Source organism: Hibiscus syriacus, unplaced genomic scaffold (assembly GCF_006381635.1).
Source record: "Hibiscus syriacus cultivar Baekdansim isolate YM2019G1 unplaced genomic scaffold, ASM638163v2 tig00110328_pilon, whole genome shotgun sequence".
In the NCBI taxonomy this organism is placed as follows: domain Eukaryota; kingdom Viridiplantae; phylum Streptophyta; class Magnoliopsida; order Malvales; family Malvaceae; genus Hibiscus; species Hibiscus syriacus.
Window position 1 is genome coordinate 5,661,677 of NW_024062685.1, and position 56,416 is coordinate 5,718,092.

The window sequence follows — 56,416 nt, forward strand, 5'->3', positions numbered from 1 at the left end:
GGATGAACATGATAGTTGATTATGGCATAGGAGACTAGGTCACACAAGCATGAGTGTATTACAAAGACTAATTCAAGGTGATTTAGTAAGAGGGTTATCAAAGCTAAAATTTGATAAAGATAAAATATGTGATGCATGCTCAAAAGGAAAACAAAATAAAGTTTCTTTTAAATACATTAATGATGTATCAACTAGTAGAGTATTATAGAGTATTACAATTGATCCATATAGATCTTTTTGGGTCAATTAGGCTTAAAATCTCCATATTGCTCAAAACCTTCGATTACAAGTCAGGTTTCGTTTGTTTTTCAACTCCTAATCCTGCTAGCATCATCAAATTAGTGCAACAACAACAAAATCCACTCAATCTCAAAATTTCAAGGTAATTTTTCTAAAACCACTATTTTATTGATTTTTGAACATAAGACTAGTTTTAGTTAAGTCTAGTTCGAAATAAATATCGAGCATTTGATAGATTATAGTCTGGAACTAGAATCTACAACTAATTTCATCAAAAACACAAGATTTCTCAATTTTTTTTTAATTTTTGAAATAAAAAAAATTGTTTTTAATTCTAAATTGTTGTTTTTGATTTAATTATGTTTTTTTGAAAACTATACATATTACGATTTTTCAAACATCGTTTTCAAAATAGTTTTCAAATTTTTCCCATTAGGATAAATTTAGAGAACCTTGAATATTGAGGACTCATATTGAGTTTTGGGATTGATTGTGTTGCATACATATGTTTTAAAATTACAGGTACTCTTATTCCAATCTCGTAAATCATGTCAAAATGCCCTAGGTCATCTTCGAGACCTCCAAACCTACCTCCGAATCCACTTTCTAATCATAATCCAAATGAACCCGATATGACAATTAGAAATTCTTATTTTAACAAACCTGGCCGTCGGGAAAATATCTACACTAGGTTTGTTAATATCTTCGAGTCTTATAAAATTTGGGAAGAACGTATCCCTTCTCTTCAAGCCATGATAGATATGAACTTTAAATATATTCCTGCCCTCCAATTATGGAAATTTGATAAACTATTTCAACTAGAACCAATTGTTTACCAATAACTTGTTCGCATTTTCTACTCCAATGCGGTATGCATCCAAAACGAGTCCCAAACCGCCACTGTAGGTATTCAGTCTTGTCTCCTAGGCTAATACATTTATATTGACTAAGACTACATCGCTAACGCATTTGGTCTAGATAATAGCGGCTTAAATAATGAGCGAGAAATAGTGGGTACTCCTTATAAAGCCAAGTCTAGTGCAAGTACGTTGTTAGATCACCACGAACATTTTCTTCATCTGATCATCTCTTGGTGGTTTAGACCATCCAGAGGTAAATACTCCACTCTTAGAGCTTTAGACCTATGGTGGATACATTGTATCTAGAAATATAGGAAAATAAACCTCCCACAAATTATTTTTTCCAAACTCGTTGAAACCGTAAATAATGTCCCCTTTAAACGTGTAGAAAATTTAGTTTATAGTTGTCTCCTGAGTAATTTGTTTATCAAAGCCAAGCTTAGGGTAGAGCTTGATGTAGCCATACCTCTTACCACCCAAATAAATCTCAAAACTTGCGTAAATTGGGATGGAGTGGTGACAAGGATCAATGGGTTCGTTCAACACAGAAAACTCCGGGTGCAAGCTATTCACGAGCTGCTCCGGCACCGGCTGATGATCCAGAGCTTGATGATCTTCTCCGGGAAGTCGACGATCCTGTTAACCTACCTGAGGACGAGCCATCCGAGCAAAATAGTCAGATGCCTCCATATTTTTGATCGTTTATTGAGGCATTGGATTTGAGGTTTGCATCATTAGAGTCCCACTTGACTGCTATGTTGACTCAACAATTAGAGAATCAACAAGAAATTTGAGCTAACCGCGAAGCAATGAATAATAGATTCAACGCTATGGACGATAGACTCGATGTGCTTACACGAGATGTGGCTAATATATGGGCATCTCTATCTCCTCGTGATCCTCCGATGGATGATTAACCTCAACTTGCTAGTTTTCTTAGGTTGAAACTTGAACTCATAATTGTTAAACATTTTGATGAATTTGGATTTTGAATATTTGATTTGGATTGTTTGTTTTCGATTGTTTGTGTTGTGGTTTTTTTGAATGCTTATGAATGATATTTAGAATTTGAACTTAAATTGAATTTTTATATTAGCTTATGCATCATTTAGATCAATTATGACCAATTACCATTACACATTGTTTATGAATATTGATTTATGGACTAATGGCTAATATTTCTCTTAACTTTGATCTTAGCAGCTATATCTATATAAATCAATTGGCTATTTTCTTTAACAACTTGTTTAAACATTTTAATAGTCTTTTTTGATTTAACAAAAAGGGGGAGAATATAGTAAGGGGGAGTGGGAGTAAATTTTTCAAAAATGATTTTTCAAAAGAAAATCTTAAAATTTCTAAAATGTTTCGTTTTATCAAAAGGGGGAGATTGTTGAAAACATTTTGATGTTTTGATATAACAAATAAAGTATTATTGAATTTTAAGATTTTATATTCAATTTCAAAAATAATATTTGATCCAATTAATCAAATATCACATATATTACTCCAAGTTTTCAAATTTCAAGTTTACTCCTTACTTAAATGAAAATTTGTGTTTCAATCTTAAAATATTTTTGGAACAATTTTTACAAAGTATTTCGAACCAAAATCAAGCCAAAAATGAGTTTTAAATAGGGAGGTACCGATACCCTCTTAAGAGGTACCGATACCCCTCATATTTCGAATGTAAAAAGGGTACGGATACCCCATAGGGTACCGATATCCCCATGTAAAGAGGTACTGATACCCCTTATGTTGATTTTAGCTCCGAGAAAAACAGAATGCCCAAAGGGTACTGATACCCCTTAGAGGTATCGATACCCCTAGTCTTATAACGGTCGAAATATTTGAATTTTACACAGGATGTATCGATACCCCTTGAAGGTGTACCGATACCCCTATGCTTCCAAGAGCTTTTTGAAGTAGAATTCACACCATAAAGGCTCTATTGACTTCACCAATGATCACCAACGTTCAGAATTGATCCTAGTTGTATTTAAACAAGTTCTGAAGCCTTTGATCATCAAGTATTGAGAAAGAATCAAGAGCTAAAGCATCAAACATCAAGTTTGTGAAATTCAAGCCAATTTTCATTCAATATTCATTTTGCTTTCAAGAACACATTTTGTGCTCAATTGTATTTATTCTTGAGTGTTCTTTTCTTGTTCTAGAATTGTGCAAATAATCTACCTTGTGAGGTTTTTTTGTAAAGTTTGCGAATTTGTAATTTTCTCTTTGGGAGAGAGTGTTCTCAAGAATTTGGGGTATAATTCTTGAGGGATTTGTAAGGTTACTCTTTGTCCTCAAAAGAAAAACAAATTAGTGAATTTTTGGAAAATCCTTAGCGTGGATAGCTAAGGTAGTGGACGTAGACTTTGGTTGAGAAAGTCGAACCACTCTAAATCGCTGTGCAAATATTTTCAATTTTCTGTCAAAGCTTCCACCAACGTTTTAATTGTCAATTCACCCCCTCTTGGCCGATTCATTCGATCGATTAACTCAGCAAATATTTTACCTCGGGATTTGTTCGCCAAAAGTAAAAAACATGTCTCTGATTCAGTCTTAGTAAACTAGTATCGCAAATATTCAAACTTTCGAACTACGAAAATATAGTAAACAAGTAAGAAAGAAAGAGAATTGAGAGAGACTTATGAGAAAAATATTAAGGAATAAGTCTCTATTTGTAAGAGTCCAATCACCAATTCCGAAAGCGAGGAATCAATGGACCTAGCGCTCTGCAGAACGCGAGATTCGTTGAAAATATGCGACTTTAATACGAAACAATCCAAATTGTTAGAAGGGTGCTCTGCAAAAAAATGAGGTCCCATAATTTTTTAAATTTAAGTTTTTTTCTATTTTTATTATTCGAATATTATATTTTTTGAGCTTTATTTATTCCATTAAAAATCTAATAATTAGATTTTTTTAAATATCATTTTTTTAATTTCTATTTTTTACATTTATTAATTTTCTTTAAAATTTAGGGCCTCGCTATATGCATAATGCAAGGTCTTTGAAACAGGCATGGCTTTTCATTCTCGTGATAAATTTTTTAGTCATTTTAATTTTTGGGGATCTCGCGTTATACAAAACGTGAAGTCCTTTATCTAAGTATTAAATTGGAATATTTTTGAAACAATTTTTACAAAGTATTTCGAACAAAAAACGAGCCAAAAAATCAAATTTGTCAAGGGATGCACTGATGCACTCATTGATGCATCGATGCACTCACCATTTCGAATGTATTTTATGCATCGATGCACTTCCATGCATTGATGCACTTAGGTTTTTATGAAAACATCAAATGCATTTTATGCATCGATGCACCCTTAGTGCACCGATGCACTAAGTGTTCCAACGGTCGAAATATTTGAATTTTACACTTGATGCATCGATGCACCTTGACTATGCATCGATGCACACACGCTCCCAACTGATTTTATTAACTTTTTTTACACTTAAATGGCTCCATTGATTCCACTAATTATCCCCAATGTTCAGAATCAATTGAAGGAGTATTTAAACAAGCTTAGAAGCCATTGATCAATAACAAGAAACAACAAGCAACAAGAATCAAGAGAGAATCAAAGAGAAAGCATCAAACCTCATGTTTGAGCATTTTCAAGCATATTTCATTCAATATTCATTTTTTATTTCAAGAACACTTATTGTTCTCAATTGTATTATTCTTGAGTGTTCTTTCTTTTTTCTAGAATTGTGCAAACATCTTGCCTTGTGAGGATTTTCTTGTAAGTTTGCAAAATTTGTATTGTTCTCTTTGGGAGAGAGTGTTCTCAAGAATTTGAGGTATAATTCTTGAGGGATTTGTAAGGTTACTCTTTGTCCTCAAAAGAAAGACACATTAGTGAATTTGTGGAAAATCCTTAGTGTGGATAGCTAAGGTAGTGGACGTAAACTTTGATTGAGAAAGTAGAACCACTCTAAATCGATATGCAAATATTTTCAATTTTCAGCAAAAGAATCCACCAAATTTTTAATGGCCAATTCACCCCCCTCTTGGCCATATTCGTCGATCGATTAACTCAACAATAGCTAAGGTAATGGACGTAGACTTTGGTTGAGAAAGTAAAACCACTCTAAATCACTGTGCAAATATTTTCAATTTTCTATCAAAGCTTCCACCAACGTTTTAATTTCCAATTCACCCCCTCTTGGCCGATTCATCTTATCGATTAACTAAACAATTGGTATCAAAGCTACACCCATTTGAAGGTTTTACCACCTCTTGAGTAGATTCGGGAAGAATTCAATCGATATTCAAGTTATCAATGGCCTTCGTATCGAACTTCGACTTCGTTATTGATTCTCAGCTTGTCAACAAGCCTCCTTTCTTCAATGAAGCTAATTATGCTTATTGGAATAATAGGATGAGGTACTTCATTGAAGCAAGTGACATGGGAGCATGAAAAATCATGATGAACGGATACTCTGAACCATCCACAAATTTGAATATGTGGAGTGAAGAAGAGACGAGATTATTTCAGCTCAACTCAAAGGCTATCCATATTCTTTTCTGTGCACTTGGACCAAATGAATAAGGGAGAGTATCATCTTGTACAACCGCCAAGGAGATATGGGACAAACTTCAAGTCACTTATTAAGGAACCAACGAGGTAAAAAAATCTAAAATTAGTCTTCTTACTCGTAGCTATGAAAATTTCAGGATGAAACCGGATGAATATATCAAAGCTATGACGGATAGATTTTTCGTGATTGTCAATGGCCTCAAGGCATATGGAGAAATTATTCCAAATGAGAAGCTTATGAGGAAGGTCAGTTATTCTCTTTCAAAAGCTTGGTAATCGAAGAAGACGACGATCATCGAAGCTAAAGACCTAAAGTCTTTAACTCTCGATGAGCTCATTGGTTCTCTCCTCACGCATGAAATGATGATTCAAGATGAGGTAGACCTTGAGAAGAAGGAGGAGAAAAAGAAGGGGATGGAGAAAAAGAAAAATATTGGAGTTGCTCTCAAATCCACAAAAAATGAGAGTGATTCTGATGATGATAACGATGATGAAGAAATTGCATTATTTGCCAAACGATTCAGAAAATTGATAAAGCCCAACAGAGGAAGAAAATTCAAACGAAATGAAGGATTCAAAATTGAATCAAAGGAGAATGACCCTATCATTTCCTATGAATGCAAAAAGCCCGGACATGTCAAATATGATTTCTCACAATTAAAGAAGAAATGGCAATCAAAGAAGAAGCACAAGGCACACGTGGCTACTTGGAGTGATGATGAATCATCAAATGAAGAGGAACAAGAAGTAGTAAACATGTGCTTGATGGTATTCGGGAAGATTCTCATGTAACCAATAACTCGTTTGATTTAGAAGATTATTCTTTTGATGAGTTATTAGAGGAATATAATGGGTTGGCTTCGGATTATGAGAAATTGTTTTCAAAATACAAGAAAGATATTTCAAAACTGAAAGCCGAAAAAGATCTCATATTCAAGACCAACATTGATATTGAGAGTAAGATTAAAAATTTATAAATCAAATTAGATGAGTTTGAAAAGAAAAATATTGATTTGCATAACTTACTTTTAAGAGTAAATGACGATCATCAAAAGAAAATTAATGATCTTAAAGCTTCTTTCGATAAAGTTGGAACAAAACTTTTTGAAAAAGGAGAAAATTCAAAATCCAACTATATTCGAAAGAATTTTAAATTTTACAATCATAGAGGTCCCCAAAGAACCTATAATGGTAAAATCATTAGAAGTATATGGGTTCCTAAAGGACTCAATACTACTAAAGATAAGGATATCCTAAATAAATGGATACCCAAGGGGACTAGGATTTTAGGGACTAATAAATATGGACTCAAAAGAATTTGGGTACTAAAAATAAAAAATTAATCTATGTTTGTAGGAAGAGCAGCATTGCTTCAAGGCACATAATACAATTTCAAACTCATGGTTCCTTGATAGTGGATGCTCAAGACACATGACCGGAGACAAGAGTCGGTTTATAGAGCTTAACGACAAAAATGGAGGAGTGGTAACCTTTGGTGACAACTCAAAATGTTACATTGAAGGTATAGGTACTATAGGTAATACATATTCCATACAAATAGAAAAAGTATTATATGTGAATGGGTTGAAGCATAATCTATTGAGTATTAGTCAATTATGTGATAAAGGATACAATGTCTTATTTGAAACAAATGGTTGTAAAATTGTTCACATTGCATCTAATCGGATTATGCTCATTGGTCATAGAATAGGAAATATATACATGGTGCATTTAGATTCAATAAATATGACTAATTTATGCCTAGTTGCTAAGGATGAACATGATAGTTGATTATGGCATAGGAGACTAGGTCACACAAGCATGAGTGTATTACAAAGACTAATTCAAGGTGATTTAGTAAGAGGGTTGCCAAAGCTAAAATTTGATAAAGATAAAATCTGTGATGCATGCTCAAAAGGAAAACAAAATAAAGTTTCTTTTAAATACATTAATGATGTATCAACTAGTAGAGTATTATAGAGTATTACAATTGATCCATATTGATCTTTTTGGGCCAATTAGGCTTAAAATCTCCATATTGCTCAAAACCTTCGATTACAAGTCAGGTTTCGTTTGTTTTTCAACTCCTAATCCTGCTAGCATCATCAAATTAGTGCAAACAACAACAAAATCCACTCAATCTCAAAATTTCAAGGTAATTTTTCTAAAACCACTATTTTATTGATTTTTGAACATAAGACTAGTTTTAGTTAGTTCTAGTTCGAAATAAATATCAGGCATTTGATATATTATAGTCTAGAACTAGAATCTACAACTAATTTCATCAAAAACACAAGATTTCTCAATTTTTTTTAATTTTCGAAATAAAAAAATTGTTTTTAATTCTAAATTGTTGTTTTTGATTTAATTATGTTTTTTTGAAAACTATACATATTATGATTTGTCAAACATCATTTTCAAAATAGTTTTCAAATTTTGCCCATTAGGATAAATTTAGAGAACCTTGAATATTGAGGACTCATATTGAGTTTTGGGATTGATTGTGTTGCATACATATGTTTTAAAATTGCAGGTACTCTTATTCCAATTTCGTAAATCATGTCAAAACGCCCTAGGTCATCTTCGAGACCTCCAAACCTACCTTCGAATCCACTTTCTAATCATAATCCAAATGAACCCGATATGACAATTAGAAATTCTTATTTTAACGAACCTGGCCGTCGGAAAAATATCTACACTAGGTTTGTTAATATCTTCGAGTCTTATAAAATTTGGGAAGAACGTATCCCTTCTCTTCAAGCCATGATAGATATGAACTTTAAATATCTTCCTACCCTCCAATTATGGAAATTTGATAAACTATTTCAACTAGAACCAATTGTTTACCAACAACTTGTTCGCATTTTCTACTCCAATGCGGTATGAATCCAAAACGAGTCCCAAACCACCACTGTAGGTATTCAGTCTTATCTCCTAGGCTAATACATTTATATTGACTCAGACTACATCGCTAACGTATTTGGTCTTGATAATAGCGGCTTAAATAATGAGCGAGAAATAGTGGGTACTCCTTATAAAGCCAAGTCTAGTGCAAGTACGCTGTTAGATCACCACGAACGTTTTCTTCATCTGATCATCTCTTGGTGGTTTAGACCATCCGGAGGTAAATACTCCACTCTTAGAGCTTTAGACCTATGGTGGATACATTGTATCTAGAAAAATAGGAAAATAAACCTCCCATAAATTATTTTTGCCAAACTCGTTGAAACCGTAAATAATGTCCCCTTTAAACGTGTAGAAACTTTAGTTTATAGTTGTCTCATGAGTAATATGTTTATCAAAGCCAAGCTTAGGGTAGAGCTTGATGTAGCCATACCTCTTACCACCCAAATAAATCTCAAAACTTGCGTAAATTGGGATGGAGTGGTGACAAGGATCAATGGGTTCGTTCAACTCAGAAAAATCCGGGTGCAAGCTATTCACGAGCTACTCCGGCACCGGCTGATGATCCAGAGCTTGATGATCTTCTCCGGGAAGTCAACGATCCTGTTAACCTACTTGAGGACGAGCCATCCGAGTAAAATAGTCAGATGCCTCCATATTTTTGATCGTTTATTGAGACATTGGATTTGAGGTTTGCATCATTAGAGTCCCACTTGACTGCTATGTGGACTCAACAATTGGAGAATCAACAAGAAATTTGAGCTAACCACGAAGCAATAAATAATCGATTCAATGCTATGGATGATAGACTCGATGTGCTTACACGAGATGTGGATAATATATGGGCATATCTATCTCCTCGTGATCCTCCGATGGATGATTGACCTCAACTTGCTAGTTTTCTTAGGTTGAAACTTGAACTCATAATTGTTAAACATTTTGATGAATTTGGATTTTGAATATTTGATTTGGATTGTTTGTTTTCGATTGTTTGTGTTGTGGTTTTTTGAATGCTTATGAATGATATTTAGAATTTGAACTTATATTGAATTTTTATATTAGCTTATGCATCATTTAGATCAATTATGACCAATTACCATTACACATTGTTTATGAATATTGATTTATGGACTAATGGCTAATATTTCTCTTGACTTTGATCTTAGCAGCTATATCTATATAAATCAATTGGCTATTTTCTTTAACAACTTGTTTAAACGTTTTAATAGTCTTTTTTGATTTAACAAAAAGGGGGAGAATATAGTAAGGGGGAAGTGGAAGTAAATTTTTCAAAAATGATTTTTCAAAAGAAAATCTTAAAATTTCTAAAATGTTTTGTTAAATCAAAAAGGGGGAGATTGTTGAAAACATTTTGATGTTTTGATATAACAAATAAAGTATTATTGAATTTTAAGATTTTATATTCAATTTCAAAAATAATATTCGATCCAATTAATCAAATATCACATATATTACTCCAAGTTTTCAAATTTCAAGTTTACTCCTTACTTAAATGAAAAATTGTGTTTCAATCTTAAAATATTTTTGGAACAATTTTTACAAAGTATTTCAAACCAAAATAAGCCAAAAATGAGTTTTAAATAGGGAGGTACCGATACCCTCTTAAGAGGTACCGATACCCCTCATATTTCGAATGTAAAAAGGGTACGGATACCCTATAGGGTACCGATATCCTCATGTAAAGAGGTGCCGATACCCCTTATGTTGATTTTAGCTCCGAGAAAAACAGAATGCCCAAAGGGTACTGATACCCCTTAGAGGTATCGATACCCCTAGTCTTATAACGGTCGAAATATTTGAATTTTACACAGGATGTATCGATACCCCTTGAAGGTGTACCGATACCCCTATGCTCCCAAGAGCTTTTTGAAGTAGAATTCACACCATAACGGCTCTATTGACTTCACCAATGATCCCCCAACGTTTAGAATTGATCCTAGGTGTATTTAAACAAGTTCTGAAGCCTTTGATCATCAAGTATTGAGAAAGAATCAAGAGAGAAAGCATCAAACATCAAGTTTGTGAAATTCAAGCCAATTTTCATTCAATATTCATTTTGCTTTCAAGAACACATTTTGTGCCCAATTGTATTTATTCTTGAGTGTTCTTTTCTTGTTCTAGAATTGTGCAAATAATCTACCTTGTGAGGTTTTTTTGTAAAGTTTGCGAATTTGTAATTTTCTCTTTGGGAGAGAGTGTTCTCAAGAATTTGGGGTATAATTCTTGAGGGATTTGTAAGGTTACTCTTTGTCCTCAAAAGAAAAACAAATTAGTGAATTTTTGGAAAATCCTTAGTGTGGATAGCTAAGGTAGTGGACGTAGACTTTGGTTGAGAAAGTCGAACCACTCTAAATCGTTGTGCAAATATTTTCAATTTTCTATCAAAGCTTCCACCAACGTTTTAATTGTCAATTCACCCCCTCTTGGCCGATTCATTCGATCGATTAACTCAGCAAATATTTTACCTCAGGATTTGTTCGCCAAAAGTAAAAAACATGTCTCTGATTCAGTCTTAGTAAACTAGTATCGCAAATATTAAAACTTTCGAACTGCGAAAATATAGTAAACAAGTAAGAAAGAAAGAGAATTGAGAGAGACTTGTGAGAAAAATATTAAGGAATAAGTCTCTATTTGTAAGAGTCCTTGCACCACTTCCGAAAGCGAGGAATCAATGGACCTAGCGCTCTGCAGAACGCGAGATCCATTGAAAATATGCGACTTTAATACGAAACAATCCAAATTGTTAGAAGGGTTCTCTGCAAAAAAACGAGGTCCCATGATTTTTTAAATTTAAGTTTTTTTTATTTTTATTATTCGAATATTATATTTTTTGAGCTTTATTTATTCCATTAAAAATCTAATAATTAGATTTTTTTAAATATCATTTTTTTATTTCTAATTTTTACATTTATTAATTTTCTTTAAAATTTAGGGCCTCGCTATATGCATAATGCGAGGTCTTTGAAACAGGCATGGCTTGTCATTCTCGTGATAAATTTTTTAGTCATTTTAATTTTTTGGGGATCTCGCATTATACAAAACGTGAAGTCCTTTATCTAAGTATTAAATTAAATTATTTAAAAACTACTCCCACATAGCTTGTGTCCTGTAAAACGCGAAGCCCTCAAACACATTTTGTAGAAAGCGAAGTATTCTTATATTGGCAATTTAGGGATCGTTTTTCCAAACAAACTAAGATGGTGGTCATTTTCCTAATAAATTAATAAAAGGGTTATTCTTCTAGAGAAAAAAAACCGTGTTTTAAGTTGAGGGAATCGTGTGGAACTTGGAGAAATCTAGGTATAAGATAAGGTATGAAGATACTATTTTTTATCCATTTTATTATTATTATTATTAATATTATTATTATCATTATTAATATTATTATTATTATTAATTTTATTATTACTATTATTAATATTATTATTATTATTTTTATTATTATTATTATTATTTTTATTATTAAATATATTAAATACATAAATTACAAACCAATTACAATTCAACCGGCCCAGTTACAAATCAACTGAAACCGGTCCAAAATTAACTAGAAACCCTAAATGTTTGGGTTTCCAGTTAGGGTTTCCTAACCCTAAACATCATCAGCCGCCTCATCACAGCCGTTGGATCTGGCACGATCCAACGGTCCACATGGCTCCAGAGAGGAACCCTAGGGTTTGATACCCTAGGGCCACGCGGCGCCGCCCCAGCTTCCACGCGGCTGCCGACAGTCTTCTCGCCGCCTCCGCCGCTGCCACGTCCCGAGAGCAGAATCCAGAAGCTAGAACACCGGCCGTCCACGCCAAGGCTACGGGGTGAGTCACCACTGGTAGTCCGGTGACTCACCGAGGCCCCCTCTTCGGACCGGTCCGACGGCTACAACGGTGGTGGCTATAAAAGCCACCACCCCACCTGCGAAAAAGAAAAGAAAAAAAGAGGAAACAGAGAGAAAGAAATACAGAGACAGAACCAGAAAGGAAAAAAAAGGAAAACAGAGAGAGATATACAACTAAACCAACGATCTCAGTCAGCATCAACCACAGCAAGAAAAAAAAAAGAGAAGAGAGGCAAAAGCTTACCCTGTCATCGGAGAGCCCCAACCGTCACCGGATCTCACCAAAACTCCGAAAAACCGAAGGTATATTTGTAGATCTGCTCCGATTGGGAGCCGTTTTAACGGAAAAAACATCGGAACCGTCATTAGGACGGTCCGATCTACATTTAGAGGTAAAAAAATTTTTTCCGGCCACCGAAGACGGTGGCCGGCGGCGGTGGTTGACGGCGGATGAACGCCGGCTAACGGCTGCCGGCCGACTGAGCTTCTCTCAGTTTAGAGAGAAGACAGAGAGTTCTTCTCTCTGTTTGAGAGAAAGAAAGAAAAAAAAAGGGAAAAGAAGAAATGAAATGGCTGGCCCGAAGGGCCAGCCGATTTGGACTTTTATAGTCCTTCCCGAACGACGCCGTTTCGGGAAGGACTATGCGCGTAATTACAAAATAGTTAAATCCCTTCCGCAGTCCTTAGTACTTGTAAACTTTACATTTTAGTCACTAAATTGAATTTTTAATATTTTTTAGTTCAGTCTTCGAATTTTAAATTTATTCATTTTAGTCCTTTTTTATTAAAATAATATATTTAGGATAAATAACAGATTTAATCCCTTAATTTTAATAAATAAAGTTTTCATCCCTAGTTCATATTTTTAATTAATTTTATTTTAAAATTTGATTTTTAAATAAATTCATTTTAGTCACTAAGTTATTAAAATTAGAAAATAAAATATTTAATCCCTATAATTTCAATTAATTAGGAATTAGATTTAATTTTATTCATAATTTAATTATTTTATATGTTTTCATTTTATTGTTTAAAATATATTATTTTAGTGATATTTTTATTTTATTATACTGTTAAATATTTTTATATATACATATAATAAATATTTTTGATATCGAAGAAAAGGACAGTCTTAATACAACTGGATGTCCTATTCTGATATTTTATAATTAAAAATTAAACAATATTATTTAAATTAATATTTATCAATATCAAAGAAAAAGAGCTGTCTTAAGGTACCTAGAAGTTCTTTTCGGATATTTTTAAATAAAAAAATATTTTTTATATAATTTTGAAATAATAGAATCATAAATTAAATATATTTTTGAATTTTTAAATTTTTAATACTAGAGACAATTTATAATTAAAAAGTACCAATTTTGGGCGTTGTAGGGGTGCTAATCCTTCCCTAAACGTAACCGACCACGAACCCCTTTTTATTATTAAAAAGAACAAATTTTTGGTTATAAAACGCAGATCAGTTCATTTTTTTATTGATGTTTTCTTAAAACTCTTTTAAAAAATAATTTTTAGGTATTCGACCTACCTGATCCAAAAGGTCGATGGCGACTCACAAATTATTTTCAAAAATTATTTATTAACATCAATTTCCCCACTAAAATAAATATTTCGTGCCCGGACGAAAAACGGTTACGACAGCTTGGCGACTCTGCTGGGGACCGGTCAAACTTTTAAAAATTAATTATAAATTGTCTCTATTAAAAATTAAAAATTTTATATATTTAATTTTTAATTCTTTCTTTTCAAATTTTTTTTTATATATTTATTATTTTATAATATTTATATATGTTTTATTTGCAAGTATTTTATTTCAGTATTTATTTTTATGTCAAAAGTTTAACATTTCTCCTCACACACAACACTTGCATTGCATAACATAGAGCTCTATAATTGAGTTGTCCCTTTTAAGTGAAAGTGAAAGCAACGTCTTCGTGAGAATTTATTCTCCGTGTCAGACCTAGCAAGTAACTTTCGGGGTTCATATGCTCTCTGTCTTCGTGAGAATTTATTCTCCGTGTCAGGCATAGAGAAATGTATCCCCTCGAATTGAACTCGATTCACTTTAGTCTGTAATGGACTAGGATTGAGGGTTAGCAACCCAAGGGGGCACTAACAAGGACAATTCGGGTACCTTTACTCCTAGTTCTGAAACCCTGCATATAAAAAACCTTAGAAACTATTCCAATCAGAAGTCATGCCGAAATTTTGTCCAAAATAGGTGTACACACAGGAGAAATGAATTATGTCTTTCCTGTTAATTTATTTTACATGTTTATTTAAATTATTTAGAAAAGCATGTTTAAATTAAATAAATGTTATTATCCTTTAAACTAACTTATTTTCTTTTTGTGTGTTCTTTATTTTTCTGTTTGCATAGCATCATACAGGATAAAAGACATTGATCCTTGTGTTAATAGTCTCATTGGAAAACCTTCATCCATGGATAAAAAGGGTTCAAGTCAAGTAATTCTAAACTCAGAAGTAAGACAGTGGGCTGAAGATTTACAAAGACAAGAAGGAGATAGTCTGCCAGATGATTATGTATCTGACTTATCCAGTTATGCTTCAGTTTCACTAAAAAGAAATGATCTGCAAGATTTGCGAGGTATTTGGGAAAGTTGGGATTCAAACAAAAAATTGCAGTTTTATCAGACTTACGGAGATATCCCATATCTGCTCTATGTAGAAGTTGATGATGAATTACTCCGAGCCCTAGTTCAATTCTGGAATCCAGGGTACAATTGCTTCACTTTCAATAAGGAGGACTTGGTCCCTACTATTGAAGAATATACAACTTTGTTACATCTTGAAGGTGCTTTGGAGAGTCGAATATATTCAAAGTCAATTAAAACTCAGCCCTTTCGAGTTAAATTAGCAAAGATTGCTGGGGTACGAGAAGAATGGGTAGCATCCCGTACAAAACAAAAAGGCGAAAGCGAAGGCATTGCTTGGACCAACATCAGAGAGCTTATTCAGAGTCATCCAGACGCTAAAGTACGATTCGATCTATTTGCTCTGGGTATATATGGTATGGTCATCTTCCCAAAAGCATTGGGATATATTGAAGCTGCAGTAGTAGACTTGTTTGAACAACTGCCAAAGAAGATTAACCCTGTTTCTGCCATCCTAGCAGAGACCTTCAGATCGTTAAATGCTTGCAGAAGGCTAGGAGGTGGACGATTCTCAGGGTGTACCCAGTTGTTATATGTTTGGATCCGTAGTCATTTCTGGAGGACGGAAAAGGTTTCATACCGACGCTTCAATACGGATTACTCACCATTAAAAGAATTTCTAGAGCAGGAATGGCCGAAAGAAATTAAGAAGGATATGTGGATTAATGCCTTTAGAAATCTGCAAAGCAATGACGTTGTTTGGCGCGCCCCATGGCAAATCCAAAGGGAATTCTTTTACAGATGTGGTAATTACAACTGGATAATGCTGCTCGGATTATGGGGAGGAATTGGATATGCTCCACTTCTGGTTATAAGACAATATGAAGGTCGTCAATTTGTACCTGTCACTGCTGGACTACAGTCATCTGAGTTTGCATTCCACAGCAAAAATTATAAAAGAAACATCATGGAAGCCGTTACAGCTTGGAAAACAACTTTTTGTATCCGAGCTAAAGCAGCAAAGGAAATGCTAACTCCTGATTATGAAGAATGGAGATTTGTCAGAAAAAATGAAAATATTCCTTTACCAGATCAAAATGAGGATATTTCTATGGATGATCGCATCAAGGTGGTTCCATCAGAGATTGAAATCCTGAAAGCTGAGTTTGAAGCAGAAAGAGATGGCTGGTCGAAAGAATTAGAGCAAATGAGACAAGATAAAGTTATGTTGGGGGTTGACATTGACTTTCATTCATTACAATGTGCAATGTTGAGAAAAGATAAAGAAAAAGGTGAGGATGAATACAGAGCCTTACAGAAAGATTACCAGGAGTTATATAAATCCCGAAAAGCATCAGGACCCAGCCAATCGACGGTACAGATGACCAGAGAATTGAACATTGAGAAAAGACGAGTTGAAGGTCTAAAAGGAAAGAATAGCCGTCTACTCAAAAGCCTGGAAAAAGGAAAGCAAAAAATGGAAGATTTCGAGGTCGACAGAAGAGAGCGAATTATAAAACACAAGGCTGAACACCGTGAGATCATGAATGAAATGCAAAGAGAAAGAGATCGAGCCAAAGATTTAGAAGAGATGAAGAATGACATCTTTGTTAAATTTGAAGGCGAGAAAAATAGCATGTTCAAGGGATTTGAATCTGAAATGAACCAGTTGATTGCTGAACTTGAAGTTAGAGGCCAAAAGATGGAAGAATCTAATGTTGAAAAAGAAAAATGGGAGCTGGAAAGGAAAAATTTCAACACCAGACTTGAGGTAGAGCAGGAGGTGGCTAGCAATTGGATGCAAAGATGCAGAAACAAAGATGTTCACATCCAGAAGCTTAATCAAAGAACGCAAGAAGCTCGAACAAAACTTGAAGAGGATTTGGATCAGTCTAGAAACAAAAACTCAGAGTTTAATGCTTACATTTTGCAACTGGAAGAATCATTGTTTCAAGAAAAGGTTCGTCTAGGACCTAATGATCTCAAAGAAAGTAATGAGGAAAATGCTTCACTGCGAAGACGCATTAGAGATCTTGAAAAAATTCTGCACAATTGTCAAGTCAGAATCACTGAGTTAGAGCAAACTCTTGAAGGAACAACTGAACGATGGCAAAAGTCAACTGAGTTCTATGTCGAAAGAAGTGAAGAAAGAAGCAATATGGTGTTCGAGGCCATGGTACAAATGAGCGAGGTTGCCAGATATGTTGGGGAACTAGCTGTTGAAGCCGAAATAATTGAGCATCAAGTTGATCTAGTTTCTAAGTGCGGAAAGAAGGTGTCATGGTTAATGAAAGAAATTATAGAGCTTAATAGGAAAGCTATGCCTTATTTGTAGTTCTGAACTATTATAAAGAAACTTTTGTATGCCGATGAAAGTTGTTCTATGACAGTTAACTTTTTGGGATCAATGTTTTTTCATACATGCATTTTGCATACATTCATCATTCATTTCATAATTTCCGCTATGAATTATTATTTTATTTATTAAGTTAAAATTCATTAATTAAAATTTGAAAAAAATAATATTAAAAGATTTTTCAATCGCAGTTACTCTGGCCAAAAGAGAAATACTACATCACTACGGTACTAGACAAGCCATTAAGAGAATTATGGAGGATAAAATACAGCGTATTGAGGAACAGCATCATAAAGAACAAGAAGAAATGAGAATGAAGTTGGAAAAAATTGAAGCCAGCATTGCAAATTCACAAGACAGTATGATGAAGAAGATAGAGGACATGTTTAAAAGGCAGGCTATCAGTGGAAAAATGCAGGAAAATCCTGTATCTTTTGATCAAGAACCCATATACCCTCTAGGTTTTCCACCAGAATCAATTTATCACTCTGGTACTACCCCTATACAAATCAATGCTCGTACATCTGCATTACAAGAAGTTAAATCACATGAAGATCAACAAATGGATCCTGCATCTTCAAGCAAAAATCCACTTATATCAGATGTGAAAATAGGGGATCTTAATACTGAGCATTTGATCCCAGATTTAAATGAGCTGAATGAGAAACAAAAAGTAAATGAAGAGCTGACCAGACAGATCAAGAGCTTAGAAGAACGAATGAAATCCGTGGAAATAACGGAATCGTTCTATGGATTTGATGCTAGTGAGTTGAGTTTGGTTCCAGACCTAATCCTCCCTATCAAGTTTAAAGCTCCCGAATTTGATAAATATAACGGTACTACATGCCCTTCATCCCACATTACTATGTTTTGTCGAAGAATGGCAGGATATGTGAAAGACGAGAAATTGTTAATTCACTGCTTTCAGGATAGCTTGACAGGACCGGCTTTAAAATGGTATACTCAATTGACCAAAGCTAACATTAGATCCTGGAAAGATTTGGCTAAAGCATTTTTAGAGCAGTATCGCCATGTGACAGACATGGTCCCTGATAGATGGACTCTACAGAATTTGGAGAAAAAGAATAATGAAACATTCAGACAGTATGCCCAGAGATGGCGTGACACTGCGGCCCAAGTTCAACCACCTTTGTCAGAAAAAGAGGCCACAGTTATGTTTGTCCATACATTGAAGGCCCCTTATTTAAATCATCTAATGGGGAATGCAACCAGAAATTTTGCAGATTTGGTCATTTCTGGAGAATTAATTGAAAATGTCTTGAAAAGTGGCAAGATTGAATCAAATGATGGATCTAGTTCCAAAAGACCTACATACCGGAAAAAGGAGAATGAGGTCAACAATGCCAATTCTTACAGTAAAGATTCATCGAAAAGTGTTACAATAACCCAGCCAAGGGTTAAGAAAGAGGAAACAAACACTAATAGAGCAGATTACAGAGGATCTCGAAAGGAAAATGAAAGGTTGTCTTTTACACCTTTACCTGTACCATATGCTGAGATCTATGATTCACTGTTGAAAGCAGATGTCATACGGCCTTATCCATTGGTTCCCATGCAACCACCATTCCCTCCTTGGTATGATACAAAGGCACACTGTGTTTACCATGAAGGAATTACAGGACATTCTATTGAAAACTGTCTAGCATTCAAAAGGGTGGTTCAAAATTTAATCAACACTGGGAAGTTGGAATTCAATACACCATCCGCATCAAGTCATCCATTGCCAAATCATGGAGATAAAAATGTGAATGCAATTCAAGAAGAGAACAGAAGGAAAGCAAAGACTGACATTTCTGAAATTAAATCTCCGTTCATTTGGATATTCCAACAATTCTCTGTAGCTGGTATAATTCCACAACGATTCAGGCCAAAGCATAATGAAGGCAAGAATTATTGTGAATATCATCAGGAGCAAGGGCATAAAATTCAACTATGTCCTGAGTTTAGAAACTTGGTGCAAAAATTGATGAACAACAGAGAAATAGAATTCTTTGAAGAAGAACCCGGAAAAAAAGAAGATTATGTTTGCTCATCAGAGGATTCTAAACCAAATCAAAGAATAAATGATCCTGTGATCATTAATGTGAAATCATCCACGGTGATTCCGGCACCAATAAGGCCAAAAGTAGTTATTACCACTCCTCTACCATTTCCATACAAAGATACCCGTAGGGTACCTTGGAATTATACTACCAATGTTTCAATGGTAGGAGGACCTGTTTCTTCAGAAAAAACAGAAGAGAAAATACAAAGTCTGAGTACTACATCGACATCTGAGGCCGTAAGCGAGGTCGGTTTCTTTACGAGAAGTGGGAGATGTTACTCTCCCGAAACATCTAATGCTTCAGAACAAGTGAAAGCAAAAGGAAAAGCTGTGGCAATACCTCAGAAGGTATTTGAAGATGAATCCCTTCCAGCATTCAATGAACCTGTGACAGAAAAGCAAGCTCAAGAATTTTTGAAATTCTTGAAACATAGTGAGTATAGTGTGGTTGAACAACTACACAAACAACAGGCGAGAATTTCTATTCTTGATCTTTTGATGAATTCAGAAGCGCATAGGAATGCTTTGATGAAAATTCTCAATCAGACATTTATCCCCGAAGATATATCCCTCAATAAACTTGACAGAATTGTGGGACATATAGCCGCCGACAATTACATAACCTTCACAGATGATGAAATACCAGAAGGCGGAATGGGGTCAGTAAAAGCTTTGAACATCACGACACATTGTCATGGTCATGTGTTGCCAGGAGTATTGATTGACAACGGATCTGCTCTCAACTTAATGCCCTTAGTTACACTTCAAAGAATGCCTCTGGATCAATCACACATGAAGAGTTATCAGAATGTGGTACGAGCCTTTGATGGTACCCAAAAAGAAGTGCTTGGGAAAATGGAAATACCTTTGTTAATTGGCCCAGTCGTGTACAATATTGATTTTGTGGTAATGGACATCCACCCCACATATAATTGTCTATTAGGGAGGCCATGGATTCATTCAGCAGGAGCCGTTCCTTCTTCATTACATCAGAAATTGAAATTTGTTGTTGATGGACAACTAATATGCGTCAATGCTGAAGAAGAAATCATTGCGTCTGTAACAAGCGATGTTCCATATATCGACACCAATGATGAAGCTCTTGAATGCTCTTTTCGAGCTCTTGAATTTGTAAATACAACCTTTGTTGCAGAAGGAAGGAAAATTCCATATCCCAGATTGTCTGATTGCACCAAGATGACGGTACAACAAACTTTAGGCATCGGAGCTAAAGCTGGGAGAGGTCTAGGAAAGAATCTTCAAGGGATTTCAGTTCCTGTCAGTATACAGATGAAGAAGGATCGTTTTGGGCTAGGGTTTAAGCCCAATTTTCAGCAAAGGAATAAAGAGATAAAAAGAAGATGTGAAGACAGAAAGGCAAAATTGAAAGGAGGAGAAATCCTTTGGAAACACATGTCTTTCCCACAGTTGAAAACTATATTCAGATCAGGGGGAACAATTAATGTGGAACAGCAGCTTGTTGAAGCCTTTAAAGAAGAAAAGTTGACGAAAGATCAAGACATAGTTGAAGAAGCTATGAATGGATTATTTATCAACATGATCACGAATAACAACAAGACTGGCAAGTACTTGGATATGATTCGACCATGCCTTCCTGAAGAAAAGCTCACCAATTGGACCACTGAAGATCTTCCTATAGTTTTTAATATTAATACAGAGTAATATTCAGAACTAATCTTTATGTTTAGCTCAAAAATATGAAAACTTTTTGTTATCTTGTAAAAGAAATTATGTTAAATATAAGGAACTTTCTTTAAAATTTTCAGATGGCAATCATTCTTTACATTTTCTTACATCTTTACATTTATTTATTTTCATAAATTTACTATATTCTTTCGGAAATGTTCCGACTTAAATTTGCAGGTGTCACCGTGTTAATAGCATGTTTATTCCTAAATTTAATCCAGTGATAAATTTAGAGCAGCCTATATGTCTGGAAGAAATCAATGGTTGTGAAGATGAACTAGAATGTGATGTTCCTACTGAATTATTAAGATTGGTAGAAAAAGAAGACAAACAAATTCTACCCCACAAAGAAAAGGTTGAGACTGTGAATTTGGGAACAGATGAAGACAGAAAAGAGGTGAAAATTGGTACCACTCTGACAGTCCATATAAAACAAGAATTGATAAATCTCCTTCAAGAGTTCAAAGATATATTTGCCTGGTCCTATCAAGATATGCCTGGTTTGAGCACAGATATAGTGATACACAAGCTTCCAATCAATCCAGAATATAAACCGGTCCAACAAAAGCTCAGAAGAATGAGGCCAGAAATGTTGTTGCAAATCAAAGAAGAAGTGATGAAACAAATCAATGCAGGTTTCCTACAGGCATCTAAATACCCAGAATGGGTAGCCAACATTGTTCCCGTACCAAAGAAGAATGGGAAGGTTCGAATGTGTGTGGATTACAGAGATCTCAACAAAGCTAGTCCGAAAGATAGTTTTCCATTACCCCACATAGATACATTGGTGGACAATACTGCAGGACACGCATGGTTTTCATTTATGGATGGTTTTTCAGGATATAATCAGATAAAAATGAATCCTGAAGACATGGAAAAAACAACATTTATAACCATGTGGGGCACATTCTGTTATAAAGTGATGCCATTTGGATTGAAAAATGCAGGGGCAACATATCAAAGAGCCATGGTAACTTTGTTTCATGACATGATGCACAAAGAGATTGAAGTATATGTAGATGACATGATTGCCAAATCCAGAACAGAAGAAGAACATATTCAAAATCTGAGGAAGCTTTTTCAGAGATTGAAGAAATATCAATTAAAGCTTAACCCCGCAAAATGCACTTTTGGGGTAACTTCCGGAAAACTTTTGGGATTTGTGGTCAGCAAAAAAGGAATCGAGATTGATCCAGATAAAGTCAAAGCAATTCAAGATCTTCCACCACCCAACACAAAAAAAGAAGTTCGAGGCTTTTTGGGGAGATTAAATTATATATCTCGTTTCATTTCTCAATTGACTGACAAATGTGATCCAGTGTTCAAATTACTTCGAAAGAACAACCCTGAAGTCTGGAATGAAGAATGTCAGGAAACTTTGGATATTATTAAGAAATATTTATCCAATGCCCCAATTTTAGTATCACCAATGCCTGATAGACCATTAATTCTCTATTTGACGGTCTTCGAAAATTCGATGGGATGTGTACTAGGGCAGCATGATGAATCAGGAAGGAAAGAAAAAGCTATTTATTATCTGAGCAAGAAATTTACTGATTGTGAAGTTCGGTATCCACCAATACAAAAATTATGTTGTGCCTTGGTGTGGGCTACTCGAAGACTCAGACAATATATGTTATACCATACTACTTGGTTGATATCCAAACTTGATCCTTTAAAGTTCTTAATGGAATCACCAGCTTTGACAGGCAGAATGGCTAGATGGCAGATGTTATTATCTGAGTTTGACATTATCTATGTCAACCAAAAAGCGATAAAAGGAAGTGTCATAGCTGATTTTCTGGCTAGTCGTGTATCAAATGATTATCAGCCTTTGAACTTCAATTTTCCAGATGAAGATTTGTTGTGCATATCCATGAATGAAGAAGTCAGAACAAATGATGAATTTGCAACTTGGAAGCTTTATTTTGATGGAGCATCTAATGCTTTGGGACGAGGAATCGGGGCAGTGTTAATTTCTCCAGAAAATGTTTATTATCCATTTACAAGTAGACTGGAGTTCTTTTGTACCAATAATATGGCGGAATATGAAGCTTGTGTCATGGGATTGAAAGCAGCTATCGAAAAAAAAATCAAATCTCTCAAGATATATGGAGATTCATCGTTAGTGGTGTATCAATTACGAGGAGAATGGGAAACGAAAGATCCCAAATTATTGGAATACCGAAATTTTACCCTCGAATTAGTGAAAGAATTTGAGAAAGTTACATTCAATTATCTCCCTCGGGAAGAAAATCAAATGGCAGACGCTTTGGCTACATTAGCTGCAATGTTTCAAGCAACTAAGAAAGTTGATATGATGCCAATCAAGATGCAAGTATATGAAATTCCTGCACATTGTTATAGTGTGGAAGAAGAGGTAGATGGTAAACCATGGTATCATGATATCCTGCAATATATCAAAAATCAAAGTTATCCACCAAATGCATCAGAAATTGATAAAAGAACCTTGAGAAGAATGGCTGCTGGATATTTTCTTGATGGAGAGATTATGTATAGAAGAAGCAGTGATCAAATGCTGTTGAGATGTTTAAATACCAGTGAAGCTCGAAATGTCATTGAAGAAGTACACAGTGGAATATGTGGAACACATGCAAATGGTCTTTCTATGGCCAGAAAAATAATGAGATATGGATACTATTGGGCTACCATGTACACAGATTGCATTGATTACGCAAGGAAATGTCATAAATGCCAGATATATGCAGACAAGATTCATGTACCCCCATCTCCTCTACATGTAATGACAGCACCTTGGCCATTTTCTATGTGGGGAATAGATGTCATTGGGGCAATCACACCAAAAGCATCAAATGGACATTGCTTCATCCTTGTGGCAATTGATTATTTTACCAAATGGGTTGAAGCTGCTTCATACACTAATATTAAGAGGTCCACAGTCTGCAAGTTCATAAAGAAAGAAATAATTTGCCGGTATGGTTTACCAGAAAGGATCATTACAGATAATGCTCTGAACCTGAATAACAAAATGATGACCGAACTTTGTGCACAGTTCAAGATCAAACATGCAAATTCAGTGGCATATCGTCCAAAGATGAATGGGGCAGTTGAAGCAGCAAATAAGAACATCAAGAGAATCATTACAAAGACTACTGAAACTTACAAAGATTGGCACGAGAAGTTACCTTTTGCTCTATACGCATACCGAACTACTGTTCGAACATCTACTGGGGCAACACCGTTTTCTTTAGTCTACGGGATGGAAGCAGTCTTACCAATTGAAGTTGAGATTCCATCGCTTCGAATATTGAGAGAAACAAAATTGGATGAATCTGAATGGATCCAAGCTAGAGTTGATCAATTGAACCTTATTGAGGAGAAAAGATTGAAAGCTATTTGCCATGGACAGATGTATCAGAAACGGATGATGAAGTCTCATGACAAAAAAGTACATCCAAGAGAATTCCAAGAGGGTGATCTAGTATTAAAAAAGATCTTGCCTATACATAAGGATTTCCGTGGGAAATGGATGCCTAATTGGGAAGGGCCATACGTTGTGAAAAAGGCCTTTTCCGGAGGAGCGTTGATCTTGGCAGAAATGGATGGAAAAATTCTGAGAAATCCAATAAACTCGGATTCTGTCAAGAAATATTATGCTTGAAGAAAAAAGAAAAGAAAAAGAAAAGAAAGAAAAGAAAAAAGAAAAGAAAGAAAAAAAAAATAGAAAATGAAAAAAAGAGAAGAAAAAGAAAGGGGGTCAAGGTGAAAACCCGCAAAGGGCATCTTGTAACCAAAGGAAGGATTTGAGTTGAAAACCTGAAAAGGCGGCTCAAATGTAGGTTGATATTAGGCATCTGGCAATTGAACTCTCTTAAGATTTTGATGGTTTGGAAGAAGCTTCACATCTACAAGCATTTTGACAACGATTGAGATCTTCCAGACAAAGGCTTACATCATTACTCTAAGTTGTATCAACTGGATTAATTTAGAAATACTTATGCTTGTAATTTGTTGAGACATTTGAATTTTTATCATTTTTATGTTTACCATAACTTTGAATACAATTCTATCTATTTCAAGTTCAATTTATTTGAGATTCAATTTATTTTTGGAAATTCAATTTATTCTTTTCTATTGAATTAACATAATTTTGAAATAATTTAAAGATTTCTGAATATCACTTTATGTTAATACTTTTAAATACATGGAATACAAAGTAGGCAAATTATTACTAGCTTAAATCCATGAACATCAAGATTATTACACGGGATTCTACTGACAACAAGGTCGAATTCGCCAAATCTACTCATCAATTGCTCCAACCGATCACCATTCAGTTCTTGCACATCTGTTTTCAAAGATGTACTGAAACAGTAGAAGATGATCTTTGCAGTACTGATTCCAGCAAAAAGAAACAATACATTGATATCACTAGGAAACATGTTTCTATACAAATCCTTGTGTAAGGTTTTTAGGAAACCTAGAAGCATTTCCACCTCATCAGGTTCAAGTGGAATAACTTTATTCCTTCCAAACCATACTAAATTCCATTTTCAGCACTCATCAAGAACATACTTCTGGACACTCGAAGGTGACTCATCGTCATGAGCTTCAAGAGCCTTACGGATCCTTTCTGTCAATTTGGTACTTCATGTACATGTTTGTAAACAGTTCAACTTTGTAACACATTAAGGAAGCGGAATAAGAAGAAATCTGTTCTCAATTGGCAGATTATGAACATAGCCCCTTTTCAGTGCAGCAACATGAAAATACTTTGAATCTTCGAATTCTGGCTCTACATCATTTCGGTCCAAACATCAACTAGAGCAAGTGCCACATTCTCGTAGTAGAAATAAGAAGACTCAATAACATCTTCTGGAAGTGTTCTTTGAGTTATCTGATCTGGTAGAAGAACATAGCATCTTCTGGAAGTGTTCTTTGAGTTATCTGATCTGGTGAGAAGAACATAGCATCTTCTGGAAGTGTTCTTTGAGTTATCTGATCTGGTTGAAGAACATAGCATCTTCTGGAAGTATTCTTTGAGTTATCTGATCTGGCTAGACAGAACATAGCATCTTCTGGAAGTGTTCTTTGAGTTATCTGATCTGGTTAGAAGAACATAGCATCTTCTGGAAGTTTTCTTTGAGTTATCTGATCTGATTGGACAGAATCAAGCATTTAATTTGGAAGATGAATTTGCCAATAGCATCTTCTGAAAGTGTTCTTTGAGTTATTTGATCCGAAGAAGTGCATCAGCAGCCTTAGTCATTTGAGCAGCACATATAAAATTTATCAATTTTATAATTGATGAATCAGGACCACATTTCTACATGGATATTGAAGTTTCAGCACTTGAGAATCCCATTTTTGTCAAGTATAACAGTTTATTTTCTTCATCAGAATCAGAATTCAAGATTTCTTGGTATTAAAAGAATTATCGATATCTGTGAAATCATCTTAAAATGCCACTTCATAATCAGATGAGCTGTTATCAGAATCAACATGTTGCCTGAATGCAAGCTTTTCAAGAGCCTATACAATTGAGTTTTATTCTCAAGAAATTTTTGTGACATTATATCTACCTCTACATTTGTCAAAGAGGATAGATTCTATGATTTGAAGAAGAAAGATTTATTGGGTTTCTACAACTGAAGAAATACTCAGTTCACCAATCTGAAATCAAATAACTTAACATTCATGCATCATATTTTAGGTGTTTTACAAAAATAGATGCATTTTCATTCATTTTTATTCTTGTCGAATTGTTAACAGGAATTTCAAAAATTTTAGCAAAGACTTGAATTCATCACTTGATGGATCATTCTTTTCCAGAGAAAGTTCATAATGAGAAGAACTCATCTGAAGAAGGAAGAAGAAGTTCATAATGAGAAGAACTTGTTCAACCTTTTGCTTGAATTCATCACTTGATGGATCATTCTTTTCCAGAGAAAGTTCATAATGAGAAGAACTCATCTGAAGAAGGAAGAAGAAGTTCATAATGAGAAGAACTTGTTCAACCTTTTGCTTGAATTCATCACTTGATGGATCATTCTTTTCCAGAGAAGAGTTCATAATGAGAAGAACTCGTCATCTGAAGAAGGAAGAAGAAGTTCATAATGAGAAGAACTTGTTCAACCTGTTGCTTGAATCCATCGTTTGATGGATCATCATTTCCAGAGGAAGAGTTCATAATGAGAAGAACTCGTCATCTGAAGAAGGAAGAAGAAGTTCATAATGAGAAGAACTTGTTCAACTTTTTGCTTGAATCCATCGTTTGATGGATCATCATTTCCAGAGGAAGAGTTCATAATGAGAAGAACTCGTCATCTGAAGAAGGAAGAAGAAGTTCATAATGAGAAGAACTTGTTCAACCTGTTGCTTGAATCCATCGTTTGATGGATCATCATTTCCAGAGGAAGAGTTCATAATGAGAAGAACTCGTCATCTGAAGAAGGAAGAAGAAGTTCATAATGAGAAGAACTTGTTCAACCTGTTGCTTGAATCCATCGTTTGATGGATCATCATTTCCAGAGGAAGAGTTCATAATGAGAAGAACTCGTCATCTGAAGAAGGAAGAAGAAGTTCATAATGAGAAGAACTTGTTCAACTTTTTGCTTGAATTCATCAGTTGATGGATCAACATTACCAGGTAAAGTTCATAATGAGAAGAACTCATTTGAAGAAGGAAGAAAAAGTTCATAATGAGAAGAACTCATCAAGAGCTTATTCAACCTTTTGAATGACTCTATCACAAAAAGGAGGTCATCATCATCCCCAGCAGAAAGTTCATAATAATAAGAACTTATTTGGAGAAAAAGAAGAATTTATTCAATATCTCCATAATGATCAAAATAAAGTCAAATGGATAAAAAATTTTTATTATCTTTTCATCTTTGCCCTATTCTTGTTAACACAAGAATGAGCAAAGAGGGGCAGCTGAAGATACTATTTTTTATCCATTTTATTATTATTATTATTAATATTATTATTATCATTATTAATATTATTATTATTATTAATTTTATTATTACTATTATTAATATTATTATTATTATTTTTATTATTATTATTATTATTTTTATTATTAAATATATTAAATACATAAATTACAAACCAATTACAATTCAACCGGCCCAGTTACAAATCAACTGAAACCGGTCCAAAATTAACTAGAAACCCTAAATGTTTGGGTTTCCAGTTAGGGTTTCCTAACCCTAAACATCATCAGCCGCCTCATCACAGCCGTTGGATCTGGCACGATCCAACGGTCCACATGGCTCCAGAGAGGAACCCTAGGGTTTGATACCCTAGGGCCACGCGGCGCCGCCCCAGCTTCCACGCGGCTGCCGACAGTCTTCTCGCCGCCTCCGCCGCTGCCACGTCCCGAGAGCAGAATCCAGAAGCTAGAACACCGGCCGTCCACGCCAAGGCTACGGGGTGAGTCACCACTGGTAGTCCGGTGACTCACCGAGGCCCCCTCTTCGGACCGGTCCGACGGCTACAACGGTGGTGGCTATAAAAGCCACCACCCCACCTGCGAAAAAGAAAAGAAAAAAAGAGGAAACAGAGAGAAAGAAATACAGAGACAGAACCAGAAAGGAAAAAAAAAAGGAAAACAGAGAGAGATATACAACTAAACCAACGATCTCAGTCAGCATCAACCACAGCAAGAAAAAAAAAAGAGAAGAGAGGCAAAAGCTTACCCTGTCATCGGAGAGCCCCAACCGTCACCGGATCTCACCAAAACTCCGAAAAACCGAAGGTATATTTGTAGATCTGCTCCGATTGGGAGCCGTTTTAACGGAAAAAACATCGGAACCGTCATTAGGACGGTCCGATCTACATTTAGAGGTAAAAAAAATTTTTCCGGCCACCGAAGACGGTGGCCGGCGGCGGTGGTTGACGGCGGATGAACGCCGGCTAACGGCTGCCGGCCGACTGAGCTTCTCTCAGTTTAGAGAGAAGACAGAGAGTTCTTCTCTCTGTTTGAGAGAAAGAAAGAAAAAAAAAGGGAAAAGAAGAAATGAAATGGCTGGCCCGAAGGGCCAGCCGATTTGGACTTTTATAGTCCTTCCCGAACGACGCCGTTTCGGGAAGGACTATGCGCGTAATTACAAAATAGTTAAATCCCTTCCGCAGTCCTTAGTACTTGTAAACTTTACATTTTAGTCACTAAATTGAATTTTTAATATTTTTTAGTTCAGTCTTCGAATTTTAAATTTATTCATTTTAGTCCTTTTTTATTAAAATAATATATTTAGGATAAATAACAGATTTAATCCCTTAATTTTAATAAATAAAGTTTTCATCCCTAGTTCATATTTTTAATTAATTTTATTTTAAAATTTGATTTTTAAATAAATTCATTTTAGTCACTAAGTTATTAAAATTAGAAAATAAAATATTTAATCCCTATAATTTCAATTAATTAGGAATTAGATTTAATTTTATTCATAATTTAATTATTTTATATGTTTTCATTTTATTGTTTAAAATATATTATTTTAGTGATATTTTTATTTTATTATACTGTTAAATATTTTTATATATACATATAATAAATATTTTTGATATCGAAGAAAAGGACAGTCTTAATACAACTGGATGTCCTATTCTGATATTTTATAATTAAAAATTAAACAATATTATTTAAATTAATATTTATCAATATCAAAGAAAAAGAGCTGTCTTAAGGTACCTAGAAGTTCTTTTCGGATATTTTTAAATAAAAAAATATTTTTTATATAATTTTGAAATAATAGAATCATAAATTAAATATATTTTTGAATTTTTAAATTTTTAATACTAGAGACAATTTATAATTAAAAAGTACCAATTTTGGGCGTTGTAGGGGTGCTAATCCTTCCCTAAACGTAACCGACCACGAACCCCTTTTTATTATTAAAAAGAACAAATTTTTGGTTATAAAACGCAGATCAGTTCATTTTTTTATTGATGTTTTCTTAAAACTCTTTTAAAAAATAATTTTTAGGTATTCGACCTACCTGATCCAAAAGGTCGATGGCGACTCACAAATTATTTTCAAAAATTATTTATTAACATCAATTTCCCCACTAAAATAAATATTTCGTGCCCGGACGAAAAACGGTTACGACAAGGTATACTGTGAGTTTGTTTACCCATAGGCACTGAAAACATTAATCAAAATAGATTGAGAGAAGAGGCTAAAAGTACGGTACGTTTACCGAAGTGGATAAAGGGTAAGCCATAGGTTCTTGCTCTCCTCTCCACGCCCAGCTTTCCAAAAGTCAATCTAAGACTCTGACTCTCACTCTGTGCCACTCCTCACCGGAGAAAATAAAATAGTAGTTTTTTGAAAAGCAGAAACTGTGAGATTTGAATTAATTATGCCAGTAGCTTGCTAAATTATCAAAGTAAAAAAATAACTATATTTTATTAATAAAAATATTTTTTGTTTATCACATTGAAGGCTTGAAGTGTCTCTATACAAAGAAAAAACTATTTGCTGTTTGTAAAATTAACAATTAATTAAATTATTTTTATATTATTTATAATATAATGATAAAAATATTTATTATATTAAATCATCAAAATAAAATATTTAACGTTTACCAAAAAAATATTTTACTAAAATAGAACAATAGAAGTATAATATTATTTTTGTATAAAAATATGATCCATTAATATCATATAATACTTTTTGATTTTATAAAGATAGTTAAATGAGGAAAAAATAGACAATTGAGATTAGTATTAGAACATGAAAATATATTCACATGAAAAAAATAATAAAATATTCTCAACTGTATCTACGATAGTAAAAAGATATAAAATTAAAAACTATACATTTCACATAAATATATCTTAATTTTTTTATAAATTTATTACCATTTTTTATTTCTAATACTATAATTTCACCATTCAGGACAAATGAATTAGAGCCTCGAACATTGTTTTTTTGTTCGGTAGGATTAGTCATTTATATGAATTTGTTACTTTCAAAATTGTGGGGACAAAAAATAAGAGCCTCGAGTTTTGCTTTTTGGTGGGTATTGTTAATCATTTATATGAATTTATTATTTTGTAAATTATAAATCTCATTATTTAATTTTATTTTATTTTAATATTAAAATAAAAAAATTAAATTATTTTACTTTTTGAATTATTTATATTTTAATCATCTTATCATTAAATAATTAACAACGTTGTAATAAAATAAACATAATAAAATAATATCATAGATTTTCGTACGTGGTGTGCTCTTAAGTCTCCGTAATATGCCTAACAATTCTTCTAACCACGTTCTTCTTTATTCTCTCACCTTCTTTAATGTCAACAATATCTTCTTGTTCGTAGCTTTCGTATAACCATTTACTTAGTCCCAATTTGGTATTATTTTAAAAAGTGATTTAACAAGTGCGATAAAAAAATATTTTTAAATTTTTTTTTGAAACGTGTAGTTTAAAATTTAATTGTTTGAGATTGTTGTTAAATAATTATTTTAAAATGATAAAATATCTATCTTAGACATTATGTTATGAATTGAAAATATAATATTTAAAGATAAAAATATAATTTCATTCAAAATGGATTTTTCAAAACAAAATTTAAAATTTTAAACTTTTGAGATTAAATTAAAAATCATTTTTTTCAACCATGCTTTTAAATCAATTTTCGAATATTTTACATTGTTTATGGGTGAAAAATCACCTTTTTATTCCTAAAAGTATTCTCAAACTCACCCTTAAAGTGTTTTGACAGAGTTTAGAAGGATTAATATTTAAATTTACAAAAAAAAACTTTCAAACTTGAAACTTCCCTAAAAATAGAGAGAACTTCTTTATTTTGTTATTTAAAGAATTAAAATTTTTAAAAATCAAAAAAATTAAAAAATGTTTTAATCTTAGGATACTAATGTTTCATAATTTTTTAAAAATTTAAAAAGTATGGTTCAAATACACAAACTAATTTGTTTGCGATTTTTTTTATTTTTAGAATATAATTATCCAAAAACTAAATTTACTGTAATAATAAATAAAAATAATTAGATCTATAATATTTAAATAAAACTGATAGGGCTTTAATTTGTAAGGATTTTTGTTTTTAATTTGTATACAGTAAAACCTCTATAAATTAATAGAATGAGTCTACTACGCTCGACGAGTATCGTTGAGCACCATTAACGATGAGCATCGCTGAGCACCATTAATTTAATTTATAAAAAGTTAAAATTCTAAAGGACTCAACGTATAATTATAAATTAGTTAAAAATTTAAAGATAAATTACTTAAAATAAAATATTAATTACATTAATTTCCATAATCATTTTTAACAATTTTTTAAATAATTTTAAAGGTAAAATATAAATTTTTTTTGTTAAAAAAGATTATGAAAAATATTGTAATTAATATTTTATTTTGAATATTTTACCTTTATATTTTTAACTAATTTATAATTATTCGTTAAGTCCGTTAGAGTTTTAAATTTTTATAAATTAAATTAATGGTGTTCAACGATGCTCATAGAGCATTGTAGAATTTTCCAAATTAATAATGTTGGAATTGCATAACTTTACTAATTTAAAGAGGTATTAATTAATCGATAAATTAATATTTTATTAATTAAAAAAAATTGTTTCAACAAACCTACATTATTCTTCATAAATAAAGCATATACATTCTATAAAGTCTCAGCTTGGATGGTAAATGTTCAACAAGAGACAATAGCAAATTATTTTTGACACATGTAAAATTCGTTTGCATGATGAAGTAGCCTCAAGGAATTTAAATGAAGGGACTACTGAAGAAAACATTCATGAACTTGATATGATGATTAATGCCCTTTGGTACCACAACAAAATGGATGTCAATTACCTATTGGATTACACGCATAAAAATGATACATGTTTAGAGGTCCAAAGTTCATAAAAAAATTGTAGCTAGTGTTATTGAAAATCCTAGTAAGGATGAATATGAAGATGATGTAATGTCTTTGTAACCAATTACGCGTAAGGAAGCAGTCATAGCGACAACAACTCTTCACATTTTTTTGTTGCAGTATGAGAATGTTACACCGAAACTTTTGGATGTAGTTAAGAAAGTTAGAGATGAAATACAACTAGATCTAAACTTTAAGAAGAAGCAAACAACAATAGAGTCAGATTTTACTAAGTTTTCCTAGTTGTATTTGTAATTTTTATAGAATTATTAATTTATAATATTGAAGGGATCGTAAATTTATATAAAAGTCTTTCAAAAAATTATCTTATTAATTTATCGAAATTATTAATTTAGACCTTGGACCAAAATTAAAATAGAGAAAAATATTATTTTGGAGAGATTATTAATTCATGAGTATTAATTTATAGAGGTTCTATGGTATATTATTTATCTTCTGACTAATTTTTTAATAATAGAATCTTTAAAATTAAAAGTAAAATTCTTACTTCAAAATGTAACGAGAGATATTAATGGACCCATATATTTATTAAAGGTGAGGAGGGAATCCATTTTATTAAAAGCTATAGTTAAATTTGTCAGAATTTTAGATTTTAAGAGCGTTTCTTGTGGTAAAAAATGGATTTTTTTTCTGTTCGTAGGTGAAAAATAGATTCTCATTTACAAGTGAAGAGTAATTTTTTTAACCAGAGTAAAAGTAAATTTTATGAACTTCTATGCATTGCGGAGATAGTCCTACACAACACAGTATTAGAATGAAGGTAAGTATTGGCTTATTGCATTCATGTACTACGTGGCTTGATAAATACACAATGAGTAAAGGACAAAAGAAATTCAATTTCCTGTCCTAACGATGGAAAACAGAATTTAAGGCCGTTTTACACGTTGACTATGTACTCAGAGCATTATTAATGGAGTAAGATCCCTTGTGTTTTTATCTTCAACCATTTTTTTTTATAAATTCCCCATGCAATTTCACTTGTTTCCCATCGCTGAAATCCCAGTTTCTAACACACTTTTTCTGGTAAAGGCAAAGCTATGGAGAGTGGTGAGCCCAGCAAGAAATCTTCTTTCCAGCTACAAAATCAACCCCCTTCGTCTCCTTCACACCCTTTCTCGATCAAAAAGATCATTTTTGTGGCTTCCATCGCCGCCGGTATCCAATTCGGGTGGGCCTTGCAGTTATCGCTCCTCACCCCATATGTTCAACTCCTCGGTATACCTCACAAATGGGCTTCTCTCATTTGGCTCTGTGGACCCATCTCTGGGATGCTGGTGCAACCCATCCTCGGTTACCACAGTGACCGTTGCACCTCCCGTTTCGGCCGTCGCCGGCCCTTCATAGCGGCGGGAGCCGCCCTGGTGGCCACGGCAGTGGTCCTCATAGGCTTTGCTGCCGACTTGGGTCATCTCTTTGGGGACTCCTTGTCCACCCAGACGAAGTCGCGTGCCATCGTGGTGTTCGTGATAGGGTTTTGGATCCTAGACGTGGCCAACAACATGTTACAAGGTCCATGCAGAGCTTTACTGGCTGATATTTCGGGGGATGACCAGAAGAAAACGCAGTCCGCGAACGCCTTCTTTTCCTTCTTCATGGCGGTCGGGAACGTACTTGGCTTCGCCGCCGGTTCCTACACTCATCTCCACAAAATCTTCCCCTTCACAACGACGAAAGCTTGTGACGTTTACTGCGCAAATCTCAAAAGCTGTTTCTTTTTCTCAATTCTTCTCTTGTTAACCCTCACTTCCATCGCTCTCTCATGCGTGCATGAAAAGCCCTGGTCACCGGAACATGAAAATGCCGGTAACGCAGGCCGCCGTGAGATTGAGGGAGCAGCAGCGGAGGCAACCACCGTCCGGTTCTCTGGGGAAATATTCGGTGCGCTTAAAGAATTGAAGAGACCCATGTGGATTCTTCTGGCGGTGACGTGTCTCAATTGGATTGCATGGTTCCCTTTCTTGTTGTTCGACACCGACTGGATGGGTAGAGAGGTGTATGGTGGTGATTCAGTGGGAAACGACCTCGTATTGAAGCTCTACAACAGTGGGGTACATGCAGGCGCGTTGGGGCTCATGTTGAACTCCGTGCTGCTGGGTTTCACGTCCCTCGGGGTGGAGCTCCTGGCGCGTGGGGTTGGAGGCGTTAATAAGCTTTGGGGGATGGTCAATTTTTTGCTTGCTTTTTGCTTGGGCATGACGTTTTTGGTAACCAAATTTGCTGAGTCAAGCCGCCGGTTCATCACCGTGGACGGTGTCATAGTCCCTTTGCCGCCACCAGCTGGAGTCAAGGCCGGGGCATTATCTCTATTCGCTGCACTGGGGATACCCTTAGCTGTAAGTTCAATCTCTTCTCTAGTTACATCCTTTTAGTTACAAATATTAATTAACCCAGTCTGGAATCATCTCATACGCTTCGCTGGAGTTTGCAAACCATCTGTTTGATTATATGTTCAAGACGGCTTCTTCAAATATTTTTTTTTGAGAGAATTGACATTAGTAGTTGGAACATAATTTTTTAATGTTTGAATTGAATGAGTGCTGATATATGGTCCCGTGCTGTCGTTTTACGGCCAGATTCTTAGGAATCCAGTCGAAAACTGCAGCTCTGACGCAGTAGGCTTGCCCCACGCATCCAAATCAAACAACCCTAAGGCGACCTTATAAGCGGTTCTACCTCTTGCATCGGTCATCAAATTTTTGGGCCTTTATTTGTATAAAAAAAATACAGATATCAAACCGCTATGTGATCACACGATAATATATTTTATTTTTAAAATAAATTTAAATATAAATAATATTATTTTAATTCAAATCAAATATGTCACGCTTTACCATGACCACTCTTTAGGTTTTTTTCAACTTCTTTTTTTTCTGTCTTCGTTAATGTAAAATATATCACAAGGTGTTATTAAATATGTTTTGGGAGTATAGAGGCATACTAATTTTTTTATACTCCCAATGGCATTTATTGACATTTGATAGTATGGATTTCGATTCCCTTGTCAATATCTGTTTTCCTCTTAATTTTGCACATTTCTTCCTACTCCTCTTTTGTTAAGCAAGCGACCAGTGGAGGCAGGCCAGCTGAAACAGCTGGTTCGAAGATTCTTTTACATAATTTTTGCTTTAAAATGTTAATTTAATATTAATATTAAGTATACTTAATACTTAACAAATAATACATTTAATAATATGATACTTGACATACAATTGAAATGTTAGAGGTTCAAATGTAATTTAACTATAAATAAATTGAAAAACAAATAAGTGTCATATATATACAATTGGTGTTTTACAGGTTCAATCTGGTTTTATGTCGTATCTTAATTTTGCAGATAACTTACAGCATTCCATTTGCATTGGCATCCATATTTTCCAGTTCCTCTGGTGCAGGTCAAGGTAAAATATTTCCTGGCACATTGAAAATAAGTTGGTATGGCTGAATCATCCTTTCAAACTAAAACTGATTATCGCTTGCTATGGAACAGGGCTTTCTTTGGGAGTGCTGAACCTGGCGATAGTAATACCGCAGGTAATATTTGCATTCTTAGCACTGCTAATATTAAGTACAACATTGGGCTGGGGTTGATTTTGGAGTGAAATGAACTTTGCAGATACTGGTTTCATTGGGGAGTGGACCATTTGATGCAATATTTGGAGGTGGAAACCTGCCGGCTTTTGTACTGGGAGCAGTAGCGGCCGCTGCTAGTGGAATATTTGCATTAACCTTGCTCCCTTCTCCACCACCTCATGTACCTGCTGCCAAGGCTGTTACTGCTGGCTTCCATTGACAGTAGTGGATATATATTGCCTTGTTTTGTTATTATGTAGAGCATCGAACATAGAACCCTAAACGGCATTTTTTTACAAGTGCCAAGGCCTAGCTAGCTAGCTAGCTCATATGGCTGTTTTGGTGTTGAAGATGTATTATAACCAAAATGTCCAATTTTTAGTTTTCAAGTTAAAAAAAAGGATGCAAGTGTATGGTTAAGTGGGATTGTCGTTCTGTACTTTGTGGAGTGTATTGTATCCATGGCCAAAATGGCTATTTTTAGCTTTTAAATCAAAAGGCTGTAATGTGTTTTGATGTTTAGTTTGTTTACATTCCACTCACTAGATGAGTGCTGACATTTGAGTTTTAACATGGTCAACAAAAGAAAGAGAAACCGGTTTCCAAAAAAAAAATATTTAGATATAAATAGTATTTTTAATATTAAATTTGTAATTAGGACTTACGGGTCAGGATGGGTTGAAGAAAGGTTTGGGGAAGGAGACAAAGTAAATAATAATGCTAATTGGGCCTACTTGAGCCCCTGGATAGTTCCAAACACCACATGAACATTAGAGAATCTGAATATATATAAATCGAAGTATCTGCTTGTCCCAAACTGCAAAAGAATGGTTTGGGCAGTGGGTTGCTGAGCCATATGAACCGCATTTGAACTTGGGATGTTGTCTCCAAATCACTATGGATGCAGATGTTTAGATGAAAGATGAATGAATCAATGGCCTATAAGATTATGTCACAGTTGGAGAAGAGGCGAGGTTCCAAAAACAAAAAATATTATAATCATATTACCATATAAAAATGAAAACAAAATAAAATGTACACTTAATTTAATAAAAAAAATTATACACCTAAAACAAAAAATAAGTATAGTTTAAACGTGTATTTTTCAATTAAACCATAATTTTATAATCATATTAATAAGAAATATACACCAAATTATTCATAGACTAGTAGGGGTGGCAATCGGGCGGGGAAAAATCGAAAACCATGAGGATCCAAACCGAAGAGATGAGGAATAACCAAAATCTTTACCCACAATAATGGGGATGAGAGAAGTTTTATCCCGGAAGCTCAAATGGGGATGGGGATAGGGATTGCTATATCCAAACCGTAGAGATAACCGAATCGTATCCGTGTGAATAACCGTGGAGATCCCCAAAAAATATATGTGAGATTACATGTTACCACTGTTACATCTCAAAGGAACTAAATTGAAGTTTAGATCAATTATCATTTAATATAAGTAGATTTGTTGAGATTGAAATTGGTTAAGACTGTACATATACTTTGGGTGTTAGATAAATATTGACGTTTGAATCTTTCATATTATAAATAAAGACCAATTTGATACAATCTGATATATCTTACAAGTTTTAAATGTTGAATTGATTTAAAAAATGTTAGTTTATTTTTTGGGATAAGGATTAATCGAAACCCGTAGGAATCCATAATAGATTAGTATGAGGACAAAAAAAATCCCCTAAATATATATTGGAGATTCCTTAAAACCGTACCTGCAAATATTGGAGATGGAATGAGTAATACAAAACCGTCCCTGCCCCATTGCCACCCCTTAAGACTAGGCCTTCATTATTGGTAAAGCGATCACACATTCTTCACCTTACGAAGAACTCTGGTAACGTTTGTTATAATTTAGGGTCTGTGGCCTCCAAAATTTTAAACATTACATTAAATAACAAAAATACATAATAATAGTACCGATTTTAATAAGCAAACATGTTTTTAGAAAATAATATGAAAACAGTAGTCGTTTTTCTCTTAGAAACATTTCAAATCCATATTGCTAGAGCCTAGAAGGGAGAACCGGAAGAACACAAGGTTTAGGGGAAAACGAGATATTATAATAAGATGAAATACGTTTATCTCCGGCTCCGCAACTAAGCTGCAGCCACGTCTAAACTAATTACAAGAACCTCATGGGGCATTAACAAGTTGGCATTTGCCCATTCAACAGAATCAAACCACTGCCCACTTTGCAGTGGTTTTGAAATGGACACCGGATAAGATGTTGCATCCCCCTTTACGCCTTGTTTACACGAATTTGTTGCCCCTCCAACATCTGCAATAAGCAACCCTTTTATATCAGTAATACTTACATCTTCGCAATGCTCGTTTCCCCATAAACCTATGTAACTCGCACTCGGGCATGAGAATGTGATCAGATTAGTTTTTCAAGTTCTTAAGCGCGTTTGGAAGATCTTCGAAAGTCATATCCGCATAACCACGGATAATTCAGGAAAAAAAAAGTAAAGAATCAATGAAAGGAAACTTACAAGTAGAAACCGTACAAAGTACAGAGCTTATAGCATATATGAATATAACTACCAATGGTTACATGCATCTCTTTGGGCCATAAACTGAACTAAATGAACACATATGCATGCATAGCAGATTTCCAAAAATGCAACAGCAGAGAAATATTTTATCAAATTGAGACTATTAAAGGAAACAAAGACATTTGATCAAGAGGAATTAACAGTTTATGTTACTTGACTCGAATCACAAATCCGACACATATGTACGATTTTTTCCAAGATTTTCATATGTTTGAACACGTCTGGATAACTTCCGGACATAAGTGTTGGACAAAGGGTACTTTAATAAAAATGCAGAGTCGAGGCAACATAGATTGCAACTACCAGACAAATCAACAGTTTTCTAATGCATTCAGGAATCATCTGGAAACATGAAGGAGCTGCAAACAGAGTTCACAACAGAATGGGTGTACAGAAGTAAAAGGCGTCTTATTCTAAAGGTTGTCAGCAAATGGAAAATACATATCTCATTATTCCTAATTCTAATAATTACAAGAATAAGAAAAATTCATGAACATAAATATGCATGAATTGCCATTGCATACAACAAGGGTATTGCAGAAACAAGGCAAAAGCGGAGAACAACTTACAGCGTTGTTAAAAGACGAGATAGCAGCTTCAACTTCCTCTTCTGAAGAGAATGATACAAACCCAAATCCCCCTGATTTGGATGTCCCAGGGACTCGTGAAACCTTGGCGCTCTTTACCTTCCCTTTCTCGGAGAAGAAATTCTTCAGTATATCAGAAGTTACTGTCTTGGCAAGGTTTCCCACATAAACCTTGTGCGGACTATCAATAAACTGGGTACTCTCAGCCTGAAGGACAGACAAATCCACTTGCGCAGTAGGCTTTTCAGTAATGTTTACCATTATCTCTCGCCCTCCAATTTTCTGGAAAGAAAAGAATATCACCATGAAAACCACATACCAACATTATACGTGATTTGTCTCGTCATAGTTTTAGAACAATAATATCACATTTGGTTACATAAGTATTAACCCAAGCAGGGATAGAACGGGCGTGGCGTTCGCCCCTGAAATCTCAAAATATTCATATAATTTAGGTGTTCTCTTAGTTTTGCCCCTAAAATTTTATAATTTCGCAGCCTATCATAAAATCCTGTGTAGTCTCCGGTTACCAGAGGAAAAAGCTTGATTATAACATATCTTTTTTCAAAATCTGTTGCAAAGTCATGCACTAAAACATGTTGAAAAAGTAAAAACCCTACCGAGAGTAGCATAAAGCATATGGTATGGGCTTACAGTTCCGTTTAGTTTCTCTATTGCCGCATTTGCATCATCCACGGTTTTCATTGTAACAAAAGCAAATCGGCGGCTTCTTCCAGAGTACTTATCATACATCACCTGAAAAAAAGAAGATAAAAAGAAAATTTTCACATCGATACAAAAAGGCATTTTCTTTTTACATACAAAGTTATTAAGTGATATTGTAGATAGAAAAGGAAGCACCTCTGCTTTTTCAACAGCGCCATGTTCTTCGACGAGCTTTTTCAACTGGTCATTGTTTACAGTTCTGGGTATGTTTCCAATGTAAAGCCTCCTGTCGGCCTCGGAAGAAGGGACGGCAACCGTTGAGGTTCGCTCTTCTGCCGCAACGTACAACCTTTGTTTTCTTGGACGTGAACTCGGTATGAGATTTTGGGGCAAACTGGGTTGGAGAATTTGAAGAGAGGACTGTTTCAATTGGGGTTTGGAGGACAGTTTGGTGAGGAATGGTGGTGATATTAGAGATGACATTGAAGCCATTTTCTCTCTTTGATTGGGATATATCTGGAGGGAAAAAGGGATGTAAGAGCGGGTTTTATTTCATTATCCACCGAAGAGCTTCCGGCTTTGAGTCGCTTGCGGATAAATGATACAATGAATTCTAAATTCGTCTCTTTAGTATTACGAGTTCAAATAATATTTTTAAATTAATCTAGGTAAATGAGATCTTTGGAGTATAATATTTTAATATTTTTTTCTAAATTTATCACGTTAATATAACGAGTCTATTTATAATAATATTTTTTTTTTGAAAATTAAGTAATTAATTTTTAATTTTTAATAATTTAAAATTAACTAGTCGTTTATAGTCTTTTGAAAACAGACATAAGCAACCGTCACTTTGAAACTCATTATATCAAGGTGATGAGTTTCATGAGATTTTTTAAAACACTAGTTATTTATAGTCATTGGATTTAAGGTTTAGAGTTTTAATGTGAATTGTTAAGAAGAAAAAAATTACATGAGAGAAAATTTTGTTTTTTTAATAGTTTATGTTAAAATGTCTAATCGAGATAAAATGTTCCACCATGATGTTGTCCATATTTTCTCGCTTAAACTCACTCCGATAAAAAAATTCATATATTTTTAATAGTTCAAATTATTAATTTTGTTATTTTGAAAATTTGATTAAATGGTTGAAATTGATATTGTAGGAAGAAGAATCGGACTTTCGTCAACAATGAATGACACTTAAAGATCCGCATGAGTGGACTATTATATATCTACAACAATTTGGGTTGTATCCAACCACATTTATTAATGGTTTTAAAGTAAACTATGCACTAACTTCGGCACTGATTAAATGTTGCATGTTCGAAACACATACTTTTCATTTTTCAGATGGTGAAACGACGATTACGTTGGAAGATGTCGCTTACCAACTCAGTGTTCCGATAAATGGTGAGCCACAACACTTATAACCGATTCGATATTGATAAGGAAGTTTTGGGAAAGAAGCCACCACCATATGTCATAGACGGGATACGAATACGGATGACTAGGTGCTGAATTTCAAGTGGATCAAGACTCTACCGAGGATGAGGTCAAATTTGCATCCCAATCATATCTTCTCCAATTGATTGGAGGGATATTGTTACCGGGAAAATCTGGGAATTTGGCGCACACTTAGAATCTTCCGATATTGAATAATTTTACCGATTGTCGTAACACTAGTTATTTTTAAACCGGGAACCTTGTAAGGCTACAATCATTAAAAGGGGTCAAAAAATTGATGTAGCAAGTTGTCTAGTCTTGCTACAGTCTTAGACGTGATATTGGTTCTCATTTTTTACGCCAATTACATCAACCTTGGGTGAGTTTCCTCTGGCTGAAAGATAAATTTTTTAACTTTATTTTGTACTAAAAATTTGAATTTATTATGTATCCTTATTTTTTATTTTTATTTATTATATTATTTAGATGACAATATAAAATTATTGAGACAATGTTGTCAGGTGCAACAAAAATTGATCTACGAATGAGTATCGATATCACCGGTCGAAAAACGGTAAATACTATTTTAGTAAAATTTTAAATTTTTATTTATTTATAATTTATACTAGTTTTTATAATTTAATTGTTTACAGTTTTGTTGGATTCCGTATTACGAGTCGAATATCTACGGGTTACTACCAGTGAAATATTTTGAAGGCTCGAAGTTGTGGTGTACCATAATGTCTTTGCTTCATTTTGCGATTGTTGAGATGCATGTCACAGATAGAATGTTGTGTCAGTTTGTGTCCCATCAGCCGATTTCTATGCAAATATTAGAAATGGACGAGCTCCACAAAATTGATACACATGGAAGCATAGAGAGAATTGGCTAAGAAAGCATGTTGTATACATTCAACAATGAAATGAACAACTTATATTTGTGCACACACGTTTCGAGATTACAACTACTGATCTTGATTTTAAAATATCTCCCTACCTCTGAAATTATGAAGCAAATGTGAAATCATATTTAACAACACCGGGATATAGGATTGAATGGAAAGAAATCGAGGCAAAATACGCAAAGGGCAAGAAATCATCATCAACAACATATTATTCTTCTGGTTCTGCTTGTGTAGAATATTTTTGTAACATCCCAATTTTTGGGTTAGTAGTTTTGGGTTTACCCAATAGGTAATTGGACCCTATGGTAATTTCAATTTAAGTCGTTGGGCTTAATTGAGATTAGATTTGAGCCCAATTAGTCATAAAAAGAGAATTTTTAAATAAGAGACAAAAAACAAAGGACTAAAAGTGCAACTATACCATTGAAGAGAAAGGAAGCTATTTTTTGGGGTTTTTTATTTAAGGTTCAACATTGGTTCCTATTTCCTATCTCCTCTTTTTTATTTCTTCTTCTTCAATTCTCTTCTTACTTCTCCTCTCCAAGCTTTCTTAGTTCAAGAGTTGGTAAGAGTATTTTTCTATACTCCTTTAAGTTTATAATCAGCCTCAAAAGCTCCCTACAACTCATTGTATATTAAGAAAACTTTTCATCTTTGTTGGCTAGAGGAAATGGATGGAAAATCAACGAAGTCTAAGGGGAGAGTGTTTTATGGAAAAAAGGATCTTCATTTCGGATTTCTAAAATCAAGGTAGTGTGTTTCTAATCCTTTAGATTATTCAAGTTTCATAAATTCTTGGTGTTTGCTAAGATTTGGATGATTGAGTATTTTAGGGTTCTTTTTTTATTTCTCAACCAAATCACGATTTGGGTGTTAATAACATGCCTTAATGATGCCTAATGGCCCTAAATAACTTACTAAAGCTTTTGAATAAGTTTAGAAACCAACCCATGTCGTTTGGAGTGATTTTTGAGTGAATCCCGAGCTTAAGCAAGTCATTCCCAGAAAAGGGATCGATCACTCGACCAAAGGGATCGATCCCAAAGTTTCTATTCAGCTAAGGATCGATCCCTTGGAGAAAATGATATATCCCTTCTCTATTTTGCTCGAATGAAAAAGATGGAACTTCATTCATTAAAGGTCCTAAGTGTTGTTGAATGTTCCTTTGACCGTTTAAAGTCCCTAAGATCTAAGGACGATCAGTAATAGTAAGACTTAGTCTGCGGGGGACATAAATGACCCAATATACCTAAAAACACTCGTAGGAGTAAGTTACATCGAGTGTAACCATATTAAGCGTAATACACCAAAGTATATTCAATCAAGAACGTATACGAATAATTAGGATCGACGATCGTTACAAGAGATATCCGGTAAGTGGTACGATGAATATGTCAGATTCAGTAATGACAAAAAGTATGGGGCTTCGAGAACGTCAATAAACTGGGAATGAATAAGTCGTTCCACTACTTCAAGGGTTTTGGGAGAAATATGATAAGAGCATTAGGAGTGTTGTTACCCAGTATAGAACCCGTGTCAGGTATCGGGTTGACTAGTGATTTAGTCAGTGAACACCAAGCATTATCGGCATATAATCGTGAAACGCTTAGAGATATCGCTGAAGTCAGAGATGACTAAAATACCCTTTAAGTGCTAATTAATCTTTACTAAAATACCCTTTAAGTGCTAATTAATCTTTCCTTAACATCTTAGGTGAGAGGACGAGTGAGATAGTTCAAGTGAGAAGAAATGACCTCACCTGACTTCAGCAAGATCAATAAGGAGTAACTGAGCTACTTTGATTACCTTAGAGGGGCATTGGCTAACGTGTGTTAAGACGTTAACTTTAGAGAAAGACTTATAATAATAATGAGATAATAATAATTATGTGATAACCATAAGAGCCTTATTAGGTAAGATTCCATAAGACTTATGCCCTTGTGTGTAGCTCGGGAAAAGGTGAGGACATCTGAGTTACTTTAGTAGTAAGACGGTCATCTTGTGTGCATAGAATATCCGAATGTATCCAAGTCAGTGCAAGATGCACTTTAGTCGCTAGTTGAATGTGGTGCTAATACTATATGACCCAGACACGTTCTGAGTACTCAATAGGAGTATACTAGCCAGATAACATGTCGATGTTGTGTGACCCGAACCTAGCCTAAGGTTTTGGGAGGTGCTGATGCTATGTGACCCATACCTCGCCTGAGATACTTGAGAGATGATGATGCTATGTGACCTAGGTCTAACCAATGTACCTCTATTTAGCAAACAGAGGTATGAGTTTCGTGATGCTATGTGACCCCAAGCTATATCACGATGCTTACTTATTGTTGAGTGATAGTAACAACATCTCTGTGATACCGGATACCGTCATTGTGTTTAGAATGGTGATGCATTATAGGATGTAATGAGGTAAGAGACCTAGTACTTGTATACTCATGGCGAGGTCCTTAACGAAGACTAAAGGAAGCATGAGACGTAGATTCAAAGGATAGAACTAGAGGACTTTACGTGGGTAGCACTGATTGGAATCATGCTTGTACCTTCTTCTTGTACTATATCTCTAGCATGCTTTAGTTTACGAAATTCTTATGCTGCTCTAGATTAGTGATTATACTACTGAGCTTTGTAAGCTCAGCCTTTGGATGTTTTCCGTTGGCATGTCCGTAGCTTGAGCAGTTCGTAGAGCATCATCGTCGCATGACTTCCAGCATCTCCAACAGAGTATTATACTGTAGCGTTAATGGGCATATGTATTCATATAACTTTACTTATGTGTTCATGCGTCACAGAGCTTCAAATTTGTAAAATATTTTTATAACAAATTTTTTATGTTTTATTATGATACCATTCAATACATTTGAAAAAAAATGAATAGGTTTTGAGGATCAGGGTTTACCTCGACAGCCCAACATGGCACTTTAAGCCCAAAAGTGTTTAGGGTGTTACAATTTTCCATCTCAAACCATTTATGATTTTTATCTCCCATATCATGCTTCAATGGAGAGTCGATCAAATTGGGTTAGAGGTTCATGGGATACGATGTAAGGTGCTCAACCATATTTGAATAGGATCATATTCTATATAGTCAACAAGGTACTGATTTGGTGACAATTTGAGTCAATGACATCAATTATGGTCGTCAAATACCTTAAATACTCCATGATCATCATTCGAAGGTGGAAATCAAAGTGGAATGATGTTTAGTACACCTCTTGTTGAAGAAGAAGCAAAAGAAGATGAAGACGATCAAGGCGACCGACTATGTAGAAATCGACAAGCCCCACGCCGTTATTATTCGACCACTCCTCGGCATCGTCAAGAATTAAGAAAATATAAGTATTTTTTATTTTATTTGTAGCGATTGTATTAGTTCAAAAGATTTTTAGGATAAACTACACATTTAGTACTTAAAGTATCAATTTTGGTCCCTTTTAGTATATAAACTTTTAATTTTTTCGAAACATACTTAACATTTAGTTTCTGTTTCATTTTAGTATTATGCCGTTAAAAACTTGACGTGTTTAGTACCTAAACTATCAATTTTAGTCCATTTTAATACCTAAACTTAAATATTAGTTAGTTTTAAATTCACTTGGAACTCGTCATATCAACTTGACGATTTCCTTTTTTAATTAATTTAAATTAAAAAATAATTTCTTAATTTTACAGAAAAAAATATTTTGTAAGGACTTATCATGTTGATGTGATGAATTTTCAAAAAAAATTAAAATATTAGATCCCACAGGACCCACTTATTTAGATCAATGTAAAAATATTATTTTTAATAAACTCATCGCGTCGACAAAACGAGTTGATCTTGTACTCTAACATTTGTCGTATTTACCAAAATAAAATATAAAGTGGCCTAATGGGCCAATTCATTTCACCACTTTGCCTAATGGGCCAATTTCACCGCGGCTAACTGTATACCCTGGCTTCAAATTGGGTTTAAGATCCGGTATATTCTTTAATTGTTTGATGCAGATAATTATTTTAAAATATATAAACTAAAATATATTAATAACATTAATAATTTAAAAAATGATAACTTTCAATTTTAAAATTGGATCGATATGTAGTAAAATATTTTTATTTTTACATTGGATTTATAGTATTAATAATTTTTAAAAAATGTTTTTGATACCATCAATTGATGACGTAATAAAAATACTAAATTTACGACAAAAGTTAGTGCCAATATAATTTAGTTCAGAAAGGCCCAATGGTCTAATTTTGTTGTTAGAATTATGCCTTTATCATTTTCAGCGAGATCCTCAAACACCAGCTCCATGTTGAAAGCCATACATGCACAACGCAGTTTTTTTTTTTTTTTAAACAGACTTTTTTCATTTGATTTACGCAGCTCAACATTTTTCTCATTGAAAGTGATTTTGGTTTTTCCTAATTCATATATTTGAAGAAAATTAAGACTTAAGAGCATCCAATCTTCATGATTAGAAAATATTTTGAATATGTCACCACAATTACTATGATAAAGTTAAGCAGTCACCATCTTGTGTTGTTTACGAAAAATGCAAAGCATAAATAATCGAATTTGGGACGAATCGAGCTCATTTTCCCCCAAGTAAATAAGTTGAAAGAAAGACTAACCAAATAAATTCAAGAAATTTAATTTTGGTCTCGAATCAAACTTGAACTTTAAAAGTAAACTTCGATCAGCTCGAGTCGTGCTTCAAGCTTTGAAATTCAAGTAATTCTTATAACATGAGCCTTAGCCAACACGTTAAGAGGAAATGAATTTTGAGATGCCATAATCGTCGCCTAAACAAAATCCAAATTACCACATTCCAATACCAGGTCATCTATTTCAGCCTCTATTCCCTCACCAAACCTACCAACCACCATTTCAATACCAAAACTAAAACCATCTTATAGATCCTTAATTTAGTAGAACAAGACACAACAGACAAAATTAACACTAAATGAACTTGAAATAGAAAAAGAAAATTTCATCTTGTACTAACTTCCAAATAAAGGAGAACTAGATGCAATGGAACAATTCTACATTTGAAAAGAAGTAAAGAACACCTTTAGACATAAGAAATAGAAAACAAAAATAAGAAATATAAGTATTGCACATGCTTATCACACTGAAAGTGGCAGTAATGCAGCACCTGACAATTTCAATCCTTCTTGTTACTAGCAAGCCTTGCACGATGTCTAAGCTCCGCCTTTTTCCATCTAACTATTAGGTAACACATGGAGAAAAGACTATTTATCTGCATAAAGCAGCAGATGCAGATGTTTAGATTAAAAAAGAAAAATCTAGAAAATAAGTTTCAAAAAAGAGGGCACAGAGCTCCTGAACACTGACCAAGATGATGATTGCGATAATAAGAAGAGGACCAGACCAGAGTACCGACAAAAAAAGTCCACTCGGATCAAAATAGTTTTGTTTAGCAAATTCCTTCCAGTTGTTACCAAGGAATCTATTCAGCGACTCAGCAAAATAAACACCAAGCACTACAAGACATCATCAAACAAATAAGCTACAACTGCAAAGTATGTTCAAAACAAATGAACTAAAATATTATTTTTACATTGCAGATATGTTTTGTGATGCATGTAACACAGCAGTGCCTAATCTGTTACAAAGAAAGCTATACTTATGTCTTATTGCCCAGATGTGCATTAGTATCCTGCTCACTGCTTTGGCATGTTTGATAACATTGAAACGCTTCAATATTGAGTTACTGCTGGGTTACTCAGGTGAGTCCGATTTAGTAAAGAGTTATTAATCAAAATTCCCAACAACCATTCAAAAAGTGAATCAATATACAGGATTAGTAACCTACAAAGCAGGAAGAGTATAAATATAATGATTTCAACTATTCTCTTGCAAAACCCTTCAATGGCAAGATGACCTTCATCCTGTTTCTACTTCACAGATTCCAAGCATGGCAGCACTAAAGCTTTATAGACTCATCCAAATATATTCTTGATCATGCTGCATGTCACGCCCCCTCTTTATCTATCTGAGTTTACAAATGACTTCACGTACAGAAACTTTAAAAAGATATCCGAAATAAGTCCTATCTTGGATCCCCTACTTTATGTCCCCCTACATACTTGATTATCGAGCCTAGAAATCTAAGGGCTAGGAAAAAACACAGAAGGAGGTGAATGTAATCTTGCATATGGAAATTGACAGGGTTATTTCACTTATCAAGTCAATTATTATCATTAGTCGAAATCTATTCAAAGTTCTTTTAGGAAAATATCCATTCCATTGATGTCTTCTCAAAGACTAGGCTTCTATTTCCAAATCGCCAGCTTGGCATGCAATATTGCCATAATTCCTATGATGTAAAACAGGAATTCGAATATATTTAAGCCACAGCTGTAGAATGAGACAACCACTTTTTTCTGCATAATATATTTATTTCTGCCAATTCTTTCATCATTTATGGATCTCTACTCTCAAGCGCTGACTATTGCTGGGACTAGTAAGATATGCAACTTATCACACTCTCCTTCTCACCTTTGGAGTTTAAGATTGCAAGAAACCAAATCACCTTTTGAAGTAAGACAAAAGTGCAAATGTTCTTAAATAGCCTTGCATTACTAATTGAAGGGCGGGTCTAGGAGGCATTGTTCACTGAAAGAAGCTGGCACTTCTAAATATTGGGAACTGTTAAGTTCCATTCAATATCTTGGAAACTCTATCACCTGTTCCAGGATTAACAACCAAGCTATTGGGCTAATTATAATCAGACCACAAGGGCAGTACGATATATTAACATGAAATGTATATGTCCTCAATCATTCAACCGCAAGAGAGAGTTCCTTTGAGAAGCTTCGAATTTAAATAAAGCAAGCAAAAAAGGTATTGGTAACAGACTACTACAAGGGGAGAGTTCAAAATATTCATATAGTGATGATGATTGAAGACAACTCGGAAACAAGAAACTTACATGCAAGAAGGAACAAAGACATCTGGAAATTAGTATTCTTCCTGGACAAGATGGCTACTATCAGTAAGAAAACATGGAATCCAAGCAAGCACATTAACCATGGTTCCTGACAAAAAGGGGAAAATGTAAGGGAATTGTTACCAGTAGATGGTGGATCAAGTCAAAATCTGCGACCCCCTCTCTCTAACAGCACAATAGAAAGGATTGTAGCATTATGAGAAAAATCTACTACGATGTTTCCATATTGATTATAAAGACTGTGCCTAAGACTTGATGCTAAATAGCAAGTCACAATGGCCTTAAGCATCCTATTTGAAGAGTTTCGAACATTCCATTACTAACAATGTGCATAAAATGAAAGATAAAAAAACTGTTTGAAAGTAAACATATAAGTTGAAAAATTAAAAATGCTTAAGTAACAGAAGCTGAACTCATAACACTCAGACATGACATTTTTAGTCGGCTAACCAAATATCATCGTCAACATTGAGCAGTGAAGGATCTAAACTCAAGAAACTGCCTATACACCGAACAGATCAGATAAAGAACTACACAAAGACATTATTCCAAGTTTAAACTTGGATTCAGCATTGTTCCAATTACCAATTAAAATGAAAAGTCGTCAGTCTCAAATACACTTAACATTTATTAACATTCACTTTGGTTACTGAGAAAACACTGAAGATAAAACAATCAAACATGGAAATTTTCAAACATTCAAAATCTCAAAATCTCTCTTTCACCCAAATCCGGGAAAAGAATCAGAAACTAATAAAGAAAGTGAAAAGAGAGGAGGCGAACCTTCCAGTCGATTGCATGGAAGAACCCCATAAAGTTATCATAGGTGGGTCGCAGGCCGGAACGAACCTCCGAGGATAGCTTCTGAACTAGATCCGCCATTAATTCCATGTGCTCCTCCATAGCTGATCTTAGCTCTTCCATTGCTCTTCTTTATTTCGAACAAATTCAGATCTCAAAAAAAGAAAGATCAAACAGTGAGCAAATGACGATGAAATTGGCAGCGTTTGCGTTTATATCATCGTCATTTTAGTTCTCTCTGGACTTTAGACGAAGAAGAAAGAAGGGCCGCGGTTGTTCTGGGGTTTATATGTCCATTGACGAAAATGTCCTTGATAGTTTGGTTCAAATTTGTTTACGTCCTTCGGGATGCTATGCTGATTGCTGACAGTTCAGGCCAAAGTTGAAGAGTAATTAAGATAGATTCTAGCATAAATAATTTTTTTTAGTTAAAACTGACTAAAACTAAACTCTAGCGATACCAATTTACTTGAGAAAGGATAATAAAATAAAATAATTACACAATTTGAAGAATAATTATGACTTAATTAAAAAAATCCAATTCATAAAAGGTTTATAATGGTTATATTTTGAGTTTAGGGATTGGTTGATTAAGCACAGAAATGATTATGATGTAGAAGCAAATATAATAAAAGAATTACAAAACTACAGCTGCAAAATAAACTTAACTTGGCCTCTTCTCTTTGCATGATTCATGCGGTAAGCAGATGAAATGCTATAAAATAACCTCGAGAACACCTGTAGTTTCGCTTTTATCTCTTTATCAGTAATTCTGTTCCAAAAGCATCCAAAGACATGCTACACTTTTAATCTTCTTTCTTCCGAGCTTCATGCTCGGTATCTGAGCTTTCACCGTCAGAGCTATCATCATGATCAATGTCTCGGCGAGTGTCAGCCCCACGAGGTTCATCATCATCTTTGCATAGGCTTCGGATAAGCATCAACAATGCAACCAAGAATACGAATATAACCACAGCTCCGATGCCGATTGTAGACATCATATGGTCCTTGAACGATGGCCCTTCAATCATTTTCTTTTCTGTTCTTCCCTCCCTGTATCCTTCCAGGAATCGTGAGATTTGAGACCCTTGATCTTCTTCATCAAGGCTTTCATAACCAATAACCTTCCACAAAATGCCGCAGATGAGTCAAAATGTCAGCTATTTTTCTATTTAAACGAATATCTTAGTTGAAAAATTAAAGTCAACCGCCATGGATTGTACAAAACCCCAAAGATATTCAGTACAAATGTATTAAAAATTGCTTCAGGATGAAAATTTTGGGCTTTTGAAAAAGAAATGGCGAAGTTCCATGAATTCAGGAAATCTGAAAAGAGTGACCAAAGCTTCATAATGCTTGATGAACATCAGCATATAAAGGTTGCTTCCTATCCTGTAATAGTGTAAGCAAATACGGAGCAGCACACTCATTAATTCGAATGGATTGCTGATATCGATAACAGTACTTGGAAAAATGCAGCCTAGAACTATGATGATGCACGTGATTAACATCCATGTAACACCAACAAAGATAACCAGTTTCTCTCTCTCTCTCTATCAATAGCAGTAAGAACTAAACAAAACGAAATAAGCACAATGTTTGAAGAGTTAAAACTTACTGAAAAGTACTCCTCGTCACCATTCCAGATTATCAGTTTCGGAAATTTTTTATTCTTATTGGCACCAAATGCATCAGCAAACTCTTCCCACTGTTTAACTCCAACATAGCCAAATACCAAGTCACGATTTGCAGAGGCAGCAGCCTTCAATAACTTGATCAATTTCTGGGATTTCTCTTCATTTGCATCCTCCATAATTGTTAAGACAATTTTTCTATCATCGAATCCTAATTGGCTCAGTGTTTCTTGGTTCATGGGCACAGCTAGAGGGAGCAAATTTTGCTTTATAAAATCACCCAAAAATTCATCTGCGTCATGGAAGTAAGAAAAGATTGCATTTTCTTTATGTAGCCAGAAAAGATTGCATTTTCTTTATGTAGCCAGAAAAGATAACATTACGATTAGCAAAAATCAAGCATTAGAGAAATTTTAACCAAAAAAGATAACATATGAAGGCGGGTTGACAAGTGTATAAAACTAAAAAATAGATCAAGATCATCATACCTGCTCACTGGAAAGGCTGGGGCAGCAGTCGATCCTATAATTTGAAGTTTAGCAAGAACTTGACTAAATTGTTTTGTCATGAGATAAACCCCATAAGGTCGAAAAAGGAAAATGGGTTGACTGATTCATGAGGTTAACCATTTGATCCGGATTAGTTTATGGGTATAGAAAAATGTAGGCACAAGGATGGAGAAATACAAGAAATAATTTATTTGAGTGTATGCACAAATGATAGACCTGTCAACATACCAGCGGCAGCATCTTAAGCACGATTGACCAGGGAAACCGAAAAGAATGATTCAAAGAAGTTTGCAATTACCATAAAAGTTTATGCATGACAAATTCAACATAAAGGAAAGTGGTTAATATTCATTTGGCATTATCTGTTATTTAATTTTCTGATATAACATATAGCTACGTTAGTGCGAAACTTCATTTCTTTTGAAGTACCCTTATTGTAACACTCAAGTCTAACACATGAGTACGAGAATACAGCCTTCAAGGACCCTCTAAATAAATGGAAAAACCGCATCTGATCTGACACTCATACTAGTGTAGTAATAGTATTGAATAGCACATGTTCTTTTTCATTGTTCCTATACAACAGCCAAACCCAAGGTGAGAACCCTAGATATCTGCCTTTTTCTTATTTTTCCAGTTTCCATTTGAGTTTTAGATTAATAAACCAACCTTGAATCATAACCACTAGATATTCTTGTTATAAAATCTAGCTCAAGTCACACTAATCAAATTTTTTTGACTATTAATATTGATTATCATATAGGAACAGACTAAAATAGTTGACAATGTCAACGCAATGGTATGAGAATGAAGGCAGCAATAAGGACTTGAGAAGATTTTAGTATCAGAACTATCGTTAATATCTGGCAAGTGGCAACCGAATAAACTAACCTTCAAATGGACCATAGAAAGTGCTCTGTTCATTATAACTTGGATGGAGAACCACCAAAGCAGGAACTTTGTCAAAGTCATACAGAACCATGGCATCCTCGGAGAAATCCTTAGCAACAGAAAACCATGCCTTCTGTTTATACTTGATGGCTAAATAAGATATCACTGTCTCATTCAAGCCAAAACCTAAGTATATAGGAAATTCAGTATCAGCTGCTTCAACAAAATCACTAATGGCGGAGTCGGAACCGAGAATAGAGACATCAGGAGCAACAAATTTCTTGAGATAATGAACAAGTAAATCCGGTTTCCTTGGCCCACGATAGTCTACAGGAACACCATGTATAAAGAGCTTGAGTGTAGGATATCCACTGCAAAATTAGCATTACATTATACCTATCATCAACTATTTATATATATAAAACTTATCTGGTGAAAAACACACTGCATATATTGATCACAACAGTCATATTAGGCAATTACCCAGGACCTTTGCTATGACAATATGAGTATATGACTTATTACTACTTGCATAAATTGTAAAGCAGATTCTAGCCGCGCTGGGACTAATGAATGAATGAAAATCATTTTAAAAGTGAAGCAGAAACAAGGCAATAGATGCTTACTCGATCTCGTATTTGCGAGCAAGAGTGGTGAATTTGTCAGCATCTAGTTTAGCTATCACTATGGGATCCTTTAATCCAGCAAGAATTGGGGCAGCCTTATCTAACTGCAAACCAAGAAACACAGTTGGAATATAAAATTCAAGTCCTGAAAATCCTAAAATGAAGATTCGATCCCCAAGCAAAATATAAAAAAAAACGGCTATAATTTCAAAGAAAAAACGAAAACCCAGATTTAAGAAACAAGCGAACCTGGGGTGAAAGGCGTTTGCAATGGCCGCACCAGGGAGCGTAGAAATCGACGAGGATGTAACTGAAAGAGGAAATAGCGGAGTCAAAGTTGGATTCGTCCAACTCCAACACTCTCCCATCTAATTTACCCTTTAACTGATCAGCTGCAGAACAAATTCCTGGTTTCAAATTGCATAACAGAAACAGCAAGCCGCATAAAATCGTTAGCCGACCCATCTTTCCAAACAAACTTGGACTCGCTAAAATATGAAGCTGTTGATTTATGGGTGATGACGAAGACTGAAGAGTCGACTGCACACCATCACCAATAACCGATCACCACCGCAATGGCACTGGCAGAATGACTATTTCTTTCTACATGCTACAGCTACAAGTTTCAGACTTTTTTTTAATCAAATCTATAAGTTTAAAACTAGAACGACTACACACACATATATCTTATTTGAAGTAAAAAAATATTTTTAAATATTATTTGAATCCTAAAAAAAACATATATCTTATTTGAAGTAAAAAAAATATTTTTAAATATTATTTAGAGATATTATAGGTGGAACGATAATATACATACATATATATATATATTATTAACCATGTGTTTAATTTTTTAAAACAAAAAATATTAACAATTCTATAAAAAGATTATATAAAAAATTGTATATATATATATATATATTAATAATATTTATTCAAATAAATTATCAATAATTATTTACATTACTTATTTTTAGCGGACAATTTCAGTTTTGTATTTTTAGATTTATTTAACCGGTTTAACTTAACACGTCAACTCATTATTACATTTCATTATACCATTTCTTCTTATAAATAAATATCTAATGAATATTCGAGGTAAACTCTAGTTCTCTTTAAAGTGACATTAGTTGTTTGAGGTGGCGGTCTAGGTGTCATTGTCTCTCTTATTCTTATTTTCTTCTTTTACATATTTTTAAAAAATTGATTTTATCTGTTTTTCTCTATGGTTGTGATAATTTATCATTTAGTGTTACATTCATTATAGGCATATTCTGATAAAAAAAATGTTGATAGTTTTTGCATAATTAGATCTCTTCTTACAACAATTTATTGATATATTCAAAACTGTTCGTAAAATATTCTACCGAATTAGTTCTCTAAAATCTCCAAACCAAACAAGACAATACCATTATCTGGTCCAAACAACGTAAGCTAACCACTTTTTATTTAAATAAAATAAGATTTTATTTGATAAAATTTATTCAATTAAATTTAATATATCCAATCATTTAATTTTTAAATATATTTAATAACTTAAAATAAAAGTTATCTGATAAACTTTTACTATGAAAAAGTGTTGAAGATGATAAACAGTCAACACTTAATTGAGAGTATATTCAATACCTTTCGTTCTATCTACTTACTGCAAGTATATCATCATATAAGTTTCACATTTATCAAACAATCTATTTGCAGTTATTTACACTATCATCATAGCAACCGAATCAAATTTCACACACAATTCGTAAAACAAAAACGAAAAGGCATACCAAGACTTAACATTGGAATATCGAATTCTTTTTAAAGCATTAAAATGAAGAAAAAAAAATCCAAAGGAAAATGGTGAAGTCAATAAGTGAAAGTAGGCAATTCAAGGAGCAGAGAAGGCAATCAACTACACTCATCAAACCAACTCCATTTTCCTATACTAGTTTTATGACATAACTATAGGAATAGGAATAGGTTGAAGCATCTAGCCAATCCCTAAGCCAAAACTGCAATATAAACTTATATTAAGCGCATGGACTCTTAATTCCAGAGATCTGTCAACTCTGATAACATAAAAAGAAATACACAGTGCAAATATAGTTTTAAAAGGCGCTAGACACACTGAGGCGCAAAAGATCTCTGGAGTCTAAGCTCAAGGCAAA

General features: G+C 34.2%; 4 protein-coding genes across 5 annotated transcripts; 1 reads left to right on the top strand and 3 right to left on the bottom strand.

The window, feature by feature from the left end:
- The first annotated feature begins 34,068 nt into the window (after nt 1-34,068).
- LOC120118543 (sucrose transport protein SUC8-like) lies at nt 34,069-41,160 on the top strand. 2 transcript variants are annotated; one of them, XM_039138570.1, is made up of 4 exons: nt 34,069-35,426; nt 36,428-36,491; nt 36,581-36,624; nt 36,707-37,185. In XM_039138570.1, exons 1-4 carry the CDS (start codon nt 34,131-34,133, stop codon nt 36,881-36,883), a joined length of 1,581 nt encoding a protein of 526 aa, XP_038994501.1. In that variant the 5' UTR covers nt 34,069-34,130; the 3' UTR covers nt 36,884-37,185. The 2 variants fall into 2 exon arrangements, with proteins under 2 accessions (XP_038994501.1, XP_038994502.1); XM_039138571.1 differs by lacking the exons at nt 36,428-36,491; nt 36,581-36,624; nt 36,707-37,185 and adding an exon at nt 41,131-41,160 and having other exon boundaries at nt 34,069-35,457.
- LOC120118545 (30S ribosomal protein 2, chloroplastic-like) lies at nt 38,842-41,017 on the bottom strand. The gene is made up of 4 exons (XM_039138572.1): nt 40,688-41,017; nt 40,481-40,582; nt 39,809-40,108; nt 38,842-38,962 (listed from the first exon to the last, which is right to left on the bottom strand). Exons 1-4 carry the CDS (start codon nt 40,982-40,984, stop codon nt 38,924-38,926), a joined length of 738 nt encoding a protein of 245 aa, XP_038994503.1. The 5' UTR covers nt 40,985-41,017; the 3' UTR covers nt 38,842-38,923.
- Nucleotides 41,161-47,845: 6,685 nt separating the features above from the next.
- LOC120118547 (transmembrane protein 18-like) lies at nt 47,846-50,869 on the bottom strand. Its single transcript, XM_039138574.1, has 4 exons — nt 50,586-50,869; nt 49,785-49,890; nt 48,185-48,333; nt 47,846-48,089 (listed from the first exon to the last, which is right to left on the bottom strand). Exons 1-4 carry the CDS (start codon nt 50,724-50,726, stop codon nt 47,994-47,996), a joined length of 492 nt encoding a protein of 163 aa, XP_038994505.1. The 5' UTR covers nt 50,727-50,869; the 3' UTR covers nt 47,846-47,993.
- Nucleotides 50,870-51,274: 405 nt separating this feature from the next.
- On the bottom strand, nt 51,275-54,865 carry LOC120118546 (protein disulfide isomerase-like 5-2). The gene is made up of 5 exons (XM_039138573.1): nt 54,513-54,865; nt 54,264-54,367; nt 53,638-54,008; nt 52,222-52,529; nt 51,275-51,727 (listed from the first exon to the last, which is right to left on the bottom strand). Exons 1-5 carry the CDS (start codon nt 54,726-54,728, stop codon nt 51,410-51,412), a joined length of 1,317 nt encoding a protein of 438 aa, XP_038994504.1. The 5' UTR covers nt 54,729-54,865; the 3' UTR covers nt 51,275-51,409.
- Nucleotides 54,866-56,416: the final 1,551 nt, after the last annotated feature.

Coding starts and splice junctions, on each gene's coding strand:
- LOC120118546 (XM_039138573.1), bottom strand. CDS start 54,728: ATGGGTCGGCTAACGATTTTATGCGGCTTGCTGTTTCTGTTATGCAAT. Junction 54,368..54,512: donor GCAAACGCCTTTCACCCCAG/GTTCGCTTGTTT, acceptor CTTGGTTTGCAG/TTAGATAAGGCTGCCCCAAT. Junction 52,530..53,637: donor TTTCTATGGTCCATTTGAAG/GTTAGTTTATTC, acceptor TCCATGACGCAG/ATGAATTTTTGGGTGATTTT.
- LOC120118547 (XM_039138574.1), bottom strand. CDS start 50,726: ATGGAAGAGCTAAGATCAGCTATGGAGGAGCACATGGAATTAATGGCG. Junction 48,334..49,784: donor GTCTTTGTTCCTTCTTGCAT/GTAAGTTTCTTG, acceptor GATGTCTTGTAG/TGCTTGGTGTTTATTTTGCT. Junction 48,090..48,184: donor TTATCGCAATCATCATCTTG/GTCAGTGTTCAG, acceptor TGCTTTATGCAG/ATAAATAGTCTTTTCTCCAT.
- LOC120118543 (XM_039138570.1), top strand. CDS start 34,131: ATGGAGAGTGGTGAGCCCAGCAAGAAATCTTCTTTCCAGCTACAAAAT. Junction 35,427..36,427: donor CACTGGGGATACCCTTAGCT/GTAAGTTCAATC, acceptor TTAATTTTGCAG/ATAACTTACAGCATTCCATT. Junction 36,625..36,706: donor TGGCGATAGTAATACCGCAG/GTAATATTTGCA, acceptor TGAACTTTGCAG/ATACTGGTTTCATTGGGGAG.
- LOC120118545 (XM_039138572.1), bottom strand. CDS start 40,984: ATGGCTTCAATGTCATCTCTAATATCACCACCATTCCTCACCAAACTG. Junction 40,583..40,687: donor GCGCTGTTGAAAAAGCAGAG/GTGCTTCCTTTT, acceptor TCTTTTTTTCAG/GTGATGTATGATAAGTACTC. Junction 38,963..39,808: donor TCTCGTCTTTTAACAACGCT/GTAAGTTGTTCT, acceptor TGCTTATTGCAG/ATGTTGGAGGGGCAACAAAT.